General features: G+C 44.4%; 1 protein-coding gene across 2 annotated transcripts; it reads right to left on the bottom strand.

Moving 5' to 3' along the window:
• Window positions 1-5,029: 5,029 nt before the first annotated feature.
• LOC121552442 (tumor necrosis factor alpha-induced protein 2) lies at window positions 5,030-43,808 on the bottom strand. Of its 2 annotated transcripts, none has more exons than XM_041865378.1 (12): window positions 43,618-43,808; window positions 40,222-40,419; window positions 38,649-39,336; window positions 37,844-37,958; window positions 30,582-30,704; window positions 30,103-30,197; window positions 27,778-27,870; window positions 27,239-27,365; window positions 22,290-22,415; window positions 22,004-22,156; window positions 8,094-8,215; window positions 5,030-5,419 (listed from the first exon to the last, which is right to left on the bottom strand). In XM_041865378.1, the coding sequence occupies exons 1-12, from the start codon at window positions 43,667-43,669 to the stop codon at window positions 5,248-5,250; spliced, it is 2,064 nt and encodes a 687-aa protein (XP_041721312.1). In that variant the 5' UTR covers window positions 43,670-43,808; the 3' UTR covers window positions 5,030-5,247. The 2 variants fall into 2 exon arrangements, with proteins under 2 accessions (XP_041721312.1, XP_041721313.1); XM_041865379.1 differs by lacking the exon at window positions 43,618-43,808 and adding an exon at window positions 40,846-40,950.
• Between the last annotated feature and the right edge of the window lie 16,289 nt (window positions 43,809-60,097).

Here is a 60,097-nt window from a genome sequence, read left to right as displayed (position 1 = left end):
TTCCAGATGAAGCTCGCATCCACTACAAGACCATGGTCCTTGCCTACGGAGCAGCAAGAGGAACTGTCCCTCCCTACCTTCAGGCTATGCTCAAACCCTACACACCAACCCGAGTACTCCGTTCTGCCACCTCAGGTCTCTTGGCCCTCCCACACCTACGGGAGGACAGCTCCTCTCAGCCAGCTCAAAGCTCTTCTCTGTCCTGGCACCCCAATGGAGGAACCAGCTTCCCCCTGAAGCTAGGACAGCAGAGTCCCTGTCCATCTTCCGAAAACATCTGAAACCCTTCCTCTTCAAATAACCCCGCACCCCTTCATCACCCCCCCCCCCCACCCAAAATGTGTTTTGCCATTCATAAACTCACACTTGTCTCCCCCCCCCCAGCACTAACTTTGCTAATAGCTACTTTATTGAGGAAAAATGTACTAACTATGATTGAGATAATGTGGTTGTCCCACCTAGCTATACATTTACATTTTTTACATTTTAGTCATTTAGCAGACGCTCTTATCCAGAGCGACTTACAGGAGCAATTAGGGTTAAGTGCCTTGCTCAAGGGCACATTTACGTCATTTAGCAGACGCTCTTATCCAGAGCGACTCACAAATTGGTGCATTCACCCTATAGCCAGTGGGATAACCACTTTACAATTTTTTTTTGGGGGTAGAAGGATTACTTTATCCTATCCCAGGTATTCCTTAAAGAGGTGGGGTTTCAAATGACTCCGGAAGGTGGTGAGTGACTCCGCTGCCCTGGCGTCGTGAGGGAGCTTGTTCCACCATTGGGGTGCCAGAGCAGCGAACAGTTTTGACTGGGCTGAGCTGGAACTATGCTTCCGCAGAGGAAGGGGAGCCAGCAGGCCAGAGGTGGATGAACGCAATGCCCTCGTTTGGGTGTAGGGACTGATCAGAGCCCGAAGGTACAGAGGTGCCGTTCCCCTCACTGCTCCATAGGCAAGCACCATGGTCTTGTAACGGATGCGAGCTTCAACTGGAAGCCAGTGGAAGCTATCTAAAGATGAATGCGCTACCTGTAAGTCGCTCTGGATAAGAGCATCTGCTAAATGACTAACATGAAAATGTAAACAATACAATTGTAAACAAACACTGTATAGCCTTAAAACATGGTTAAAACTATACTTTGTTATTGTTTGAACAGCAGATTTCCCCTTTAATATATTTAAATGATAATGTATATATGGTTAGGGAAGCATCAACTGTACAGTGTGGTAACGTGAAGGGGCATGTCATGGTAACGTGAAGGGGCATGTCATGGTAACGTGAAGGGGCATGTCATGGTAACGTGAAGGGGCATGTCATGGTAACGTGAAGGGGCATGTCATGGTAACGTGAAGGGGCATGTCATGGTAACATTAAGGGGTATGTCATGGTAACGTGAAGGAGCATGTCATGGTAACATTAAGGGGTATGTCATAGTATCCTGACACTTTTATTTGACTTTGAGTAACTTTGATACGTTTTTGATACTTGACGTTTGACACTTGCAGTGATTCAATTTAAGCCAGAAGAGCCTGTTGTTATTACATAGCTCAAGGGGGTATTCACAGTACTGAGGGGAGGACAGAGAGCGGCTGTGTGCAGTGGAGTCATTAACAAAGTGCCTTTGTATGGGAGTATGGTAGTAAATCATATGGGGAGTATGCCAAATGGCACACTATTCTCTATTTAGTGCACTACTTTTGACCAGGGCCCATAGGGTCAAAAGTAGTGCACTATGAAGGGAATAGTGTGCCATTTGGGATGCATAATTTGAGTTATGAAGAAGCATGGGGGAGTAGCTATTGTCAGTGCAATGGTGACATATTCGCCAGTGATTGGCTGAGGCATCACTTGGCTGGGGGCAGTCATTGATGAATACGTGGGTTGTGTGAGGAGTTACTTGTTGGTTCCAAACAACAATGAGGTAATTATGAGAAACTGTTGTGGACGGGGTGCAACGCATTCACACATGCATACTTTGACAATGGACCCTCTCATCTTACATGTCCAGGGGGCTGGCGTTCTCTAAATAAAGATGACGTCATCAGGGTTTTTGTAGTTTTGTTTTACTGGAAAACATGTGAGTCATGAGTCAAACTGAGTCGTCAAACTGAAGTCATCCATTGAAACAATTTAATTTATTCCACATTTGATATATATTGACATTGAACACTTGCTTTCATATTTCAGGCATTATAAGTGAATAGTATACAGTCCAATAAATTGTGAGTTTCTACAGTCTACTAAAATAAAAGGCATTCAGAAATCCACTGCACATCTGGCTACAAAGAGAAGAAAATAATTTGTGATCACACAGAAAAATAAAGTATTGGACCTATGTATTTCAAATCTTTAAATTTTCAATTTTATTTGTCACATACTTCATAAACAACTGGTGTAGACTAACAGTGAAATGCTTAGACCCATTCCCTTTGAGGTGAATCACCATTTTCTTAAACCATTTCACTAGCAGCCCACTAAGCAAAACAGCTTTTCCCTGCGGCTTATATAACGGTGCGGCTAATCTATGGATTTTTACAGCTAACGGCCACTAGAAGACCTCCTAAATCTATGGATTTTACAGGTTACAGTCCACCAACTTTAACTCTATGGGCTCTATGACCGGTCCGCGCCCCCCACCTTTAAGCGGCGGGCTCCAGCAGGAAAAGCTGGAGGCCGGAAAAGAGTGAGACAGGTAGTGCGCAAAAGTAAAAGTGGAACCGAGAGTGGTACGAGAGACATTACGAGAGCGAGACAGTTTGTTCAAAGGAAGTTTTCATGCACAAACCCTCATTATGGAAAACAAACGTATAAATGCATATGATGCAGCTTTTAAGTTAAAGGCAGTCAATCTGGCTGTAAAAGAAGGAGATATAGCTGCTGCACGTAGCCTTGGCATCAATGAGTCAATGGTGAGACGTTGGAGAGGCCAGCGGGAAGAACTGTCTCAATGCAAAAAGTCAAAAAAAGCTTTCAGAGGTAATAAAAGCAGATGGCCCGAACTTGAAGACTTTCTTGAAGATTGGGTGAACACACAGAGAGCAGGCGGCCGAGGTGTTTCCACCGTGCAGATCCGACTGAAAGCTGAAACAGTCCCCACCGAAATGAAAATTGACAATTGTAGAGGTGTACCATCCTGGTGTTTCAGATTTATGAGACGAAAGGGACTGTCCATCAGGGTGCGGACGACTGTGTGTCAGCAACTCCCTCCCGACTACCAGGAAAAAATAGCGAATTTCGGCGAATTCACACAAAGAAAGATAGAGGAATATTCCATCGGACCAGACCAGATCATAAATATGGATTTAGTGCCTTTGACGTTTGACCTGCCTCTCACTAGGACTGTTAACAAGAAAGGTGAATCGTCCATCACGTTGAGAACCACTGGCCACGAGAGAACGAATTTCACTTGTGTTCTTTGCTGCACAGCATCTGGATTAAAGCTTCCGCCAATGGTGATTTTTAAGTGGATTACAATGCCAAAAGAAAAGATCCTGAACGGCATCTCCTTTAAAATAATAAATAAATAATATGCCATTTAGCAGACGCTTTTATCCAAAGCGACTTACAGTCATGCGTGCGTACATTTTTGTGCATGGGTGGTCCCGGGGATCGAACCCACTACCTTGGCGTTTCAAGCGCCGTGCTCTACCAGCTGAGCTACAGAGGACCACAAGAAAGGGTGGATGATGGAAAGCGTAATGAATGAGTGGCTGAATGAGTGCTACGTCAAGCGCCCTGGAGGATTCTTTAGCCAAAAAAAAGCTTTGCTCGTTTTGGACAGCATGAGGGCCCATATAATGGATTATGTGAAAGCAGCCATCAAGAGCACAAACTCGATTCCAGCTGTGATTCCTGGGGGCACAACGAAGCATCTGCAGCCACTCGACATCAGTGTCAATCGTGCGTTCAAAGTGGCACTACGCGTTCAGTAGGAGGCGTGGATGACTAGCGGCGATAAATCATTCACCAAAACTGGTCGCATGCGAAAAGCAACTTTCGCTCAAGTTTGCGAGTGGATCCTGATAGCGTGGAGGAGTGTCAAAACATCCACGATCATTAACGGGTTCCGAAAGGCTGGACTGCTGCGTGATGAAGAGGAGGACGCCGCCACAGCTGAGGCCCTTCAGAGGCTGTTCGATTCCGACAGTGACGAAGAGGAGTTTGTTGGTTTTGAGAGCGACAACGAAGGAGAGAGGAGAGTGGCTGACGAAGCCACCCTGAGCCTGTTAGTTTCCGACACTGAAGATGAGGACTTTGGTGGTTTTAGTATGCAGGAAGAAGACGGAGATGAGGATTAATGACTTGACTTTTCTGGTTACAGCCGTGTACTGCGCCTTAGCCTAAAAGATGAAGACGAGGATTAATGACTTTTCTGGTAGGCTGATTACCGTATATTTTAAGCAGCCGTGTTGCTGCAACTTTAGGCTTACGCGCTTACTGTCGTGTTACAGGCACTTTATTTTGCACTTTAAAAAAACTAACATTTAATTTAGCCATTGATATTGCCTCGTCAAGCGCTGTAAGCTTTGTTTTTTTGTTATGGTACTACTGTAGGCTATAATGTAGATAAATATTCAAAGATGTGCACACTTTCAAGGTTTTTCAAAAATAACCAAAGTTAAGTGGTTAAATGATTGTGACGCTATTAACTAATTTTTCTGGGGAACCCCTAGCACTCCCTCAAGGACCACTGGTTGAAAACCACTGCTGTAGATCACTGCCGGTATGTGCGCTGGGAGCGCACCGTTTAAGTTTGAAAGTTGAAAAGTTTGTGTGTCTGAAACGCTATGTGATACAGTACAGTTTACACAGCACAGTATATGTTCTGTAGCTACTATTGCACTAAATGGTAACACTTGAATACGTTATGCAAATATGCAACTTGTTTGTTGAAATGTTAATAAATGGGAGCTTCCTCAAGCAGCCATCTCTTTCCCGACAATCCCCCCTGTGCACGAACCCTTACATATGGTAATTAAACATTAAAACACCTGCGGCTTATAGTCCAGTGCGGCTTATATATGTACACATCATTCAATTTAGCTGCTGCGGCTTATACTCCGGTGCGCCTTATAGTGCGGAAAATACGGTAGTTGCAAAGACATTATTATTACATATTTTATGGAAAGCAAAGGACTCTTTATAATCTGGTTAGATGACAAGATAACAACCAAGAAAGACGTCTTTACCTGGTTGTAACAGAGACCAGCTAGTTGTAATCTGGTTATATGACGTATTTTCGTAATTAAGATGGCATGTACCAAGTTTTGACTGCTGGGACCTTGGAGAAGAATGGTGGGTTGGTATTGGAGGAGTTGACTGTAGGACGGTTCTCTTCCAGGCTCTTTTTGATGCCATCAACATCAGCCATGGATAGGTTGGCTTTGAGGAAGAGCAGGGCCGAGATCTGCCTCCAACTGAGAAAGGTGGAAGAGCAAAAAACACTATAGTTCATCAACAAAGTTCAAAACAGTTAATTTAGTCTGTTATAGTTGATCAACATAGTTCAAAACAGTTAATTTAGTCTGTTATAGTTGATCAACATAGTTCAAAACAGTTAATTTAGTCTGTTATAGTTGATCAACATAGTTCAAAACAGTTAATTTAGTCCGTTATAGTTGATCAACATAGTTCAAAACAGTTAATTTAGTCTGTTATAGTTGATCAACATAGTTCAAAACAGTTAATTTAGTCTGTTATAGTTGATCAACATAGTTCAAAACAGTTAATTTAGTCTGTTATAGTTGATCAACATAGTTCAAAACAGTTAATTTAGTCCGTTATAGTTGATCAACATAGTTCAAAACAGTTAATTTAGTCTGTTATAGTTGATCAACATAGTTGAAAACAGTTAATTTTAGAGCGCTATGACAGGAATGGGGTGCCATTTGGGATGCATATCTAGCCCTGGCCTGTATTCTTCCACTGCACAGTGCTGGGGATAGCAGGGATCGCTGGCCGGTCCTAGACATCAGACAGGAGTCATATTACACCCCTTCTCTGTGTATCTTCCTCCCTCCCTCCCTCTTTTGAGCATGAACAACATCATGAAAGGACAAGTTTAGACAAAGCAGATGGCAAAGAAAGTGCAACCAGAGATGTTGAGATCAAATTTGGCCCAAACATCTGTGTTCAGCATTTAAGGATTAAGGCCACACAACTTTTATAATGGCGTTGCTGCTTATGTGAAATATGAAAGATGTACCCACAGACATGCCTTTCACATTAGGCGAACCCCACATTTAATCTGACGGACCCATTTTATGTTAGTCCTGCGTCATGTGACTAGAGTACTGTGAAAGTAGTACCAGGTCATGTGACTGGGGTGCTGTGAAAGTAGTACCAGGTCATGTGACTGGGGTGCTGTGAAAGTAGTACCAGGTCATGTGACTAGAGTACTGTGAAAGTAGTACCAGGTCATGTGACTGGGGTACTGTGAAAGTGGTACCAGGTCATGTGACTGGGGTGCTGTGAAAGTAGTACCAGGTCATGTGACTGGGGTGCTGTGAAAGTAGTCCCAGGTCATGTGACTGGAGTTATGTGATTCTGTGAATGTATTCAGACCCCTTACATTTTCCCACATTTTGTTCCTTTACAGACTTATTCTAAAATTGATTAAATTAATTATTTTCCTCATCTGGGCGAAAACAGGTCATGTGACTGGGGTACTGTGAAATTAGTACCAGGTCATGTGATTGGGATACTGTGAAAGTAGCACCAGGTCATGTGACTGGAGTTATGTGATTCTGTGAATGTATTCAGACCCCTTAAATTTACCCACATTGTGTTCCTTTACAGACTTATTCTAAAATGGATTAAATTAATTATTTTCCTCATCTGGGCGAAAACACGTTTTTTTTTGTTGTTTAAAAACAACAACAAATGTATTAAAATAAAAAACAGATACCTTATTTAGATTATTATTATTATTATTTACATAAGTATTCAGACCCTTTGCTATGATATTCGAAATTGAGCTCAGGTGCATCCTGTTTCCATTGATCACCCTTGATGTTTCTACAAATTGATTGGAGTCCACTTGCCATAAATTCAATTGATTGGACATGATTTGGAAAGGCACACACCTGTCTATATAAGGTCCCACAGTTGACAGTGCATGTCAGAGCAAAAACCAAGCCATGAGGTCGAAGGAATTGTCTGTAGAGCTCCAAGACAGGATTGTGTCGAGGCACAGACCTGGGGAAGGGTACCCAAAAATGTCTGCAGCATTGAAGGTCCCCAAGAACACAGTGGCCTCCATCATTCTTAAATGAAAGAAGTTTGGAGCCACCAAGACTCTTCCTAGAGCTGGCCTCCGGGCCAAACTGAGCAATTGGGGGAGAAGGGCCTTGGTCAGGGAGGTGACCAAGAACCTTATGGTCACTCTGACAGAGCTCCAGAGTTCCTCTGGGGAGATGGGAGAACCATGGTGGTGGCAGCATCATGCTGTTGGGATGTTTTTCAGTGGCAGGGACTGGGAGACTAGTCAGGATTGAGGGAAAGATGAACGGAGCAAAGTATAGAGAGATCCTTGATGAAAACCTGCTCCAGAGCACTCAGGACCTCAGACTGGGGTGAAGGTTCACCTTCCAACAGGACAACGACCCTAAGCACACAGCCAAGACAACGCAGGAGTGGCTTCGGGACAAGTCTCTGAATGTCCTTGAGTGGCCCAGCCAGAGCCCAGACTTAAACCTGATTGAACATCTCTGGAGAGACCTGAAAATAGCTGTGCAGCAACGCTCCCCATCCAACCTGACAGAGCATGAGAGGATCTGCAGAGAAGAAAGGGAGAAACTCCCCAATACAGGTGTGCCAAGCTTGTAGCGTCCTACCCAAGAAGACTCCAGGCTGTAATCGCTGCAAAAGGTGCTTCAACAAAGTACTGAGTAAAGGGTCTGAATACATTTGCAAACATTTCTAAAAACCTGTTTTTGTTTTGTCATTATGGGGAATTGTGTGTAAAATAAGGCTGTAACATAACAAAATGTGGAAAAAATAAAAGGGTCTAAATACTGTCCGAATGCACTGTAGGTAAGCTCTCCATCTATGTCTTTAGCCTTGTGTGGAGGATCTGTCTGTCTGTCTCACCTAAGGTCTGGGTAGTCCCTAGCCAGGGTGACGATCTCCAGCTGGATGCTTCCTGGGTCCTGTAGTCTGACCACCTCCGCAATTTTAGGGAGGACCTTACTCAGCCAGCTCCTTTTGGACCCCTGTGGACAGTGGAAAGGTCAAATTATGCATACTTTCATGTATTTGTAAGTCGCTCTGGATAAGAGCGTCTGCTAAATGACGTAAATGTAATGTAAATGTATTTAATGTCTTCCATTTACTGTATTATGGCTACTTTACAGTATTGGGATGTTTACATTCACTTTAAATAAAGTTGGATTTGATTTGAAACTAATATCTGTTGAGTGGGTTGGGCAATGGTTTGACTTCAGGGGGCTGAAGTGGAGAGCTATATGTGGGACTTGCTTTTACAGGAATTAAAAGATAAACAAAGTTTACATTGTAGCAAACTCATTAAGAGGACTTAAAAGATAACGTTTGTGAAGACCTGCAGTTATTAAAAGACTGGAAATACAGGTATTTATGTTGAAAGCATTTAAGTAACTACAATTTGCATATATAGTTCCTGAAACTTGTGAAAATTGTCAATGGATGAAAATTCATAGTTACAAATAGAGCTGAATCAAATCAAATGATTTACTTTATCCTCCATTTTGGTCAAAACATGATTTACTTTCACAGTAACTAAACATCAGTAAACCAAATGTTTTGACCTGTTTATATTCCCCACTAAGGTTTAGAGACAAGTCGTCTAAATAAATAGAGTTTAGGAGAATCAGTCCACAGTTGCAGTTTAAGCTACATGGGTGATTTGATTTAGAGACTGCCTGGAGTCTGCCAAGTCATAAAATTACCCAGATGGTGGTGGTTTTGAACCGCTTTCCATGTGGGCTACAGAAGAGGATCTCATGCATTCCAATGGGCTTAGTCTAACTTGGGAGAACAATTGAACAGTTTTCCCATTTAAATTATTATACAAAATTCTTGCAACTAATAGAATGTTATATACAGTGGGGAGAACAAGTATTTGATACACTGCCGATTTTGCAGGTTTTCCTACTTACAAAGCATGTAGAGGTCTGTCATTTGTATCATAGGTACACTTCAACTGTGAGAGAAGGAATCTAAAACAAAAATCCAGAAAATCACATTGTATGATTTTTAAGTAATTAATTTGCATTTTATTGCATGACATAAGTATTTGATCCATCAGAAAAGCAGAACTTAATATTTGGTACAGAAACCTTTGTTTGCAATTACAGAGATCATACGTTTCCTGTAGGTCTTGACCAGGTTTGCACACACTGCAGCAGGGATTTTGGCCCACTCCTCCATATAGACCTTCTCCAGATCATTCAGGTTTCGGGGCTGTCACTGGGCAATAAGGACTTTCAGCTTCCTCCAAAGATTTTCTATTGGGTTCAGGTCTGGAGACTGGCTAGGCCACTCCAGGACCTTGAGATGCTTCTTATGGAGCCACTCCTTAGTTGCCCTGGCTGTGTGTTTCGGGTCGTTGTCATGCTGGAAGACCCAGCCACGACCCATCTTCAATGCTCTTACTGAGGGAAGGAGGTTGTTGGCCAAGATCTCGCGATACATGGCCCCATCCATCCTCCCCTCAATACGGTGCAGTCGTCCTGTCCCCTTTGCAGAAAAGCATCCCCAAAGAATGATGTTTCCACCTCCATACTTCATGGTTGGGATGGTGTTCTTGGGGTTGTACTCATCCTTCTTCTTCCTCCAAACATGGCGAGTGGAGTTTAGACCAAAAAGCTATATTTTTGTCTCATCAGACCACATGACCTTCTCCCATTCCTCCTCTGGATCATCCAGATGGTCATTGGCAAACTTCAGACGGGCCTGGACATGCGCTGACTTGAGCAGGGGGACCTTGCGTGTGCTGCAGGATTTTAATCCATGACGGCGTAGTGTGTTACTAATGGTTTTCTTTGAGACTGTGGTCCCAGCTCTCTTCAGGTCATTAACCAGGTCCTGCCGTGTAGTTCTGGGCTGATCCCTCACCTTCCTCATGATCATTGATGCCCCACGAGGTGAGATCTTGCATGGAGCCCCAGACCGAGGGTGATTGACCGTCATCTTGAACTTCTTCCATTTTCTAATAATTGCGCCAACAGTTGTTGCCTTCTCACCAAGCTGCTTGCCTATTGTCCTGTAGCCCATCCCGGCCTTGTGCAGGTCTACAATTTTATCCCTGATGTCCTTACACAGCTCTCTGGTCTTGGCCATTGTGGAGAGGTTGGAGTCTGTTTGATTGTGTGGACAGGTGTCTTTTATACAGGTAACGAGTTCAAACATGTGTAGTTAATACAGGTAATGAGTGGAGAACAGGAGGGCTTCTTAACCCTCCCGTTGTCCTAGGGTCAAAATAACCCGCCACTGTGTTGAACCAACTTTATTTAATTTTTATATTTTTGGGATCATTTGTGAGAAGGAGGCAGTGAGACTTTAAAGAAAGTATCACTGCATCCTTCTCACAAATGATCCAAAAAATATAACAGTTAAATAAAGTTGGTTCAACACAGTGGCGGGTCATTTTGACCCTAGGACAACGGGAGGGTTAAAGAAAAACTAACAGGTCTGTGAGAGACGGAATTTTTACTGGTTGGTAGGTGATCAAATACTTATGTCATGCAATAAAATGCAAATTAATTACTTAAAAATCATTCAATGTGATTTTCTGGATTTTTGTTTTAGATTCCGTCTCTCACAGTTGAAGTGTACCTATGATAAAAATTACAGACCTCTACATGCTTTGTAAGTAGGAAAACCTGCAAAATCGGCAGTGTATCAAATACTTGTTCTCCCCACTGTATATGGATGATACAACCATCCCAGCTCTGCAGATTTTTCTGCAAAGAGACAGAATCATTAGATCACTTGTTTTGGTACTGTCCATATGTAGCTTGTTTTTGGTCGCATGTTTAGGAATGGCTGAAGAATTGCAACATTTACCTGGAGCTAACTCTGCAAATAGCACTGCTGGGTGATTTAAAAAGTCATAGTCAATCGAGCAATATAATAATACTCTTAGAAAAAATATTTATCTTTAATTTACAATATGTAGAATCTACAAAAATAGAAAAGTTCAGAACTTTTGTGAAACATCACAGTTGAAAAATATATTGGCAAATTTAACTGGATGGTGTTCAGAGATAGATGGGAGGGGTTGAGGGTAGCTGAAAACAAACAAGAGAAATCTATTGGAAAATATACTGTGTACATAAAATGTATATAGTATGTATAAGCTGGAAGTAGAAGCCTAAGTGCTATCCATTAGTTTAGAGGAGGGGAACATAATAAAGGGAAATATATTGTCACGATCGCTTAAGGAGGAGGACCAAGGCGCAGCGTTGAAGGTGAACATATCTTTTTATTACTGATCACACGATCAAAACAATAAACGATAACGTGACGTCTACAGTTTAACACAAACCGAAATGAACAAGAAACCACAAACACAAAGTGAAAGACAGACAGTTAAATATGGCTCCCAATCAGAGACACCCAGCTGACACTCGTTGCCTCTGATTGGGAGTCACTCAGCCCAACATAGAAAATCAAACATAGAATTACACACCCTGGCTCAACATAACATAGTCCCCAGAGCCAGGGCGTGACAGTACCCCCTCAAGGCGCGGACTCCGGCCGCGCCAAACAACCACAACAGGGGAGGGACCGGGTGGGCACTCCGCCTGGCGGCGGATCCGGCCCGGACATGACCCAGGCACGGGTTGTGCTGGACTGACGACGCACACCCCTGGCTTGATGCGTGGAGGAGGAACGGGCCGGACCGGGCTGACGGGCGCACCCCTGACTTGGTGCGGGGAGCAGGAATGAGCCGGACCGGGCTGACGACGCGCACCACTGACCCGGTGCGGGAGCTTGGACGGACCGGCTGGCGACGCGCACCACAGACTTGGTGCGGAGAGCAGGAACGGGCCGGACAGGGCTGACGAAACGCACCATAGACTTGGTGCGGAGAGCAGGCACGGGCCGTGCCGGACTGACGACGCACACCACTGGCTTGGTGCGGGAAGCTTGGATGGGCCGGACTGGGCTGGCGACGCGCACCACTGACCTGGTGCGGGGAGCTTGGATGGGCCGGACTGGGCTGGCGACGCGCACCACAGACCTGGTGCGGAGAGCAGGAACGGGCCGGACAGGGCTGACGAAACGCACCATAGACTTGGTGCGGAGAGCAGGCACGGGCCTGACGACGCGCACCACAGACTTGGCGCGGAGAGCAGGAACGGGCCGGACAGGGCTGACGACGCACACCACTGGCTTGGTGCGGGGAGCTTGGATGGGCCGGACTGTACTGGGGACACACACCACTGGCCCTACACCGGGATCTGGAACGGGCCGGACCGGACTGGCAACACACGCCAGTACCTCTCGCCGTGCCTCTACTTCCTCCATCCCCTCTTCGACCAGTGGCCCCCGTAACCCGGCGGCCTCCTCCGGCAACCCACTGGACCGCTCTATCGCGGCCTCCTGCTGGTCCGACGTCGTGAGCCCCCCCCTAAAAATTTTCTGGGGTTCTCTCCTCTTCGTGGACCAGGCCTCCATTGTTCTCGCCAGACTCTCACCCCACTGCTCCAAAGTCCAACCTCTCTCCTCTTCTCTTGGCTTGGCTTGGCCCAGTCGAGACTCCTACTCAACTGCTCCCAAGTCCATCCTCTCTCTTCTTCATGCTGCTTGGTCCTGTTATGGTGGTTTCTTCTGTCACGATCGCTTAAGGAGGAGGACCAAGGCGCAGCGTTGAAGGTGAACATATCTTTTTATTACTGATCACACGATCAAAACAATAAACGATAACGTGACGTCTACAGTTTAACACAAACCGAAATGAACAAGAAACCACAAACACAAAGTGAAAGACAGACAGTTAAATATGGCTCCCAATCAGAGACACCCAGCTGACACTCGTTGCCTCTGATTGGGAGTCACTCAGCCCAACATAGAAAATCAAACATAGAATTACACACCCTGGCTCAACATAACATAGTCCCCAGAGCCAGGGCGTGACATATATATATATATATACACACAAATATATCATTTATATACAGTACCAGTCAGAAGTTTGGACACACCTCTTATTCAAGGGTTTTTCTTTATTTGTACTATTTTCTACATTGTAGAATAATAGTGAAGACTTCAAAACTATGAAATAACAAATATGGAATCATGTAGTAACCCAAAAAGTGTTAAACAAAATATATTTTAGATTTTTCAAAGTAGCCACCCTTTGCCTTTGTCAGTAGCTGAGTGTAGATGCGGTGTGGAAATCAAGCGCAGGAAACACGGGCGTTCGTGAACAGACTTTAGTCAACGAAAGCAGCACCAAACAGGCGAACAGCCAACCCAACCGGGAGGCAAAATACAAATTACGCACAATAAACACAGTGCGTAAAACAACGATAGCGCACACAGTGCGGACTCTCGAAACACAACAAAACACGAGAGTAAATCCAGAGAGCAACAGCTTGACAAAAAACAATCACACATAACACCTGACCCAACACACGATAACTAAATAGGAAACAAAATCAAACACTAACAAGGGACAGGTGTACAAACAGACAAAACCAAACAAACATGAAACATCGAACGGTGGCAGCTAGTACTCCGGGGACGACGACCGCCGAAGCCTGCCCGAACAAGGAGGAGGAGCAGCCTCGGCCGAAACCGTGACAGCCTTGATGACAGCTTTGCACACTCTTGGCATTCTCTCAACCAGCTTCACCTGAAATGCTTTTCCAACAGGAGCACTTGTTGGCTGCTTTTCCTTCCCTCTGCGGTCCAACTCATTCCAAACCATCTCAATTGGGTTGAGGTCGGGTGATTGTGGAGGACAGGTCATCTGATGCAGCACTCCATCACTCTCCTTCTGGGTAAATTAGCCCTTACACAGCCTGGAGGTGTGTTGGGTCATTGTCCTGTTGAAAAACAAATGTAGGTCCCACTGAGAGCAAACCAGATGGGATGGCATATCGCTGCAGAATGCTGTGGTAGCCATGCTGGTTAAGTGTGCCTTGAATTCTAAATAAATCGCAGACAGTGTCACCAGCAAGCACCCCCACACCATCACACCTCCTCCTCCATGCTTCATGGTGGGAACCACACATGCGGAGATCATCTGTTCACCCACACCGTGTCTCACAATGACACGGCGGTTGGAACCAAAAATCTCAAATTTGGACTCCAGACCAAAGGACATATTTCCACCGGTCTAATGTCCATTGCTCGTGTTTCTTGGCCCAAGTAAGTCTCTTCTTCTTATTGGTGTCCTTTAGTAGTGGTTTCTTTGCAGCAATTCGGTTGATGTTAAGATGTGTTTGTTACTTGAACTCTGTGAAGCATTTATTTGGGCTGCAATTTCTGAGGCTGGTAACTCTAATGAAAGTATCCTCTGCAGCAGAGGTAACTCTGGGTCTGCCTTTCCTGTGGCGGTCCTCATGAGAGCCAGTTTCATCATACCGCTTGATGGTTTTTGCGACTGCACTTGAAGAAACTTTCAAAGTTGTTGACATTTTCCAGATTGACTGAACTTCATGTCTTAAAGTAATGAAGGACTGTCGTTTCTCTTGGCTTATTTGAGCTGTTCTTGCCATAATATGGACTTTGTCTTTTACCAAATAGGGCTATCTTCTGTATACCACCCCTACCTTGTCACAACACAACCGATTGGCTCAAACGCATTAAGGAAAGAAATTCCACAAATTAACTTTTAACAAGGCACACCTGTTAATTGAACGCATTCCAGGTGACTACCTCATGAAGCTGGTTGAGAGATTGTGAAGCGTGTGCAAAGCTGTCATCAAGGCAAAGGGTGGCTACTTTGAAGAATCTCAAATATAAAATATATTTTGATACGTTTAACACTTTTTTGATTACTACATGATTCCATTTGTGTTATTTCATAGTGTTGATGTCTTCACTATTATTCTACAATGTAATTTTTTTTTACAAATAAAGAAAAACCCTTGAATGAGTAGGTGTGTTCAAACCTTTGACTGGTACTGTATATATTTTCAAAAATATATGGGGGATTGGAAATTATGCAGACAATTACAAATTGGGAGAACGCTTTGGATATGAGTGTGTCATGAACATTATGCAGTTAAGGACAAAACTGGACAAGCACCCTGGACAAGCACACCTGATTCAAGTTGGCAACTAGTCATCAAGCCCTCAATGAGCTGAATGAGGTGTGCTTGTCCAGGGCTACAACAACAATGTGTACTGTTGGGGGTAATGGAGGACCAGGGAAACACTGGCATAGGGAGTGAACGTTATATGGATAAGTGAAAGAGAAGTCATTGAAAAAGCAGAGGAAAGTCATTTACAGTGTAAGGTATGATCTCTTGGGAGAATCCTTCACTGTAGGAAACAGACTATAGAGGGAGAGAGGTGGCAGAAGTTCACTCAATAAGAAAGGTGCTTTCTCTCAATACAATTGATCATGAAGAACATTTAAAATGGGTTGATTGGATTTAGAGTTAGCTTCTCCACTACAAACACATTCCCCATGCTGTGACTTTGTTGACTTTAACCAAACATGACAACCTTTAGATAAAGTACAAATTGAAAAAGCGAGGCCCTTACAGGCTGCAGTACAGTGGAAACATGGACTGAGTAATGGGTAGAGATCTACTCCTCATGGTGTAAGACAACCCAATCAGGAATATATAAGGGACTGAACGTTATTTATAATAAAGGTCACATGGGAGAAAATCTGACCTCTCTGTAAAGAAAATGGATGGCCCTCCTTTCAGCAAAACATATTTTACCTGAACCCTCCCTGAACGCTTGAACAAAAAAAAGTGACCCTCCCCCCTATACCCAAAATAATAACGAAAACAAAGTGGATAGCAGAGAACGTGTCTACCGTTTACCCTCGGTTCTTGGACAGAACAGAGTCTTAGATATGCAGTTACAGTGGGGGAAAAAAGTATTTAGTCAGCCACCAATTGTGCATGTTCTCCCACTTAAAAAGATGAGAGAGGCCTGTAATTTTCATCATAGGTACACGTCAACTATGACAGACAAAATGAGGAAAAAAAATCCAGAAAATCACATTGTAGGATTTTTTATGAATTTATTTGCAAATTATGGTGGAAAATAAGTATTTGGTCAATAACACAAGTTTCTCAATACTTTGTTATATACCCTTTGTTGGCAATGACACAGGTCAAACGTTTTCTGTAAATCTTCACAAGGTTTTCACACACTGTTGCTGGTATTTTGGCCCATTCCTCCATGCAGATCTCCTCTAGAGCAGTGATGTTTTGGGGCTGTCGCTGGGCAACACGGACTTTCAACTCCCTCCAAAGATTTTCTATGGGGTTGAGATCTGGAGACTGGCTAGGCCACTCCAGGACCTTGAAATGCTTCTTACGAAGCCACTCCTTCGTTGCCCGGGCGGTGTGTTTGGAATCATTGTCATGCTGAAAGACCCAGCCACGTTTCATCTTCAATGCCCTTGCTGATGGAAGGAGGTTTTCACTCAAAATCACATGATACATGGCCCCATTCATTCTTTCCTTTACACGGATCAGTCGTCCTGGTCCCTTTGCAGAAAAACAGCCCCAAAGCATGATGTTTCCACCCCCATGCTTCACAGTAGGTATGGTGTTCTTTGGATGCAACTCAGCATTCTTTGTCCTCCAAGCACGACAAGTTCTATTTTGGTTTCATCTGACCATATGACATATGACATTCTCCCAATCCTCTTCTGGATCATCCAAATGCATTCTAGCAAACTTCAGACGGGCCTGGACATGTACTGGCTTAAGCAGGGGGACACGTCTGGCACTGCAGGATTTGAGTCCCTGGCGGCGTAGTGTGTTACTGATGGTAGGCTTTGTTACTTTGGTCCCAGCTCTCTGCAGGTCATTCACTAGGTCCCCCCGTGTGGTTCTGGGATTTTTGCTCACCGTTCTTGTGATCATTTTGACCCCACGGGGTGAGATCTTGCGTGGAGCCCCAGATCGAGGGAAATTATCAGTGGTCTTGTATGTCTTCCATTTCCTAATAATTGCTCCCACAGTTGATTTCTTCAAACCAAGCTGCTTACCTATTGCAGATTCAGTCTTCCCAGCCTGGTGCAGGTCTACAATTTTGTTTCTGGTGTCCTTTGACAGCTCTTTGGTCTTGGCCATAGTGGAGTTTGGAGTGTGACTGTTTGAGGTTGTGGACAGGTGTCTTTTATACTGATAACAAGTTCAAACAGGTGCCATTAATACAGGTAACAAGTGGAGGACAGAGGAGCCTCTTAAAGAAGAAGTTACAGGTCTGTGAGAGCCAGAAATCTTGCTTGTTTGTAGGTGACCAAATACTTATTTTCCACCATAATTTGCAAATAAATTCATTAAAAATCCTACAATGTGATTTTCTGGATTTTTTTTCCTCAATTTGTCTGTCATAGTTGACGTGTACCTATGATGAAAATTACAGGCCTCTCTCATCTTTTTAAGTGGGAGAACTTGCACAATTGGTGGCTGACTAAATACTTTTTTTCCCCACTGTATATAAACTGTTCTTCATCCTGTAAGCATTACATGGCAACGCAGGAATTTTTATAGTGCACAGGGCTGCGGGCCAGAAGGTTGTGGGCTTGCAGACCACCATGGACAAGAGTAGAGGTGGAAATATCTCCTTTATAGTAAAAGCGTTGCATGAATCTATTATCATATTTGCAGGTCCGAGAAAAAATTGCCTTTTATAAAAATTTCATGCAATTCTACATCATTCTATAGCAGAATCTTTTTTAATACAAATGACTGAAATGACAGGCTAAGAATGGACAGAGAGAGAGGCCTATGTGTTCATCTTATCATATTTCTCCAATGCCAAATCAGTGTGTCTTCTTTACAAATAATTAAATCTGAGACGTCATTATGAATCTGAGCATGGTACTTTTAAAAGTTAGGCCTACCTTTCCACTCGGGACAGAACAGGCCTACCGGTGCAGAAAAATTTAAGCGTTACCTGCTGGATACATTTATTCCATGAGAGCAGGTCCCGAGTGTTTCCTTAAAAGCTGTCTGGGTTTTAACATCCTCTATTGTACAGAAAGTGAATAGCTTAATCAATTGACAGTGACAGAATTAGATTACTTCCCAAGCAAAGTACATTGTTTGTCTCCTCAGTTATAGAAGGTTGTAGCTCAGCCTCTGAATGTCAAAGAAACTAAACAATGACATTCCCATACGTTTCAGAGTCATGTCTTTCCCAAGTATTTTACAGCTTGTTTCTAGCATTAATCATCACTATTATAGATCATTTTATATAATCAGATCCGTTTTATTTTCTTTAAAATCTTAGGCTAACAAGGGGTAGGCCTGTGCTTTTTGCCATTTTCTATAATAAAAAGGCCTACCCTCTCATACCCCCTCAATTTGCCGTGGCTGTTGCTTCAAGTTTCAGCATCACAATGTAAGTTACTCGAATTTGGCTTATTGTGAGGTCAATAACTCTGATAAATAGGCTTACATCATGGGCAAGAAACATATTGTTTTTAATCAAATCTATTATAGTAGTGCCAAGCTGTCACGCCCTGGCTCTAGGGACTCTTTTATGTTGAGCCAGGGTGTGTAGTGTCTATGTTTTGTGTTCTATGTTCAGTCTCTAGTTCATGTGTTTTCTATGTTGGCCGGGGTGGTTCTCAATCAGAGGCAACGTGAATCAGCTGTTGCTTGTTGTCTCTGATTGGGAACCATACTTAGGCAGCCTGTTGTACACTTGTGTCTTGTGGGATCTTGTTCCGTGTAGGTTTGTGTATGTTACCGAGGACTTCACGTATCGTTTTGTTGTTTTTGTTCGTGTGGTGAATTAAAATAAAAGTATGTACTCATATCACGCTGCGCCTTGGTCCGCTCCTTTTGACGATCGTGACATAAGCTATCAAAGTTGACCTCCAGTCCTCCTCTTCACGCTCTCCTTCTCAAACTGAACAGAACATAGGCTATAGGCTAGTCCGCACGCAACATAGTTCCTTTTTTGGACTAGGCCTAAATCAACAATTAATTTCTGAAGAAGCCTTTTGACTCTCCTCCTGAACTGCCACGTAGGCTTACACAGTACAGCCATCAGTTAGGCAGCACACAAAAACAGTTTTTGATCAGCAAGAACAGAGCCGGGGCTCAGGGTTGGAATGATGGCGCCGGAGGGGATGGCTGCCGTTTTATGGACTCCTAACCAACCGTGCTATTTTTTCCGCATTGTTTGTAACTTATTTTGTACATAATGTTGCTGCTACCGTCTCTTATGACCGAAAAGAGCTTCTGGACATCAGAACAGCGATTACTCACCTTGAACTGGACAAATAATTTTAATTTTATGAGTCTGACGAGAGGGATTTGCTCCAGACAACCGACAGGGCCCTCATCCCCGTCATTCGCAGTAGAAAAAAAAGGAGATATTGCGGAAGGAGATCGGGGTGCTTGGTAAGGAGCCGGCGACGAGTGGCCAATCTGCCTTTGCCATCGATACTATTGGCCAACTTACAATCGCTTGATATTAAGGTGGACAAACTACAGGCACAAATATCCTACCAACGGGACATAAAAAACTGTAATATCTTATGTTTCACCGAGTCGTGGCTGAACAATGACATGAATAACATACAGCTGGCGGGTTATACACTGTATCGGCAGGATAGAACAGCAGCCTCTGGTAAGACAAGAGGTGGCGGTATATGTATATTTGTAAACAACAGCTGGTGCACGATATCTAAGGAAGTTTCTAGGTTTTGCTCATCTGAAGTAGAGTATCTCATGATAAGCTGTAGACCACACTATCTACCAAGAGAGTTTTCATCTATATTCTTCGTAGCTGTCTATTTACCACCACAAACCGATGCTGGCACTAAGACCGCACTCAATTTACTGTTTGCGGCCATAAGCAAACAGGAAACGCTCATCCAGAGGCGGTGCTCCTAGTGGCCGGGGACTTTAATGCAGGGAAACTTAAATCCGTTTTACCTCATTTCTACCAGCATGTTAAATGTGCAACCAGAGGGAAAAAAACTCTAGACCACCTTTACTCCACACACAGAGCTCTCCCTCGCCCTCCATTTGGCAAATCTGACCATAATTCTATCCTCCTGATTCCTGCTTACAAGCAAAAACTAAAGCAGGAAGCAGAAGCTAAGCTACAGTACTGTTTTGCTAGCACAGACTAGAATATGTTCCGGGATTCTTCCGATGGCATTGAGGAGTACACCACATCAGTCACTGGCTTCATCAATAAGTGCATCGATGACGTCGTCCCCACAGTGACTGTACGTACATACCCCAACCAGAAGCCATGGATTACAGGCAACATCCGCACTGAGCTAAAGGGTAGAGCTGCCGCTTTCAAGGAGCGGGACTCTAACCCGGAAGCTTATAAGATATCCCGCTATGCCCTCCGACGAACCATCAAACAGGCAAAATGTCAATACAGGACTAAGATCGAATCGTACTACACCGGCTCTGACGCTCGTCGGATGTGGCAGGGCTTGCAAACTATTACAGACTACAAAGGGAAGCACAGCCGCGAGCTGCCCAGTGACACGAGCATACCAGACGAGCTAAAATACTTCTATGCTCGCTTCGAGGCAAGTAACACTGAAACATGCATGAGAGCATCTGCTGTTCCGGATGACTGTGTGATCACGCTCTCCGTAGCCGATATGAGTAAGACCTTTAAACAGGTCAACATTCTCAAGGCCGCAGGGCCAGATGGATCAACAGGACGTGTACTCCGAGCATGCGCTGACCAACTGGCAAGTGTCTTCACTGACATTTTCAACCTCTCCCTATCTGAGTCTGTAATACCAACATGTTTCAAGCAGACCACCATAGTCCCTGTGCCCAAGAACACTAAGGTAACCTGCCTAAATTACTACCGACCCGTAGCACGGCTGTAGCCATGAGGGGGGTGGTTCTAAGCTGATTTATGGAATTGTTTTAAGATGCTCATATGGATCATTTAGCTATTTGACTTTGAATTGTAGGACCCCTTTAGGTATCTATTATTTTTTGATAAAATATTGAATTTGACCTTTACTACTACAGCCCAGAGAAACGCATTGAGTAACACATTCATAAATGGCAAAAAAAAAGACAGTCAAAAAATAAATAATAAGAAACAAGGTTTTGAAGAAGAAGTTTATCTAGAAGATATAGGAAAGCTCAGGATATATTGTATATATATATTTTTTTACACATATTTAACCCCTTTTTGGGGTAGGCACAAAACGACCTTCATACTTCCATTCATTTTTTTAAACCGATGCCGGTTACCTTCAGACGAGTCCGTGACAACGGAGAACACCATAGTGAGAATCTCCCCTTTCCACAGTGGGGTCACATTAGTTTGTAGCCCAAACGGTTTGGACGCTAGAAACAGAAGTTGGCACATCGACAGTACGAGTCCCCTGTCACTTGTGGGGGTCTTGGAGCAAAATGTGTTCGTGAGAGTCTTCCCTTTCCATAGAGTAGGCATAATAGTTTGTAGGTCAAACCGTTCAGAACCTACAGACGTTTGCGTGAGAAGACCAATTTTCGGGATGTCTCATGGTCTGACAAACAGACCTCTAGGTCTGCCACCTTTCACCGCAGATGCAGAAGTGCAACATCGGAGGATGCAGTGGATTGCAAAAAAAACGTATATCTCTAGCTTAAATTGACAGATTTTGATGGGGATTTTAGATTGATGCATTAGGCCTCTAGGGGGTTAATTCGTTTTTTTCAATCTTTCTTTCTTTCTTTCTTATTCTTCATACATCATAAACATTTTAAATAAAATAATTCTTAGTATAAATGTTTTGAAGTGTGTGTTTGAGTTGGTTTTGTGTGTCAGAGCAAGAATAATGCTATTACTTTCATGTGTTTGTGTACATTAACAGTGCTTACCGCTTCAGTAAAGTAGGTGCTCAGTTTGCTGCTGTCAGCCAGTAACTTGGCTGCTGCCTCCTGCTGCTCCTTGTCCTTCAGCCTCATCTTCCTCTTCATCATCCTCTTCACATACTCCACCATCATCTCCATGTGGAGCCGGCCCAGCAGCTCCTACACACACACACACACACACACACACAAACGTCACTGTGTGTGTTATGTCACTGTGTGTGTGTGTGTGTGTGTGTGTACGAGTCTGTGTTTTCACACATCTGTTGGTGTGTGTGTGTGAGTGCAACCTTACCTCCATACAAATGGGTTTGAGGTCTGTGAATTGCTGCATGTGTCTGTCCAGCGTCCCCAGAAGGTCATCCAGTACCATCTGACCCCCAGTAAACCAGGCCTGTGTCCACAGCCTACGGTACTGCATCTGAGGAGACAGGAAGTGATGCAGAGGTCAATATCCAACCTTGATACAGTTGATAACAGTGGTCAGAACATGTAAGAATATTTTAAGATAAATACACAACGCAGAGGACTAGTGGTCAATAGAGGACTATAGGTCAATAGGGAATTAACGATCAATGGAAATAGTTGTTTTTCAGTTCAACATCTGTTTAGAATCTGTGTAGGGGTTTCAGTCCAGGATTCATAGCTACATGTGGCAAGTTCTCATTGGTCGAAATTGTCTATACATTGAGCCTGAAACAGGATACTTGGCGTTTGGCCATTGGCCCAATTTTATTGCAAGAAATTCTAATTGGTCAGCCACATGCTAGGCTTGAGGCTATAAACTACATCATGTCTCTTTGTTCAGTGGAGAAACATTGAGGACAGGGAAGAATTAACATCTACCATCTACTTTCCAGCATAACAACTATGATTTGTTCTCTTTGAATAAATATACTTTTCTCCCCCTGATTTGCTTTGGGGTCTGTGTTATTGAAGAATAGCATGAACTGCTAACAGTTGTACCGTCATAACAACTTCATATTAGTTAAAGTTAAAATCAATTCCCTCTCTATTCCACTAATTTGAAAATAATAATAATAATAATAATAACAATAATACTAAAATGAGAATTTAACAAATGTGTAAAAATCAAATCCACATTATCCACCCAGAATATACGTGAACTGTTTCATCACAACTGAAGAGCAAAGTAAAAACTTTATGGAAGAAAAACATGGACAATCTGTAACCCACAAAGATGGGGGCGGCAGGTAGCTTAGTGGGTAAGAGCGTTGTGCCAGTAACCGAAAGGTCGCTGGTTCTAATCCCCGAGCCGACTAGGTGAAAAATCTGTCGATGTGCCCTTAAGCACGGCACTTAACCCTGATTGCTCCTGTAAGTCGCTCTGGATAAGAGCGTCTGCTAAATGACTTAAATGTAAAATGTCCAGGCCATGTGATTTGAGTGGTCACTTGGATCACAACATTGTGACCCACAGTCATGCTTTGCCCTTCAAACATCGGAAACCATTTAGGAGGGGTTTCTCCTGAAGGCTTATATTTATTCTCCCTCCTTCCTACTGTTAGATTAGATAAGAAGAACAAAGGTTCACAGAAAAAAGAAATAAAGCAACATCTCCAATGGCTCTCCCCCATGTGACCTACTTGTTATGTGTATGTACGGACATGTACAGTGCATACAGAAAAGTATTCAGAACCCTTGACTTTTTCCACATTTTGTTACGTTATAGCCTTATTCCTGTATGTTACTACAAATAATTGTAGTAACATACAGGAACTTAAGTCCTTCTGTTCACCTGACCTAGAATACCTCACAATCAAATACCGACTGTATTATCTCCCAAGATAATTTTATTCGGTTATAGTACATCCACCCTCAAGCCGATACCACGACGGCCCTCAAAGAACTTCACAGGACTTTATGCAAACTGGAAACCACATATCCTGAGGCTGCATTTATTGTAGCCGGGTATTTTAACAAAGCAAATTTGAGGACTAGGCTGCCGAAGTTCTATCAACATATCGACTGTTGTACTCGCGCTGCTAAAATCCTCGCCCATTGCTATTCGAACTTCCGGGATGGTTATAAGGCCCTCCTCCGGCCTCCTTTTGGCAAATCTGACCACGACTCCATTTTGCTCCTCCCTTCCTATAGGCTGAAACTCAAACAGGAATTACCCGCGCTAAGGACAATTCAACGCTGGTCTGACCAATCGGAATCCACACTTCAAGATTGTTTTGATCACGCAGACTGGGATATGTTCCGGGTAGCTTGCGAAAATAATTTAGATGAATACACTGAAACGGTGACTGAGTTTATCAGGAAGTGTATAGGTGATGTTGTGCAAACTGTGACTATTAAAACCTACCCTAACCAGAAACCGTGGATAGATGGCAGCATTTGCGCAAAACTGAAAGCGCGAACCACCGCATTTAACCATGGCAAGGTGACTGGGAATATGGCAGAATACAAACAGTGTAGCTACTCACTCTGCAAGGCAATTAAACTGGCAAAACATCAGTATAGAGACAAAGTGGAGTTGCAATTCAACGGCTCAGACACGAGACGTATGTGGCAGGGTCTACAGACAATCACGGACTACAAAATGAAAATCAGCCACATCGCCGACACAGACGTCTCGCTTCCAGACAAGCTAAACACCTTCTTCGCCCGCTTTGAGGATAACACAGTGCCACCGACGAGGCCCACTACCAAGGACTGTGGCCTTTCCTTCTCTGTGGCCGACGTGAGTAAGACATTTAAGCATGTTAACCCCCGCTTGGCTGCCAGCCCAGACGGCATCCCTAGCCGTGTCCTCAGGACATGCACAGACCAGCTGGCTGGTGTGTTTACGGACATATTCAATCTCTCCCTTTCCCAGTCTGCTGTTCCCACATGCTTCAAGATGGCCACCATTGTTCTTGTACACAAGAAAGCAAAGGTAACTGAACTAAATGACTATCGCCCTGTAGCACTCACCTCTATCATCATGAATTGCTTTGAGAGACTAGTCAAGAATCATATCACCTCTACCTTACCTGTCACCCTAGACCCACTTTAATTTGCTTACAATAATAATAATAATAATATGCCATTTAGCAGACGCTTTTATCCAAAGCGACTTACAGTCATGCGTGCATACATTTTTGTGTATGGGTGGTCCCGGGGATCGAACCCACTACCTTGGCGTTACAAGCGCCGTGCTCTACCAGCTGAGCTACCCTTACCGCCCCAATAGATCCACAGACAATGCAATCGCCATCACACTGCACACTGCCCTATCCCATCTGGACAAGAGGAATACCTATATAAGAATGCTGTTCATTGACTATAGCTCAGCATTCAACACCATAGTACCCTCCAAGCTCATCATTAAGCTCGAGGCCCTGGGTCTGAACCCCGCCCTGTGCAACTGGGTCCTGGACTTCCTGACGGGCCGCCCCCAGGTGATGAAGGTAGGAAACAACATCTCCACTTCGCTGATCCTCAACACTGGGGCCCCACAAGGGTGTGTGCTCAGCCCCCTCCTGTGATCCCTGTTCACCCATGACTGCGTGGCCAAGCACGCCTCCAACTCAATCATCAAGTTTGCAGACGACACAACAGTAGTAGGCTTGATTACCAACAATGACGAGACTGCCTATAGGGAGGAGGTGAGGGCACTGGGAGTGTGGTGCCAGGATAATAACCTCTCACTCAACGTCAACAAAACAAAAGAGATGATGGGGCAGCAGGTAGCTTAGTGGGTAAGAGCGTTGTGCCAGTAACCGAATGGTCGCTGGTTCTAATCCCCGAGCCGACTAGGTGAAAAATCTGTCGATGTGCCCTTAAGCAAGGCACTTAACCCTAATTGCTCCTGTAAGTCGCTCTGGATAAGAGTGTCTGCTAAATGACTAAAATGTAATGATCGTGGACTTCAGGAAACAGCAGAGGGTGCACCCCCCCTATCCACATCGACGGGACCGCAGTGGAGAAGGTGGAAAGCTTCACGTTCCTTGGCATACACATCACTGACAAACAGAAATAGTCCACCCATGCAGACAGTGTGGTGAAGAAGGCGCAACAGAGCCTCTTCAACCTCAGGAGGCTGGAGAAATTTGGCTTGGCACCTAAAACCCTCACAAACTTTTACAGATGCACAATTGAGAGCATCCTGCCGGGCTGTATCACCGCCTGGTACGGCAACTGCACTGCTCGCAACCGCAGAGCTCTACAGAGGGTGGTGCGGTCTGCCGAATGCATTACCAGGGGAAACTACCCGCCCTACAAGATACCTACATTACCCGATGTCACAGGAAGGCCAAAAAGATCATCAAGGACATCAACCACCCGAGCCACTGCCTGTTCACCCCGCTATCATCCAGAAGGCGAGGTCAGTACAGGTGCATCAAAGCTGGGACCGAGAGAATGAAAAACAGCTTCCATCTCAAGGCCATCACACTGTTAAATAGCCATCACTAGCACATTAGAGGCTGCTGCTGCCTATTGAAATCACTGGCCACTTTAAGAGATGGAACAATAGTCACTTTAATAATGTTTACATATCTTGCACTACTCATCTCATATGTATATACTGTATTCTATTCTATAATATTCTACTGTATCTTAGTCCATGCCGCTCTGTCATTGCTTGTCCATATATGTATATATTCTTAAATTCCATTCCTTACTAGTTTTGTGTGTATAGGGTATATGTTGTGAAATTGTTAGATATTACTTGTTAGATATTACTGCACTGTCGGAGCTAGAAGCACAAGCATTTCGCTACACCCGCAATAACATCTGCTAAACACGTGTATGTGACAAATACAATTTGAAGAACTGACATTCCCACGGAAGAATGTTGTTGTCAAGAAGACTGTATAATAGCAGTTGTATTAACAGTTGACATTAGAGCATATGACAACAGGATGAACAGTGATTTCTAACACCCATTATAACCGGACAAATAACGTCTCATGCCGTGACTCATAACTATTGAAAATGACTTATGACAGCTTATGACAAATGTTATAATGTGTTATATGGCTGTTATAATGGCTTATGAATGCATGCATAAGGACACCTACAGTAAAGTGTTACCCAGATTTTAACTATGGTTCTATCCAGAGGCCTGTTTAACTCGTTGGTAAGTTCAAATCATCTAACTTGAGAAAGGCTGTCTGGGATTTTGAACTAGATGACAAAAGTCAACCAAATTAACGATGCAGAGGTAACATTGTATACTGGAGTATTGCTATACTATTATGCTTGGTGTCTCTGCTGCCACATGTAGCCTACCCTGAGCTCCTCATGTATGGGACTGGTGAAGTATCCGTAGCCACAGTCTCTCAGGTCTGCCATTGTGGACATACAGCTTGTCTGGATCTCTTCTGAGATCGACACCTCTCTTCTCACTATGAAGTCTCTGTAGAGGAGGAGCCAATATAATTATATCAATGTGGGATTTATGAACTCAAATAAGAGGTTGGGAGGCACGGAGGGATAGAATGACAATGGCAGTTCAAAGCTACTTTCCTAGAGTGTCTAAAAGTAGGTAGATAGGTAGAACAAACGATAGACCTTCAGATTAAGAGACAATACTGCATGCATGTAGATCAAGACTGTTTCATGAGAAGGGGGGGTTGGGGATTAGTAGAAACAAAAAGCATGTATGAAATGCTTATTTAGTGCTTATGAATGTTTTATATAAGGGTTATACGTGTGTTATGAAGCTTGTGTGTAGCTAGCTACCCTTCAAATTCCAAACAAATTACCACACAAAATGCGATTTCATGAAACAAATGACTTGGTGAAATGAGCAACAGTCATTAGCCTACCTGAATTGTTCGATGCTAACCAGGTTAGCTTTCACGACTGCCTGAGTGTTCTCCCGTCTCCTCTTCACAAATTCTTCAAGAGATTTCTTATAGCTGCAAATATACATTGTACAAAATGTCAACATGCATCTCCAGGTTCTTCTTTATCATGTCAGTAAAATGTTGAATAATAACACTGCAGTGCATATTACTAATTTGTAGCATACATATCCATTATAAACTAAACAAGGTCAAAGACAGTCTGCAACAAGACAGTTGAACACCAAGGTTGAATTACCAACATTTCCCAGGAAAAAGGTCATATAGAATTCTGCAATTTGTCTGTGGATGTAAAACCAGAACATAGTAAGCTCATCCAATGGCTTTGAGCATGATGCTGGATATCAAAGTGCATGTTCTTCAGTAAAATATTATTTTGCTCAATGTGGACAGCCCTATGCCAAACCATTCAAACTTAATGCAAAAAGTTATTTGGTTTTCAATAGAAACTTGGTGATTTAAGTTCATAAGAACAATGGAAAAATAAACGTCCAACTACGACAGGTTGTGTTCATTAGGGCACACAACCCAAATGTTTTGCAATAGAAAAGGAAAATCAGTGTTACTTATTGGACAAGTCCAGGTAGTCTCTCTCTGTTTCCGTCAGTTTTCTTCCATTTGGTGCCTAATGAACACGACCCAGTGGCCAGAGCCACCGTGGCTTACGAAAGTATTCACCCCCCTTGGCATTTTTCCTGTTTTGTTGCCTTAGAACCTGGATTTAAAATGGATTTTTGTGTGGGTATGTATCATTTGATTTACAGAACATCCCTACCACTTTGAAGATGCAAAATATTTTTTGGGGTGAAACAGAAAACTTGAGCGTGAATAACTATTCACCCCCCCAAAGTCAATACTTTGTAGAGCCACCTTTTGCAGCAATTACAGCTGCAAGTTTCTTGGGGTATGTCTCTATAAGCTTGGCACATCTAGCCACTGGGATCTTTGCCCATTCTTCAAGGCAAAACTGCTCCAGCTCCTTCAAGTTGGATGGGTTCCGCTGGTGTACAGCAATCTTGAAGTTATACCACAGATTCTCAATTGGATTGAGATCTGGACTTTGACTAGCCCATTCCAAGACATTTAAATGTTTCCTCTTAAACCACTCAAGTGTTGCTTTAGCAGTATGCTTAGGGTCATTGTCATGCTGTAAGGTGAACCTCCGTCCCAGTCTCAAATCTCTGGAAGACTGAAACAGGTTTCCCTCAAGAATTTCCCTGTATTTAGCGCCATCCATCATTCCTTCAATTCTGACCAGTTTCCCAGTCCCTGCCGATGAAAAACATCCCCACAGCATGATGCTGCCACCACCATGCTTCACTGTGGGGTGGTGTTCTCGGGGTGATGAGAGGTGTTGGGTTTGCGCCAGACAGTGTTTTCCTTGATGGCCAAAAAGCTAAATTTTGGTCTCATCTGACCAGAGTACCTTCTTCCATATGTTTGGGGAGTCTCCCACATGCCTTTTGGCGAACACCAAACGTGTTTGCTTATTTTTTTCTTTAAGCAATGGCTTTTTTCTGGCCACTCTTTCATAAAGCCCAGCTCTGTGGAGTGTACGGCTTAAAGTGGTCCTATAGACAGATACTCCAATCTCCGCTGTGGAGCTTTGCAGCTCCTTCAGGGTTATCTTTGGTCTCTTTGTTGCTTCTCTGATTAATGCCCTCCTTGCCTGGTCCGTGAGTTTTGGTGGGCGGCCCTCTCTTGGCAGGTTTGTTGTGGTGCCATATTCTTTCAATTTTTTAATTAATGGATTTAAGGGTGCTCGGTGGGATGTTAAACGTTTCTGATATTTTTTTATAACCCAACCCTGATCTGTACTTCTCCACAACTTTGTCCCTGACCTGTTTGGAGAGCTCCTTGGTCTTCATGGTGCCCCTTGCTTAGTGGTGTTGCAGACCCTGGGGCCTTTCAGAACAGATGTATATATACGGCGATCATGTGACAGATCATGTGACACTTAGATTGCACACAGGTGGACTTTATTTAACTAATTATGTGACTTCTGAAGGTAATTGGTTGCCCCAGATCTTATTTAGGGGCTTCATAGCAAAGGGGGTTAATACATATGCACGCACAACTTTTCCTTATTTATTTTTTAGAATTTTTGGAAACAAGTTATTCTTTTCATTTTACTTCACCAATTTTGGACTATTTTGTGTATGTCCATTACATGAAATCCAAATAAAAAATCCATTTAAATTACAGGTTGTAATGCAAGAAAATAGGAAAAACGCTAAGGGGGATGAATAATTTAGCAAGGCACTGTATAAGGAATGGGTACACTACCTTATCAAGAAGCTGTCCAGCTGACACAGGATTCTCTGGGCTTTAGCCTCACTACCCAGAATAGTCCTGGCCTCTCTCATGGACCCATCAACAGCCTATTAAACAGAACAACATACAGTATTAGCAGATCAAACCTGACCCTCTACAGTCAAAACTGCTTAGAGCAGGGATGGGGTCAATTCCATGTCAACTCAATTCAGTCTAGAAATGTCTGAAATGTACATGGATTTATTAAATATTTCTGACTTATGGTGCTCATTGTTTTGAGGTCTGAAAATATCAGACAAACTTTGGTTTTTGGAGGGTAATGTCCCTTTAAATGGAATTATGTCAAGGTTGACATGTTAATATGAAAGCTTGTAGAAACCAACTTCATATCTGTAGTTTGAAAACAAAGAACAACATGTTCAGGTCAAAGACAGGGCTGAAAACAGAAAAGTACTAGAAGAAGTAGTAGTAGTAATCCAATAGCTATCAACCTGTATGACGTCTATGGCCAGAGGAGAGAAGCAGTACCCGTCAATGAGTTCTGGACTCTTTCCACTGAGCCAACCCTCCTCCTCCTTACTGAGAGCATTGGAGAGCCAGGTCCTGACTTTACTCTGAAAACAACATAGCACAGGTCATCACAAGTCTGTAAGCTTAACACTATGGTTCTGAAAGACATTGTATACAACATTATAAAATAATACATTATTTCAAATTCTAAAGCATTCTGAAAGTAGCCTGGTCGCAGATACAGTTGAAGTCGGAAGTTTACATACACCTTAGCCAAATACATTTAAACTCAGTTTTTCACAATTCCTGACATTTAATCCTAGTAAAAATTCCCTCTCTTAGGTCAGTTAGGATCACCACTTTATTTTAAGAATGTGAAATGTAAGAATAATAGTAGAGAGAATGATTTATTTCAGCTTTTATTTCTTTCATCACATTCCCAGTGGGTCAGAAGTTTACATACACTCAATTAGTATTTGGTAGCATTGCCTTTAAATTGTTTAACTTGGGTCAAATGTTTCGGGTAGCCTTCCACAAGCTTCCCACAATAAGTTGGGTGAATTTTGGCCCATTCCTCCTGACAGAGCTGGTGTAACTGAGTCAGGTTTGTAGGCCTCCTTGCTCGCACACGCTTTTTCAGTTCTGCCCACAAATGTTCTATAGGATTGAGGTCAGGGCTTTGTGATGGCCACTCCAATACCTTGACTTTGTTGTCCTTAAGCCATTTTGCCACAACTTTGGAAGTATGCTTGGGGTCATTGTCCATTTAGAAGACCCATTTGCGACCAAGCTTTAACTTCCTGACTGATGTCTTGAGATGTTGCTTCAATTTATCCACATCATTTTCCATCCTCATGATGCCATCTATTTTGTGAAGTGCACCAGTCCCTCCTGCAGCAAAGCACCCCCACAGCATGATGCTGCCACCCCCGTGCTTCATGGTTGGGATGGTGTTCTTCGGCTTGCAAGTGTCCCTCTTTTCCCTCCAAACATAACGATGGTCATTATGGCCAAACAGTTCTATTTTTGTTTCATCAGACCAGAGGATATTTCTCCAAAAAGTACGATCTTTGTCCCCATGTGCAGTTGCAAACTGGCCTTTTTATGGCGGTTTTGGAGCAGTGGCTTCTTCTTTGCTGAGCGGCCTTTCAGGTTATGTCGATATAGGACTCGTTTTACTGTGGATATAGATACTTTTGTACCGGTTTCCTCCAGCATATTCACAAGGTCCTTTGCTGTTGTTCTGGGATTGATTTGCACTTTTCGCACCAAAGTACGTTCATCTCTAGGAGACAGAACGCGTCTCCTTCCTGAGCGGTATGACGCTGCGTGGTCCCATGGTGTTTATACTTGCGTACTATTGTTTGTACAGATGAACGTGGTACCTTCAGGCGTTTGGAAATTGCTCCCAAGGATGAACTACAAAAAAAATTCTGAGGTCTTGGCTGATTCCTTTTGATTTTCCCATGATGTCAAGCAAAGAGGCACTGGGTTTGAAGGTAGGCCTTGAAATACATCCACAGGTACACCTCCAATTGACTCAAATGATGTCAATTAGCCTATCAGAAGCTTCTAAAGCCATGACATCATTTTCTGGAATTTTCCAAGCTGTTTAAAGGCACAGTCAACTTAGTGTATGTAAACTTCTGACCCACTGGAATTGTGATACAGTGAATTATAAGTGAAATAATCTGTCTGTAAACAATTGTTGGAAAAATTACTTGTGTCATTGTAACGATCCCGGCAGTCTGAGTCGGGTCCTGTCTGTGGACTAGTTTTTCTGCTCGTGATCTCCAGTTTCCCGAGGGTTCTGGAACGCTCCGGGGAGCTCTCTTGATTTCCGCACCTGCATCCCATCAGCAATCTGCACACCTGGTCCTGATCATCACCCTTCTTAGGCTCTGGCCTAACATCCATTCCCTGCCGGATCGTTAGCCATGAACATCACTCGTCCGGAACCTTCATCCAACCTCTGCCTGGTGGTCGGCGGCTGCCGAGCCATGATTGGATCAACCACTGCACCCCCAACAACTAATCAACGCCGCCCGCTCTGTTCCCTGGATTATTCAGCATCACTCTTGAATTTGTAAATAAACACTCACCTTCGTTTCAACTTACCTTGTCCTGGTCTGCTTCTGGGTTCTGGCTTTGTAACTCGTGACAGAACGATCCGGCCAGTAATGAACCCAGCGGACCTGGACTCTGTTCGCCATGCCATTTCCCATCAGGAGAAGATGTTGGGACAACATAGCACGGCACTACAGGAGATGGCGTTGTCAGTTCGGAACCTTTCTACCGGTCTGACGGAGGTCCAGAACCAGCGCAAGTTTCCGGTGGAGGATCCACTACCGGTTTCACCCATCTCGCCTGCCGCGTCTGGAGCTGTGTCCTTCCGTGAGCCCAAGGTTCCGACGCCGGATAAATATGAGGGGGAGCTGGGAAGATGCCGTTCTTTCCTTATGCAGTGTGGGTTAGTGTTCGATCTACAGCCCTACTCTTATGCCACAGACAAGGCTAGGATAGCCTTTGTGATTGAGTTGCTGCGTGGTCGAGCGCTGGAGTGGGCTTCAGCCGTTTGGGAACGACAAGACCCCTGCATGGCTTCATACCAGGGGTTCACGGCCGAGATGAGAAAGCTCTTCGACCATTCCGTCCGAGGGAGGGACGCAGCTAGGCGCCTGTTTTCGCTTCACCAAGGAACTCGCAGCGTGGCCGACTTCGTGATCGAGTTCAAGACGTTGGCTGTGGAGAGTGGGTGGAATGAGGAGTCTCTGCAAGCGGCCTTTTACCAGGGTCTGTCGGAGCAGCTCAAGGATGAGTTGATCTCCTATCCGGAGCCTAGTGACCTGGACAGCTTGGTAGCCTTGTCTATTCGGGTGGATAATCGAGTCCGAGAGCGAAGGAGGGAGAAGCAATGGGGTCCGTCCAATCGATCAGCTTCTCAGTTCCCAGTCGGGTCGGGTGGTGGACCAGAACACGTCGATCATCTCCCCACAAAGGATTAGTGGAGAGGTCCTCTCTCCCGATTCTGAACCCATGCAAGTGGGGCGGCACGGGTTAACCAAGGAGGAGCGTCAACATAGACGTAAGACCAACTGCTGCCTCTACTGTGGTAGCTCGGGACATTACATCTCCACTTGTTCCCGGCGGTCGTCAAACTGCCCGGCTCGCTAAAGTTGGGAGGACTTTTAGCGAGCCAGTTTCAACCTCTCAGTACCTCTGTCAGACCCCGTTTCCCGGCTACCCTTGTGAACAGGAATCAGAGCTTAGCGATTAACGCTTTTATCGATTCAGGTGCCGATGGAAGCTTTCTTGATGCCGAGTTGGTGGAACAGCTGGGGCTTTCCAAGGAGCAATTGCCGGAAGCCATTGAAGCGACCACTCTGAACGGCAGTAGTCTGGCACGTATCACGATGAGGACTGAACCGGTTAAGATGCTGTTGTCGGGGAATCATTCGGAGATGATTTCATTCTTCATTCTGCCGTCTTCCCATGTTCCTCTGGTCCTTGGATACCCCTGGCTGAAGGAACACAATCCCACGTTCGATTGGGTGACGGGCAAGGTAACGAGTTGGAGCCTTGATTGTCATGCTAACTGTCTCAAGACTGCCTGTCCCCATTCGGTTCCCAGTCAGGTGATTGAGGCTAAACCCCCAGATTTGTCCCTGGTTCCCGAGACATATCACGATTTGGGGGAAGTGTTCAGTAAGCAGAAGGCTCTGTCACTCCCTCCCCACCGACCATATGATTGTGCCATCAACCTGTTCCCTGGAGCTGTCTACCCCAAGGGAAGGTTATACAGTATCTCCCGCCCTGAACGTGAGGCTCTGGAGACCTACATCAAGGAGTCCCTAGCGGCTGGTCTCGTTCGTCCCTCGTCATCACCCCTGGGGGCAGGATTCTTCTTTGTGGGTAAGAAGGATGGCTCTCTTCGACCGTGTATTGATTATCGGGGGTTGAATGACATCACGGTCAAGAACAAGTATCCCCTGCCCTTGATGAGTTCTGCCTTCGACTCCTTACAGGGTGCTACGGTGTTCACCAAGCTAGACCTACGCAATGCGTATCACATGGTCCGGATCAGAGAGGGAGACGAGTGGTTGACGGGTTTCAATACACCGATGGGTCACTTCGAGTATCAGGTGATGCCGTTTGGACTGACCAATGCTCCAGCGGTATTCCAGAGTATGGTGAACGACGTCCTGAGAGATATGATCGGTCTCTTTGTGTTTGTTTACCTGGATGACATTCTGATCTTCTCGAAGGAACCTTCCGACCACGTCCAGCATGTCCGGCAGGTTCTGCAGCGATTGTTGGAGAATCGCCTGTTCGTGAAGGCCGAGAAGTGCGAGTTTCACGCCCACACGACATCCTTTCTCGGGTACATCATCTCCAGGGGAGAGATTAGGATGGACCAGGAGAAGGTTAGAGCGGTTCTGGAATGGGCCCAGCCCGGTACGAGATTGCAGCTCCAGAGATTTTTGGGGTTTGCGAATTTCTACCGCAGATTCATCCGGGATTACAGCCGTGTGGCCGCTCCGTTAACGGCCTTGACTTCCAGTATCAGGAGCTTCAAGTGGAATCCGGAGGCGGATCGAGCGTTTCTGGATTTGAAGAGGCGATTCACCAACGCACCGATTCTCTCTCAACCGGACACGGCCCGTCAGTTCGTCGTTGAAGTGGACGCGTCTGATGTGGGAGTTGGCGCCATCCTGTCGCAGCGATGCTCCACGGACAGTAAACTCCATCCCTGCGCCTACTACTCGTCGCCTTTCGCCTGCGGAGAGGAATTACGATGTGGGTAACCGGGAGCTTCTCGCGGTGAAACTTGCCTTGGAGGAGTGGCGCCACTGGTTGGAGGGGGCGGAGCAGCCGTTTATTGTCTGGACTGACCACAAGAATCTTGCTTACGTGCAATCGGCTAGACGTCTCAACTCCCGTCAGGCCAGGTGGTCGTTGTTTTTCGGACGATTCAATTTTTCCCTGACGTTCCGACCTGGATCTAAGAATGGCAAGGCGGACGCCTTGTCTCGGATGTTCTCCAAGACGGAGGAGAGTGGGTCCAAGACCGAGACAATTCTCCCCCGGAACTGCGTCGTGGGAGCTGTTAGGTGGAAGATTGAGGAGGAGGTGATGGCGGCTCTTCGGACGCAGCCCGGTCCCGGTAACGGTCCACCCGGTCGGTTGTTTGTGCCTGAGTCGGTTCGTCCTGCGGTCCTCAAATGGTCCCACGCCAGCAAGATGGCTTGTCACCCTGGCGTGGCTCGGACGATGGCGTTTCTTCGCAGACGCTTTTTGGTGGCCTGCCATGGCCGAGGATACTCGGGGTTATGTTGCTGCCTGTCCAGTGTGTGCGCAGAATAAGAGTACCAATCGGCCCAGCTCTGGACTACTTCACCCCCTTCCTATTCCCCGGCGACCATGGTCGCATCTGGCCCTGGACTTTGTCACTGGGTTGCCCGCTTCTGAGGGGAACACGGTCGTTCTGACTATCGTGGACAGATTCAGCAAGTTCGCCCACTTTGTGCCAATTGCCAAGCTTCCCTCTGCCTCGGAGACGTCCGAGATCCTGGTTAGGGAGGTTTTCAGGGTCCACGGGTTGCCCAGTGATATCGTTTCCGACCGTGGCCCTCAGTTTACCTCTGCTGTCTGGAAGTCCTTCTGTTTGGCCATTGGAGCTACAGTCAGTCTCACATCTGGTTTTCACCCCCAATCTAATGGTCAGGCGGAGAGAGCCAACCAGAAGATGGAATCCACGCTACGCTGCCTGGCCTCTTCCAACCCCACCTCCTGGGTCTCTCAGTTGCCTTGGGTTGAGTATGCCCACAATACTCTCCCTACATCTGCCACTGGGATGTCTCCCTTCCAGTGCCTGTATGGCTACCAACCTCCCTTGTTCCCTTCTCAGGAGAAGGAGCTCTCAGTGCCTTCTGTTCAGGCCCATATTCGTCGTTGCCACCGGACCTGGCATCGGGCCAGAAAGGCACTCCTTAGAGTTTCGGACCGGTATCAGCTCCAGGCGAATCGTCGCCGGATCCCCGCTCCCACCTACACCATCGGAGATAGGGTCTGGTTGGCCACACGGGATCTTCCTTTACGGACTGAGTCTAGGAAGTTGTTACCGAAGTTCATTGGTCCGTTTGTGGTGGAGAAGGTGATCAATCCGGTGGCAGTTCGACTCAAACTCCCGAGGACGCTCAGAGTCCATCCCACCTTTCATGTCTCCTGCCTCAAGCCTGTTTTCCTCAGTCCTCTGTTGCCTCCTCCGCCTCCTCCTCCTCCTCCTCGGATGATCGGAGGTGGTCCTGCCTACACGGTGCGACGCATCATGGATTCCAGACGGCGGGGCGGGGTTTCCAGTATCTCGTGGACTGGGAGGGGTATGGTCCTGAAGAGAGGAGTTGGATTCCGCGGCGACAGATCCTAGATGCTGACCTCATCCGTGACTTCTACCGCCTCCATCCTGGCGCTCCGGGAGTCCGCCCGGTGGCGTTCGTCGGAGGGGGGGTACTGTAACGATCCCGGCAGTCTGAGTCGGGTCCTGTCTGTGGACTAGTTTTTCTGCTCGTGATCTCCAGTTTCCCGAGGGTTCTGGAACGCTCCGGGGAGCTCTCTTGATTTCCGCACCTGCATCCCATCAGCAATCTGCACACCTGGTCCTGATCATCACCCTTCTTAGGCTCTGGCCTAACATCCATTCCCTGCCGGATCGTTAGCCATGAACATCACTCGTCCGGAACCTTCATCCAACCTCTGCCTGGTGGTCGGCGGCTGCCGAGCCATGATTGGATCAACCACTGCACCCCCAACAACTAATCAACGCCGCCCGCTCTGTTCCCTGGATTATTCAGCATCACTCTTGAATTTGTAAATAAACACTCACCTTCGTTTCAACTTACCTTGTCCTGGTCTGCTTCTGGGTTCTGGCTTTGTAACTCGTGACAGTCATGCACAAAGTAGATGTCCTAACCGACTTGCCAAAACTATAGTTTGTTAACAAGAAATTTGTGGAGTGGTTGAAAAACGAGTTTTAATGACTCCAACCTAAGTGTACGTAAACTTCCGACTTCAACTGTATGTTTGTATCTATCTTGCCAAACCCTATGGTCATTATCACACAATAGCAGTTGACAAGACAGCACAAACAGATCTGGGACCAGGCTACTCTGAAAGGATTGTCTAGAAGTATACAAATGGATTTAGCCTGTTCATTAGATTTAGCTGTTTGGGGCATCCTCATTACCTCTTTTTGTAGTAGATACTGCTCCTCCACTGTTGTGAGATCCTTCTCAGATAAAAGAGTTCCCAAAGACTCAATGTTGATGTGCCCCTCAAGGTCTTTGTGATTTAAGATGTCACTGAAACATATATAAAAATGGTATTACATGTTGTAAATGACATCATGTAATTGATTGAAACCATACAAGACATCTCAGAAACACTCAAAGACTGTACAGTGGAGGATAATGTAGACAAACTTAAGCTATCAGCGATGCCAAATATGCAGCGTTTACGTTAGCAGAAGATTTAAAAAGCGAAACTAGCCTTTTAGCATCTGCCACAAACAGTAGTGGCTTCCCACTGGGCACAGACGTCAGTTCAACGTCTAGTTTTAATTTACATTTGGTTGAGTGGTCAACTACCGTCAATTCAACGTGAAATCAACCAAAAAATGTCACCCTGTCATTGGATTTATGTTAAAAGTTGGGTGAAAACGAAATTCCATTAAGTTGAATACTTTTTTGCAAATCCAAATAGTTTTCCACGTTGATTCAACTAGTTTTTGCCCAGTGGGATGGTTCCAGCCACTACAAACTTCAGCTAACTTTATCCACTGCTAGCTAACAATTAATGGAAGTGATAGGGGAAATTGTGCAATTTTCTAAATGTAATGGCCAAATCAACTCAAATCAACTCCATATGCGGTTTGACATTACTTAAACGTGATTTGGTCATTTAAAAAATAAAATTTCACAATTGCCCCTATTATTGATTGTTAACAAGCCCTTCAAGAATCCGGGGCAACTTCCCTCCCATTTCCCACTTACTTTGGATAGTAATCGTTAACCCAGCAGAGGAGGTAATTACAGTCATCCACATCGAGCCCAGAGCGGGCCAGTTCAGTTAACCTTGCTGAGAACATCTGATGGTAAAGTCTCATGTACAAGTTGCACACGTCAAAGTCTGGTGGGTAGCAGTCCCTCACGTCCCTGGCCACCCTGAGAACGTCCTCCTTCAGACACTTGCCCATCCTACAGATCTCCCTTTTCATGGACGTTGACAGGTTGTCCGCACTGCTAACGCTGACATTGTCCTCCTCCACTGCCGCGTTCCTCATCCGGGATTCCACAATTCTTTTAAGCAGGTTGTCGTGGGTGCGCCGGCACTGGTGTGGCCGCCACACGGGGGCCTTGCTCCTGCCTTTGGGCCGCCCTTCCCATTGCTGGTCCTTCTCTTCCTGCAGAGTTATGGTTTCCACCGCGCTCCGAAGTATCTCTATGTGTTGTCCTGAGGGTGTGGAACTGAAGGTGGCGTGAACTGCCATCCATAAGTGGAGCAGCAGGGTTTCATAGTCTTTTTGGAGAGTGTCTTCCTTGTCCTCGTTGCAAACCCAGCCCAACCCCTCCGCCGTCATGGTTTCTTGGCCAAAAAGCTGGTCCTCTCGCAAGAGCAACTGCTGGCAAGCCTCCACCAAGCGATTTTCCTTCAGGTTCTCCAGAAAGTCCAAAACCACCTCTGAAAGAAAACAAGTAGAATGTTTATGACAATCACATACCTGTTACAGGAGGGGGTCGCAGTTCCGGAGTGACCCACTAGGTGTCCTCCTCCGACAACCTTAGGCACCTCCTCACTCACAGTCTGGACTAATCATGATCCTATTTGTGTCACCTGTGTCTACCTGTTCACCTGTGTATTTATTCCCTCACTTCCCTATGTTCCCTTGCTCAGTTTTCTCTGCTAGTTTCTTGATGCCAAGCAGTACGAATCAGTGTCTGATCACAAGACGGAAGTACAGGTACTTGAGAAGTGTTCTCCCTGTTTCATTGTTGTTTTCTGTCATAGTTAGTATTTTTCGTATTTTTGCTGTCAGCCTGTTTTTGGAGACCAATTTGCTCCTGCTTTATTTTTCGTGATAAGTCCGTTATTTTGTATCCTGGTTTTGGGACCACCAGTAAAGATAATTGTTTCACCATCTCTGCCTACTGCCCACTGTCTATCCTGCACCGCACCTGGGTCACACCTCACACCAACCCTTACACATACCATCAAGTACAATGATTGAGGTTTGGGGGTTACACTTAGAATAGTTATTGTAGTGCAGTCTGTACGTGACACAACAAATGTATTGTGCCAATAATTTCTCACATTAAAATAAAATATAATAACACACTGATTTATTTCGTTTAGAGTTCCTCTTTAAGGATGATACATCTGACAAATCAATATATTGAGGTAGTAGGCTAGTACTTCATACAGGCTACTTCATAGTGCATGCACTTATTGCACTATCCAAACTAACCTTAAAGTAGGCTATAGCCTATATATATTATGCACACATTCTAACATCAGAGAGAATGCTGAATACAACTTCTGACCAATTAATACTGTAGCTACATATACCTGTTGGAGGAGGATTGCTCTCTACTATGCAGGTGGTGCTGGGTTTGGGGATCCGTGGACGTCGCTTAAAGCCTGGTATTTTGGGTATTTTCAGTTTATGCCTAAACCTCCCATGTACAGTTTTGGGACTGCCCTGCATTGCAGGCGATAGATTAGCCATCGCTGCCACCGGGTCGGGTCCAACCGTATCCACTTCCTCTGTAAAAATAAATACATATTTTGTACAGTCATCAATATTTTCTCTTCATAAAACCTATCATGACATTGCAACAATTTTTTTCTATCGCCTAGGCAATTAGAAAATCACATCGTACCATTCATTGCGACACAGGTAAAAGTAGGCAAACAAACTCAATACGAAGTTATAGGCTACAATAGTGGGTTCAGGTTAAAACATACATAGGCAACACTGAACAAACGGTTTCTATTAAAACTATTTAACCGCAGGCGAATGTTGCATTAAATAACCCTTTGACATCCATAGCCGTTCTCTCTCTTATAGCAGACGTTGAGTGAAACCTGCTTAGCCAAAACAAAACCACAAAGGCAGACACATATTTGTTGTTATTTAATATTTAATAACGTGCTCAAAAGGTGCAAAAAGCCAAATTAAAATGTGCCTACCTTTCATGCTCTCAGAACATTCGGTACCTATTCGTAGCCTGATAATGAACGATAGACCCGTAGGCTTGGCTATGGTATAAAAAATGGCTGTACAGAGGGCGGAGACGATGGCTTAGATAGCCTACATTTGACAGGCGACCGATATCCATCAATATATAATTTGCCATACTCTACAGAATTTAATGTAGCATTAGGAGAAAAAAACAACATTTCAATTTCATTCTTATGAGACACTTGAGACACAAATCATTATGAGAATAAAAACATTGATTTTATTGTTCGGACTACTACATAGTAACGCCCTGTCCCTTCCACACACATACAGTGGGGGAAAAAAGTATTTAGTCAGCCACCAATTGTGCAAGTTCTCCCACTCCCACCCAAATTATTTTCATCATAGGTACACGTCAACTATGACAGACAAAATGAGAAAAAAAAATCCAGAAAATCACATTGTAGGATTTTTAATGAATTTATTTGCAAATTATGGTGGAAAATAAGTATTTGGTCAATAACAAAAGTTTCTCAATACTTTGTTATATACCCTTTGTTGGTAATGACACAGGTCAAACGTTTTCTGTAAGTCTTCACAAGGTTTTCACACACTGTTGCTGGTATTTTGGCCCATTCCTCCATGCAGATCTCCTCTAGAGCAGTGATGTTTTGGGGCTGTCACTGGGCAACACGGACTTTCAACTCCCTCCAAAGATTTTCTATGGGGAGACTGGCTTGGCCACTCCAGGACCTTGAAATGCTTCTTACGAAGCTACTCCTTCGTTGCCCGGGCGGTGTGTTTGGGATCATTGTCATGCTGAAAGACCCAGCCACGTTTCATCTTCAATGCCCTTGCTGATGGAAGGAGGTTTTCACTCAAAATCTCACGATACATGGCCCCATTCATTCTTTCCTTTACACGGATCAGTCGTCCTGGTCCCTTTGCAGAAAAACAGCCCCAAAGCATGATGTTTCCACCCCCATGCTTCACAGTAGGTATGGTGTTCTTTGGATGCAACTCAGCATTCTTTGTCCTCCAAACACGACGAGTTGAGTTTTTACCAAAAAGTTATATTTTGGTTTCATCTGACCATATGACATTCTCCCAATCCTCTTCTGGATAATCCAAATGCACTCTAGCAAACTTCTGACGGGCCTGGACATCTGGCACTGCAGGATTTGAGTCCCTGGCGGCGTAGTGTGTTACTGATGGTAGGCTTTGTTACTTTGGTCCCAGCTCTCTGCAGGTCATTCACTAGGTCCCCCCGTGTGGTTCTGGGATTTTTGCTCACCGTTCTTGTGATCATTTTGACCCCACGGGGTGAGATCTTGCGTGGAGCTCCAGATCGAGGGAGATTATCAGTGGTCTTGTATGTCTTCCATTTCCTAATAATTGCTCCCACAGTTGATTTCTTAAAACCAAGCTGCTTACCTATTGCAGATTCAGTCTTCCCAGCCTGGTGCAGGTCTACAATTTTGTTTCTGGTGTCCTTTGACAGCTCTTTGGTCTTGGCCATAGTGGAGTTTGGAGTGTGACTGTTTGAGGTTGTGGACAGGTGTCTTTTATACTGATAACAAGTTCAAACAGGTGCCATTAATACAGGTAACGAGTGGAGGACAGAGGAGCCTCTTAAAGAAGAAGTTACAGGTCTGTGAGAGCCAGAAATCTTGCTTGTTTGTAGGTGACCAAATACTTATTTTCCACCATAATTTGCAAATAAATTCATTAAAAATCCTACAATTGTCAGTAGCTGAGTGTAGATGCGGTGTGGAAATCAAGCGCAGGAAACACGGGCGTTCGTGAACAGACTTTAGTCAACGAAAGCAGCACCAAACAGGCGAACAGCCAACCCAACCGGGAGGCAAAATACAAATTACGCACAAATAAACACAGTGCGTAAAAATGACAATAGCGCACACAGTGCGGACTCTCGAAAACAACAAAACACGAGAGTAATAACGAGAGCAACAGCTTGACAAAAACCAATCACACATAACACCTGACCCAACACACGATAACTAAATAGGAAACCAAATCAAACACTAACAAGGGACAGGTGTACAAACAGACAAAACCCAACAAACATGAAACATCGAACGGTGGCAGCTAGTACTCCGGGGACGACGACCGCCGAAGCCTGCCCGAACAAGGAGGAGGAGCAGCCTCGGCCGAAACCGTGACAACAATGTGATTTTCTGGATAAAAAAATCTCAATTTGTCTGTCATAGTTGACGTGTACCTATGATGAAAATTACAGGCCTCTCTCATCTTTTTAAGTGGGAGAACTTGCACAATTGGTGGCTGACTAAATACTTTTTTCCCCCACTGTAAATTGCCTAAATATTTGCATCAGATATTAACAAGACCACGTTTCATATTCCCCTCTTCCTTTTTCAGATGATGTGCTTCCAATGTGATGAAAGACAACCTCTTACAAAATGTGAAATGATCACATGCTGTATGTTACAATACTAAACATGAAATCCTATCATTTAGAATGTGCTGAATGTCATTTTTTATTTAACTAAGCAAGTCAGTTAAGAACAAATTCTTATTCACAATGACGGTCTACACCGGCCAAACCCAGACTACGCCCTATGGGACTCCCAATCACGGCCAGTTGTGACGCAGCCTGGAATCAAACCAGGGGGTCTGCCTTAGACCGCAGTGCCACTCGGGGGAGCATCAACAAAAGGCTATTCATATCTATTAATACATTACAACCTTTGCATATTGTAGGCTATTTATATGTGTTATGCTAGATGCATTTATCTTACCTATAGTTTTCCGCGTTCTTCTGGGCAGTATATGGAGAGCAGACAACCTCATTGTGAATAGCTGAATGAACAAATGAAAAATGTATGCACTCACTAACTGTAAGTCGCTCTGGATAAGAGCGTCTGCTAAATTACGTAAATGTAAATGTAAATGAACAACACTTGCAGCAGTTCTTCAAGACTACATCCTACTCAAGACTGAAGAACTCCACTGTGTCAGCTGTTTATATTATATGCTTGCCCACTGATACAAGCTTCTCTCTTTATGCGCATGGTAGGGGGATACCATGGGTCTTTCTGGAGGAAGTAATTTCCCCCTTCGGTTTCTATTTATCTTCATTGATTTCCCTGCTATCCACTCACTGCAATTGCCTCTTCTTTTCCCAAAAGGAAAATACTGTATACCTTAAAGAGCCAATCTGGGATTCAAACAACCAGAAAGCGTTCACCCTGCCACATTTTGGTAAACAGCTGGGGCTGGAGAAATGTTACCATTCTCAAATTCATAGACAGAGCTCAACATGAGATCAAAATGATAGTTTTAACCATGTATTAAAGATATACAATGTTTGTTTACAATTTCATTACTTACAAACATTGGAGTAAAACAAGCTTATATTTTGGGTTGTGAAGGAGTAAGACTAAGTTCAACTAAGCTTGTGAGGCATTTATAAGTCATATTATTCAACAATCAATGTCTATACAGTACCAGTCAAAAGTTTGGACACACCTACTCATTCCAGGGTTTTTCTTTATATTTTATCATTTATTACTTTGTAGAATAATAGTGAAGATATCAAAACTATGAAACAACACATATTGAATCATGTGGTAACCAACAAATCAAAATATGTTCTATATTTGAGATTCTTCAAAGTAGCCACACTTCGCCTTGATGATAGCTTTGCACACTCTTGGCATTCTCTCAACCAGCTTCATGAGGAATGCTTTTCCAACAGTCTTGAAGGAGTTCTCACATATGCTGAGCACTTGTTGGCTGCTTTTCCTTCCATCTCAATTGGGTTCAGGTAATTGTGGAGGCCAGGTAATCTGATGCAGCACTCCATCACTCTCCTTTTTGGTTAAATAGCCCTTACACAGCCTGGAGGTGTGTTTTGGGTCATTGTCCTGTTGAAAAACAAATGATAGTCCCACTAAGCGCAAAGCAGATGCGATGGCATATCACTGCAGAATGCTGTGGTAGCCATGCTGGTTAAGTGTGCTTTGAATTCTAAATAAATCACAGACAGTGTCACCAGCAAAGCACCCCCACATCATCAGGTAGAGGTGATATGATCCATGGCTAGTCTCTCAAAGCACTTCATGACGACAGAGGTGAGTGCTACAGGGCGATAGTCATTTAGTTCAGTTATCTTTGCTCCACTTTGTCTCTATACTGATGTTTTGCCAGTTTAATTGCCTTGCGGAGTGAGTAGCTACACTGTTTGTATTCTGCCATATTCCCAGTCACCTTGCCATGGTTAAATGCGGTGGTTCGCGCTTTCAGTTTTGCGCGAATGCTGCCAACTATCCACAGTTTCTGGTTAGGGTAGGTTTTAATAGCCACAGTTGGCATAACATCACCTATACACTTCCTGATAAACTCAGTCACCGTTTCAGTGTATTCGTCTAAATTATTTTCGCAAGCTACCCGGAACATATCCCAGTCCGCGTGATCAAAACAATCTTGAAGCGTGGATTCCGATTGGTCAGACTAGCGTTGAATAGTCCCTAGCACGGGTACTTCCTCTTTGAGTTTCTGCCTATAGGAAGGGAGGAGCAAAATGGAGTCGTGGTCAGATTTGCCGAAAGGAGGGCGGGGGAAGGCCTTATAACCATCCCGGAAGTTCGAATAGCAATGGTCGAGGATTTTAGCAGCGCGAGTACAACAGTTGATATGTTGATAGAACTTCGGCAGCCTAGTCCTCAAATTTGCTTTGTTAAAATCCCCGGCTACAATAATTTCAGCCTCAGGATATGTGGTTTCCAGTTTGCATAAAGTCCAGTGAAGTTCTTTGAGGGCCATCGTGATATCGGCTTGAGGGGGGATATACACGGCCGTGACTATAACCAAAGAAAATTATCTTGGGAGATAATACAGTCGGCATATGATTGTGAGGTATTCTAGGTCGGGTGAACAGTTCCTGTATGTTACTACAACTACACCATGAGTCGTTAATCATGAAACACACACCTCCACCCTTCTGCTTCCTGGAGAGATATTTATTTATGTCTGCGCAATGAACTGATAACCCATCTGGCTGGATCGATTTCGATAGAATATCCCCAGAGAGCCATGTTTCCGTGAAACAAAGTATGTTACAGGCCCTGATGTATCTCTGGAAAGAAATCCTTGCCCTGAGCTCGTCGACTTTGTTATCCAAAGATTGAACATTAGTGAGTAGTATACTTGGATGTGGTGGGTGGTGTGCGCGCCTCCTAAGTCGACCCAGCAGGCTGCTCCGAGTGCCTCTCCTCCGCCAGCGATATTTTGGGTCAGCCGCTGGAATCAGTTCAATTGCCCTGGGGAGAGCAAACACAGGATCTGCTTTGGGAAAGTTGTATTCCTGGTCGTAATGCTGTTGAGTTACCGCCTCTCTGACATCCAATAGTTTTTCCCGGCTATATGTAATGATACAAAACACTTTCTGAGCTAATAATGTAAAGAATAATACATAAAAGAGCTAGTTGCGAGGCCGCCATCTTCGTCGGCGCCAATCAATCCTGGATGAAGCGGCAGTAGAAGTTAGCAAACCCCAAGAAACGTTGCAGCTGCACTCTGGATGTGGGTTGAGGCCAATCCACCACCACTCTCACCTTGTCTGGATCCATCTGTATATGTCCTGCAGTGATGACGTATCCTAGGAAGGAGATGGTGGAGCGATGGAACTCACACTTCTCCGCTTTAACAAAAAGCTGGTTCTCCAGGAGACGCTGAAGGACTTGGAGGACGTGTTCTTGAGCTGACCGGGAAAGACCAGGATGTCGTCGAGGTAGACTAACACGAACCGTTTCAGCATGTCCCGGACCACATCATTGACCAGGGCCTGGAACACAGGCGTTGGTCAGCCTGAATGGCATAACTAAGTACTCATAATGCCCACTAGCCGTGTAAAAAGGCTGTTTTCCACTCATCTCCTTCCCGTATCCGAACCAGATGGTAGGCGTTCCGAAGGTTCAACTTAGAGAATATGGTCACTCCCTGAAGAGGTTCGAAAGCCGAGGAGATGAGTGGTAGAGGGCAACTTTTTTTTACAACGATGTCATTGAGGCCCCTGTAGTCGATACATGGGCACAGGGATTTGTCCTTCTTCCCCACAAAGAAGAACCCTGCACCGGCGGAGGAGGCCTATGGGCGAATACTCCCTGCAAAGAGAGAGTTCTCAATGTACTCCTCCATAGCCTTGGTCTCCGGACCCGACAGGGAGTAAAGCCACCCCCAAGGGGGTGTAGTGCACGGGAGAAAGTCAATGGTGCAGTCGTAGGGTCGATGCAGAGGGAGAGAAGTAGCGTGGAACTTGTTGAAGACCTCCCGGAGGTCCAGGTACTCCGTGGGAATGGCGGAGAGATCCGAGGCTTCTCTCAAGCCTGCAGGAAGACGTCCTGGGGCAGGCTGGGCCGACTTGAGACAATGAGCATGGCAGAACGGGCTCCAATCCACTATAGCACCAGTAGCCCAGTCGATCAGGGGATTTTGCTTCTGGAGCCAAGAATATCCCAAACCCACAGGTACATTGGGAGATTCGATGAACAGGAACTGCTTACACTCACTATGATTTCCTGATACTCGTAGGTTGATAGGAACTGTATTGTTGGGGACTCTGCCAATAGAGCGCCCATCCGGCGCTCTGACGTCCATGGGAATGGAGAGGGGCTGAGTGGAGATACCAAGCTCCGACACCATGGTAGCATCAATAAAGCTCTCATCAGCCCCAGAGTCAATGAGCAACCAGAGTGATTAGGCCTGGTCACCCCTTCACAGGGTGGCATGGAGAGGGGTGCGAGTAATGAGAGTTTGGAAAATCCCTGTACGGCTCACCAGAGTACTCGTACCTACTGATGAGCCTGGTCTTTTTAATGGGCAGGTGGAAATATAATGTCCTGTAGTCCCACAATACAGACAGCTCCTGGTGTTCAGTCTGTGTAAACGTTAATCCGGAGACAATCGACCCTTCCCAGTTGCTTGGGCTCTGGAGGAGGTGAGTGAACAGCCCACGGTGATTCCCGTTAGCACTCAGGTGACATCGGATTCTCTCGGTAATGCAGTCAGGGTTTTCAGGGATTCCTCAGAGGCGAGGTGGGAATCAAGGGTGAATGAGGGCGACAGGGAACAGATTCCCTCTCCTTCCTACATTCTCGTAGCCGCCCATAGATCCAGAGGGTCAAGGCTATGAGGGAGTCGAGGTACATGGGCAGATCCCGGGCTGCGAGCTCATCTTTGATCACCTCCGATAATCCGTAAAGAAACGTGTCGAACAATGCTTCCAGGTTCCAAGGACTCTCAGCCACCAACGTGCGAAAATCCACTGCATAGTCTGCCACAATACGGGAGTCTTGATGTAGCTGGAGCAGTTTACGAGCAGCCTCTCTCCTGGACAACGGAGACTCAAACACCTTCCGTACTTCCGCCACAAACTCCTCCAGACTGAGGCAGATGGCGGACTGTTGCTCCCACACCGCCGTAGACCAGGCGAGTACCCTCCCGGACATCAGCGTTAGGATGTACGCTATCCTCGAGCAGTCCGAGGGGAACGACGAAGGTTGCAGCTCGAAGACGAGGGAGCACTGGGAAAGAAAGGACCGGCAGGTTCCAGAATCTCCAGCGTAATGCTCCGGAGGAGGAGGTAAGCGGGGTTCTCTGGACACTGTGGTAGGCTGGGAAGAAGCGCCGCTGGTGGCGGGGTTGCTGAGTGTCTGGGGAATTACTGGTGTGGCTTGATGCATTGTAGGGAATCCGCGGAATTGCTCCAGCAATTTATCGAACGCCTGGTCATGGCATTCCGCCAGGGTATGGTCCCTCCATAAGGCATTGCAGTAACTCATTGTGTCTTCCAATGGTGGCTCCTTGCTGGGAGACAGCATTGTGGCGCTGGTCTGAGTCTGCTGGGTCAGTCATGGCCAGTTCGTACTATCAGAACTCAGGATAAGACCCAGATGCAGACAGCTACAATCACAGATGTCTATTGACCAAACAAGGGGCAGGCAAAAGACAGGTCAAGGGCAGGCAGAGGTTCGTAATCGGGTCAGAGTCAGGCAGGTACAGAACGGCAGGCAGGCTCGGGGTCAGGGCAGGCAGAGGTTCGTAATCGGGTCAGAGTCAGGCAGGTACAGAACGGCAGGCAGGCTCGGGGTCAGGGCAGGCAGAGGTTCGTAATCGGGTCAGAGTCAGGCAGGTACAGAACGGCAGGCAGGCTCGGGGTCAGGGCAGGCAGAATGGTCAGAACCGGGGAAACTAGGAAACGATGGGCGACACCTGGAGGGGGTGGAGACAAGCACAAAGACATGTGAAACCGATCAGGGTGTGACGGGACAATTACACACATTTTTTATGCCAAAGACCCACCAGAATGGCTATCCAAGAGATGGTGAGTGTTCCTGAATGGTCCAGTCTCAGTCCTGACTTAAATCTGCTTTAAATTCAGAGACAAGGTGTGAATATTGCTGTCCAATGACACCCAAACAAATTTACTGAGCTTGAGCAATTCAAAATATTACAAATAAATGGATGTGATATATTTTGCCACATAAGACAGAATCGAGCCGGTCGGTCTCACATGTTGCCCTTAGAGCTGTGCAATGTTGGTACAATCGTATTCAAAATGATTCACATCTGTAATGGCTGCCAAAGGTGCTTCCACCAAGTATTACATCTGGGGTGTGAAGATATACGCAATCAATACATGTTCATTTTAATCCCTTTTTAGATTTAAATTTTAAGGCAGAAAAATGTGAACACTGTGCAAGGGGTGTGTAGACTTTCCACTAGGCACTGTATGTGGGACAGTCTAAATGTTACCCACATCACAAGGTCCGTTTTTGTTCATCGCTCTTGGTATAGAGGAGAGTAGGAGTGGGCGCCAGGAATCCATGCCTCACTTGACTAAGGCTTGCAGTGTTATCACAGCCTCACTCAACAGTTTATCATCACACTCACTGCAATACAATGACTTCCCTATAGAGAATGATACATGATAAGCTGTAAACCAAGGACCCTAGTTGAGTGGACACTACTGGAAAGTATTCAGCAGTATGTATATATTTATATGGGTAGGAGTTCAAAGGTTATGAGAGCGTGTGTACTACTGGTGACTGCATGACCTAATGCAGCGTTTCGCAAATGGTGGGGTTTTCCCAATGGTAGGTCGGGGCCCACTGATAACCTTTGGGTCATACTGTAGTTAGAGATTTGTTTTTGTGTCTTTTACTTTCGGTTTTGTACACCAGCTTCAAACCATCACACCACCACCACCATGCTTGACCTTTGGTATGATGTTCTTACTGTGGAATGCACAGTTTGGTTTTCGCCAGGCATTACTGGAACCATGTCGTCCAAAAAGTTATACTTTTGAATCATCTGTCCATAGAATGTTCTTCCAAGAGTCTTGATGATCATCCAGGTTTTTTTTGGCAAACTTGAGTCAACCTTTTGGACGAGATGGGTCCCATTATGCCTGACGAAAACTGAACTCTGCATTCCACAGTAAGAACATCATACCAAAGGTCAAGCATGGTGGTGGTGGTGTGATGGTTTGGGGATGCTTTGCTGCCTCAGGACCTGGACTTGCCTTAATAGAAGGAACCATGAATTCTGCTCTGTATCAGAGAATTCTACAGGAGAATGTCAGACCATCCGTCTGTGAGCTGAAGCTTAAGCGCAGCTGGGTCATGCAGCAAGACAATGATCCAAAACACATAATCAAGTCTACATGAAAATTGCTAAAAAGCAACACATTGGAAGTTTTGTAATGGCTTAGTCAAAGTCCATACCTAATCCCAATTGAGATGTTTTAGCAGGACTTGAAACGAGCAGTTCATGCTTGAAAACCCACATGTCACTGAGTTAAAGCAGTTCTGCATGGAAGAGTGGGCCAAAATTCCTCCACAGCGACGTGAGAGACTGATCAACAGCATTTGGTTGGAGTCATTGCAGCTAAAGGTGGCACAACCAGTTATTGAGTGTAAGGGGGAAATTACTTTTTCACACAGGGGAATTGGGTGTTGCATAACTTTGTTTATGAAATAAATGAAACAAATATGTAATTTTGGTGTTATTTGTTCACTTATGTTCCCTTTATCTAATATTAGGTTTTGGTTGAAGATCTGATAACATTCAGTATCACAAATATGCAAAAGTAGAGAAAATTAGAAAGGAGGCAAATACTTTTTCATAGCACTGTATATGTTTTTCAAAAACATTCTTAGAATGTTCTTTGAACAGTAATGTTTTCTTGTGGTTTTTATGAAAAGTTTTCTTAATGTTCTGAGAACATAACATTAATAGAACCATGAGGAAACCTGCAGAACACGTTATGTTGAAGTACTGAAATTCTCACAGAAGAACGTTGTTCCTTAACATTTTCTGAATGTTCTGAGAACATTACTTTAAATACTTAAAAAACATGTAGGAAACGTTATGCTGAAGTATTGAAGTTCTCACAGAAGAACGTTGTTTCTTAACGTTCTCTGAACTATTTGGTAACATTCCCAATGTCAAACCAGTTGGAGACCGTTACTAGAACATTACCAAAAATGTAATTAAATGTAACCATGTTTGAACTTTTAGGAAACGTTCTGTTAAAGTAAAGAAATACCAAGAAAATAACATTATTTTGTCAAGTTCCTTAAATGTGCTGAGAATATTCCAAAGCCAAGCAACTATCCTGCACCATTCCCAGAACGTTGTGGGAAGGTTGTATGCAAAATGACCATAGGACAACCACGCTCTCACCAAGCCCTAAGAAACATATGGTTCTCAGAACGTTATGCGCTAGCTGGGAGTTTACGTGGATCCTCGTTTTTTTTAGAGAACATCTTCTATTGGATACCACTCCTGAGGCTGTAAAGCTATGTGTACGCATGTTTGTGACAATCCATTACTAAAGATCCTGATAAGCTGAAGTGTTTGGCTAGAACAAGAGACCTGCACAACCCCGTAGCTTTCCAGGACTATGGTTTTGACCACTGTTGTAGATTATAGGACGGCAGGTAGCCTAGCAGTTAGAGCGGGACAGTAATTGAGAGGTTGTTAGTTTGAATCCCTGAGCCGACAAGGTGAAACGATAGCCACAGAAAATTGGAATTCGTAACATATCATACGTTTCGCAAATTTCGTAACATGTTGTACGAATTGGATGGCGGACATCCACAAATGAATACAGTAGATACGAAACGTAACATATCACACTAAATGGAGAGAGACAGATTTAAGTTTACTATGTTATGTCTACCGTTGACCCTGGCCTTGACCCCAAGCTCCGAGGGCGTCTCAGAGAGAGTTGGGATAGGCAAAAGAACACCCTTTCCAATTCACTCATGCACAATACACACTTATACATGTGTGAAATAGGAGAAATATAAGCACACAACTAATTATTATTATTATTGGATTGACTGCAGCATGTGCTTGACTAAGATTTAGATTCTTCGCTGTTAGAATAGTGCTAGACAGAGACAAAAAATGTTTATAAACAGGAAGGCTTGTTCTAGACCAAACCTACTGCTGCAATCTGAAGTAATAGTGATGTAATAGTGATGTAATAGTGATGTAATAGTGATGTAATAGTGATGCTGTATATTTTATTTTATAAACTGGGTGGTTTGAGCCCTGAATGCTGATTGGCTGACAGCCATATACCACGGGTATGACGGAACACTTATTTATACTGCTCTAATTTAGTTGGTAACCAGTTTATAATAGCAATAAGGCACCTTTGGGTTTGTGATATATGGGGCAGCATACCACGGCTAAGGGCTGTATTCAGGCACTCTGCGTTGCGTTGTGCGTAAATACAGCCCTTATACGTTGTATATTGGCCATATACCACACCCCCTCGGGCCTCATTGCTTAAATATCAAATTCCTTATGCAGTAACAGAGTAGTTACTGTAGCAGTACCCTTATCTGCATCAATAGGAACAATATCATCCAGTTAGAGACTCATGTAAGTGTATTGTACTTGGTTCATTGTACTAGAGAATATGACAAACGTATTTATGGCCAAGAGAATAATTGGGGCCCTTTTCATGATTCATCTCTATCTGCTATCAGTTGTGATTGAATAGGGCCAGTAGTGTTGTTATAAAAAACGAATCAACAACATCCATTCTTTTGTTAAAAGCAGCCTCAGTGGCAAAGTGCTTATGCTCTCTAATGCCATGTTCAATGCAGTGGTTCGACTTCCCTTTTCTCTTGGCACCACACTGCCAAATGAAAGTAAAAGGAAAATGTGTTTCATCTTGCCGTTTAATGTGTTCATTTGGGTGATTCATTGCAGAAATATTTGGAGGCCCTTTTTTTCCTTGAAATAAGCCACATATCAAAAAATGTGAAAACACGGGACCTCCTAGAATTACACAATATAAACACTGAGTGATTTCCCAATTTCTCCTTTCTTGCACACATTGCATGTGTAACACACTCCTGGGTAAGTACACATTTACATTTTAGTCATTTAGCAGACGCTCTTATCCAGAGCAATTAGGGTTAAGTGCCTTGCTTCAGGGCACATTAACAGATTTTCCACCTAGTCGGATCTGGGATTAGAACCAGCAACCTTTCGGTTACTGGCACAACGCTCTTACCCACTACGCTACCTGCCGCCGTACACCAACGCTAGTGAGAGTATACAATATAAATATAATGAGCAGGACACCAGGAATAAATGTTATAGAAAATAGCCAGCTTTAGCAAGAATATGAAGATAAATCACAATAAAGAAATACTGTAGTATTAATTCACAATTCAAAAAAATAAATGCCCTATTCGTTTCAATATAATAATACATTGAGCAAAATTCAATATTTGACCCAGGTCAATTAATAACCTACTAGTAGTAAACTAGTACCATGACATATGTATATAAGAGTATCTTACCTCAAACTCAATATGACTGTATGTTACAGGAGGAGGTCGCAGTTCCGGAGTGACCCACTAGGTGTCATCCTCCGACAACCTGATTTTTGTTGTTGTTATTCTGTCTCTCACTGTTCAAATAAACATACCATTAAAATTATAGACTGATCATGTCTTTGTCAGTGGGCAAATGTACAAAATCAGCAGGGGATCAAATACTTTTTTCCCTCACTGTAAATTAGCAAACATTTCTAAAAACCTGTTTTTGCTTTGTTGTTATGGGGTATTGTGTGTAGATTGATGAGGGAAAAAAATTATGTAATACATTTTAGAAAAAGGCTGTAACGTAACAAAATGTGGAAAAAGTCAAAGGATCTGAATACTTTCCGAATGCACCGTATATGGGCTGCATGGATGGCCGCACGAAGTAGAGGTGCTGAGGGTTTAATAAAAATGAAAAATGAACAATAAAAAACCACAAACGTTGTGCACTGGGCCTTTACTAGTCCTGTGTTAGCGGACCGATATAGCCATCTGAACCATCAACAAAAAATTCTCAGCAACCCCCTCCCCCCACAAATAAATTATATATACACTACCGTTCAAAAGTTTGGGTCACTTAGAAATGTCCTTGTTTTCGAAAGAAATTCAAATGTTTTGTCCATTATAATAACATAAAATTGGTCAGAATTTTTTTATGGAATATCTACATAGGCGTACAGAGGCCCATTATCAGCAACCATCAGTCCTGTGTTCCAATGGCATGTTGTGTTTGCTAATCCAAGTTTATAATTTTAAAAGGCTAATTGATCATCAGAAAACCCTTTTGCAATTATGTTAGCACATCTGAAAACTGTTGTGCTGATTAAAGAAGCAATAAAACTGGCCTTCTTGAGACTAGTTGAGTATCTGGAGCACTATGCGAGAAATTGCCAAGAAACTGAAGATCTCGTACAACGCTGTGTACTACTCCCTTCACAGAACAGCGGAAACTGGCTCTAACCAGAATAGAAAGAGGAGTGGGAGGCCCCGTGCACAACTGAGCAAGAGGACAAATACATTAGAGTGTCTAGTTTGAGAAACAGACGCCTCACAGTCATATCTCAGACTGCCCATCTTAATCTTTTATTTTTATTGGCCAGTCTGAGATTTGGCTTTTTCTTTGCAACTCTGCCTAGAAGGTCAGCATCCCGGAGTCGCCTCGTCACTGTTGACGTTGAGACTGGTGTTTTGCGGATACTATTTAATGAAGCTGCCAGTTGAGGACCTGTGAGGCGTATGTTTCTCAAACTAGACACTCTAATGTATTTGTCCTCTTGCTCAGTTGTGCACCGGGGCCTCCCACTCCTTCTATTCTGGTTAGAGCCAGTTTGCGCTGTTCTGTGAAGGGAGTAGTACACAGCGTTGTACGAGATCTTCAGTTTCTTGGCAATTTCTCGCATTGAATGGCCTTCATTTCTCACTGACGAGTTTCAGAAGAAAGTTATTAGTTTCTGGCCATTTTGAGCCTGTAATCGAACACACAATTGCTGATGCTCCAGATACTCAACTAATCTCAAGAAGGCCAGTTTTATTGCTTCTGTAATCAGCACAACAGTTTTCAGCTGTGCTAACATAATTGCAAAAGGGTTTTCTAATGATCAATTAGCCTTTTAAAATGATAAACTTGGATTAGCAAACACAACGTGCCATTATAACACGGGACTGATGGTTGCTGATAATGGGCCTCTGTACGCCTATGTAGATATTCCATAAAAAATCAGCCGTTTCCAGCTACAATAGCCATTTACAACATTAACAATGTCTACACTGTATTTCTGATCAATTTGATGTTATTTTAATGGACAAAACAATTGCTTTTCTTTAGAAAACAAGGACATTCCTAAGTGACCCCAAACCTTTGAACGGTAGTGTATATTTTGTTATGTTTTTCTGTTGTGCATAATATGCGGTAGGCTATCTATTGTATAATAGCAGAAATATTATTTTAAATCAGGGGGGGCTTGGGCTTGCGTATGCATAAGCTCTAATATGCCTACGGGTGTTTTTAATTAATTAGCACCTTAGTAAGCTCAGTCCATTGTGTTAGGCTTTGAAACAACATCCTCAACAACCATGTTCTCCACTCAGTTTCAACCTGTTGTTGAACTTCTTTCTTCAAATGTATCAATCACAGTGAAGTAAGTTTTAAATGCACAATACTGTTTTGATGATAATGATTAATGTTTGATCTGATTTTCGATTTCATTTGCATGGATGTCAGAGTGGTTAGAGGGACAATAGAGCCCTGAGTACCAGGCTATTAGCGACCTGATGGTTTTTTATTTTTTATTTTTTGCAATGAATTGTTATTTATGTAATACTGTGTAACTTTTGAATGGTTATTCAGATATACAAAGAGAGTTGAAAAAGCATCAGAGGAAAATGTAAATGTGAAGTAATGTACTTTGTCCACTCTAGTTTGTGGATTCATTGTATTCAATTTGTCTTTGTCTGTTTTTGTCTCGACTGAAATAATATGTTTTTCTGATTCAGGGGCCCCACTGTAAAGTATGTGTTGAAAACAATGTTCATTGTGCAACGTTCCCATTAGCCACAATGTACTCCAATGGGAAACACTATTTTCTCGCATGTGAAAGAAAGCAACACTTATGAGGAAGTGTGGTCCGGTTAAGAATAATAATGTTTCCCCAGTTTGTGGTGAGAGGAGAGAGGAAATTCTAACCTTACTACATCTTCGCCCCTTGGATGGTAAAAGGGCAGTCGTGGGAAACACTTGAACTAATGTGTTTATTGTTTTTGTCTTCAACAACTTGCAGTTCAATTAAAGCCAGTAACAAGGTTAACAAGATGACTAGACACGCAGTGATATTTCTATTGCTGGGATTCATGCATTAATAGGCCTACAATAACAAAAATGAATGTCAACTTCTTGTTACTTTCATCAAGACAAATCCTTTTTAGTACGCTGTAAGTACAAATGAAGTAATTACGATACTTGTTACAGTACTGTACTTACAACCTCAGGAGGATGAAGACATCCCGATTGACCCCATAGGCCCTCACAAACTTCTACAGATGCAACCGCATGGCTCTCCAGAGGGTGGTGCAGTAGGCCTAACGTATCACCGGGGGGACACTGCCTGCTCTCCGTGACATCTACAGCACCCAGTGTCACAGGAAGGATAAGAAGATCATCAAGGACCTCAGCCACCCGAGCCACCCGAGCCACGGCCTGTTCACCCTGCTACCATCTAGAAGGAGGAGACAGTACAGGTGAATCAAAGCTGGGACCGAGAGACTGTGAAACAGCTTCTATCTCCAGGCCATCACACTGTTAAACAGTCCCCACTAGCCATCCTCCGCCCAGTACTCTGCCCTGAACCTTAGTTACTGTTCTAGCCGGGCTACCACCCGGTACTCTACCCCTGCACCTTAGAGACTGCTGCCCTATATTCTTAGAAAAAAGGGTCCCCATAGGAGCACCCTTTTTTGGCTCCAGATAGAACTCTTTTTGGTTCCAGGTGAAACCCTTTAGGGTTTCATGTAGAACCCTCTGTGGAAAGGGTTCTACATGGAACCCCAAAAGCTTCTACCTGGAACCAAAAAGGTTCTACCTGGAACTAAAAAGTGTTCTTCAAAGGGTTCTCCTATGGGGACAGCCGAAGAACCCTTTTAGGTTCTGGATACACTCTTAGAAAAAAAGGTGCTATGTAAATAGAGTAATTGAACACTGGTCACTTTAATAATGTTTACATACTGTTTTACCTACTTTATATGTATATAGTGTATTCTAGTCATGGTTCATCCTATATAACTACTGCTGTACACACCTTTTCTATTCATACACTGTCCATACACGCCATTACATATCAAATCAAATCAAATTGTATTGGTCACATACACATATTTAGCAGATGTTATTGCGGTTGTAGCGAAATGATTGTGTTCCTAGCTACTACCGTGCAGTAGTATCTAACAATTCACAACAATACCCAAATCTAAAAGTAAAAGAATGGAATTAAGAAATATATAAATATTAGGACGAGCAATGTCGGAGTGGCATTGACAAAAATACAGTAGAATAGAATACAGTATATACATATGAGATGAGTAAAGCAGTATGTAAACATTATTAAAGTGACTAGTGTTCCATTATTAAAGTGACCAGTGACTCCATGTCTATGTACGTAGAGTAGCAGCCTCTAAGGTGCAGGGTTGAGTAGCCGGGTGGTAGCCGGCTAGTGATGGCTATTTAACAGTCAAATTTTTCATTCTCTCGGTCCCAGCTTTGATGCACCTGTACTGACCTTGCCTTCTGGATGATAGCGGGGTGAACAGGCCCTGGCTCGGGTGGTTGATGTCATTGATGATCTTTTTGGCCTTCCTGTGACATCGGGTGCTGTAGGTGCCCTGGAGGGCAGGCAGTGTGCCCCCGGTGATGCATTCGGCAGACCGCACCAACCTCTGGAGAGCCCTGCGGTTACGGACGGTGTAGTTGCCGTAGCAGGCGGTGATACAGCACGACAGGATGCTCTCAATTCTGCATCTGTAAAAGTTGTGAGGGTTTTAGGTGACAGGCCAAATTTCTTCAGCCTCCTGAGGTTGAAGAGACGCTGTTGCGCCTTCTTCACCACACTGTCTGTGTGGGTGGACCATTTCAGCTTGACAGTGATATGTACCCTGAGGAACTTAAAACTTTCCAACTTCTCCACTGCGGTCCTGGCCATGTGGACAGGGGCATGCTTCCTTTGCTGTTTCCTGAAGTCCACGATCAGCTCCTTTGTTTTGTTGACGTTGAGAGAGAGGTTATTTTCCTGGCCCCACTCTGCCAGGGCCCTCACCTCCTCCCTGTAGGCGGTCTCGTCATTGTTGGTAATCAAGCCTACTACTGTTGTGTCATCTGCAAACTTGATGATTGAGTTGGAGGCGTGCGTGGCCACGCAGTCATGGGTGAACAGGGAGGAGGGGGCTGAGCATGCACCCTTGTGGGGCCCCTGTGTTGACGATCAGCGAAGTGGAGGTGTTGTTTCCTACCTTCACTATCTGGGGGCGGCCGGAAGGAAGTCCAGGATTCAGTTGCACAGAGCGGGGTTCAGACCAAGGGCCTCGAGCTTAATGATAAGCTTGGAGGGTACTATGGTGTTGAATGCTGAGCTATAGTCAATGAACAGCATTCTGACATACAGTGGGGAGAACAAGTATTTGATACACTGCCGATTTTGCAGGTTTTCCTACTTACAAAGCATGTAGAGGTCTGTAATTTTTATCATAGGTACACTTCAACTGCGAGAGACGGAATCTAAAACAAAAATCCAGAAAATCACATTGTATGATTTTTAAGTAATTCATTTGCATTTTATTGTTTGACATAAGTATTTGATCACCTACCAACCAGTAAGAATTCCGGCTCTCACAGACCTGTTAGTTTTTCTTTAAGAAGCCCTCCTGTTCTCCACTCATTACCTGTATTAACTGCACCTGTTTGAACTCGTTACCTGTATAAAAGACACCTGTCCACAAACTCAATCAAACAGACTCCAACCTCTCCACAATGTCCAAGACCAGAGAGCTGTGTAAGGACATCAGGGATACAATTGTAGACCTGCACAAGGCTGGGATGGGCTACAGGACAATAGGCAAGCAGCTTGGTGAGAAGGCAACAACTGTTGGCGCAATTATTAGAAAATGGAAGAAGTTCAAGATGACGGTCAATCACCCTCGGTCTGGGGCTCCATGCAAGATCTCACCTCGTGGGGCATCAATGATCATGAGGAAGGTGAGGGATCAGCCCAGAACTACACGGCAGGACCTGGTCAATGACCTGAAGAGAGCTGGGACCACAGTCTCAAAGAAAACCATTAGTAACACACTACACCGTCATGGATTAAAATCCTGCAGTGCACGCAAGGTCCCCCTGCTCAAGCCAGCGCATGTCCAGGCCCATCTGAAGTTTGCCAATGACCATCTGGATGATCCAGAGGAGGAATGGGAGAAGGTCATGTGGTCTGATGAGACAAAAATAGAGCTTTTTGGTCTAAACTCCACTCGCCATGTTTGGAGGAAGAAGAAGGATGAGTACAACCCCAAGAACACCAAGCATGGAGGTGGAAACAACATTCTTTGGGGATGCTTTTCTGCAAAGGGGACAGGACGACTGCACCGTATTGAGGGGAGGATGGATGGGGCCATGTATCGCGAGATCTTGGCCAACAACCTCCTTCCCTCAGTAAGAGCATTGAAGATGGGTCGTGGCTGGGTCTTCCAGCATGACAACGACCCGAAACACACAGCCAGAGCAACTAAGGAGTGGCTCCGTAAGAAGCATCTCAAGGTCCTGGAGTGGCCTAGCCAGTCTCCAGACCTGAACCCAATAGAAAATCTTTGGAGGGAGCTGAAAGTCCGTATT

The sequence above is a fragment of the Coregonus clupeaformis genome, chromosome 36 (assembly GCF_020615455.1).
Source record: "Coregonus clupeaformis isolate EN_2021a chromosome 36, ASM2061545v1, whole genome shotgun sequence".
NCBI classification, from domain to species: domain Eukaryota; kingdom Metazoa; phylum Chordata; class Actinopteri; order Salmoniformes; family Salmonidae; genus Coregonus; species Coregonus clupeaformis.
This window is presented reverse-complemented; position numbering and strand designations above follow the sequence as displayed.

Excerpts from the sequence above, each read along its gene's own strand:
- LOC121552442 (XM_041865378.1), bottom strand. The coding sequence starts at position 43,669 with ATGAGGTTGTCTGCTCTCCATATACTGCCCAGAAGAACGCGGAAAACT. Across the intron at positions 39,337-40,221 it reads GAGCAATCCTCCTCCAACAG|AGGTGGTTTTGGACTTTCTG; the intron begins GTATATGTAGCT and ends GTTTTCTTTCAG. Across the intron at positions 22,416-27,238 it reads CCATACATGAGGAGCTCAGG|ATGCAGTACCGTAGGCTGTG; the intron begins GTAGGCTACATG and ends CTGTCTCCTCAG.